Raw genomic sequence first — 72,089 nt, 5'->3', positions numbered from 1 at the left:
GAATCTCACTCTTTCATCCAGGGTGGAGTGCCGTGGCGCGATCATGGCTCACTGCAGCCTTGACCTCCCAGGCTCAAGTGATCCTCCCACCTCAGCCTCCCAAGTAGCTGACACTACAGGTGTGCACTACCATGCCCAGCTTACTTATTTATTTATTAGAGACAAGGTCTCACTTCAGATAAGGTTTCTGATTGTATTGTTCTAATCTGTATTCTTGGTATGTTTTTGGGTGTGTTTTTTTTTCCTGTCAGATATTTTAAAATTATTTCTGTTTATTGTAGATATGCCTTTTTCTCTTTTTGTTTTTTTTTCAGTTTTTGCATTATACAGTTTGAAACCGTGTTATTAGGAGCACCTAATATTTATATTTTGTTGGTTTTTTTATCATTGTGAAATGTCCATTATTTTTAATAATGTTTTCAACCTACACCAGCTTTCTTTTGGTTAATGTTTGTATTGTATTTATTTTCTGCAATAGAAGGACTTTTTTTAAAATCTGAGAATTTAGAATTTTTGTAGAAATACAAACATTTACTTTAGTATTTCCTTATATATACAGAATTGCTTCTGTATATATTTTATTTCAGGGCTTTACTTTGAAATAAGATCTTGTCAGAGAACACTGTTGTTTTCATATAATTTGGTGAAGTTATTATGTGAAGGAAAAATGATAAAATTGTAGTATAAAAATGATAGGAGTGAGAGCATAAGAAAATTGGTCAGGTTTCATGATACCCATTATATCGAGTATGATCAATGATCAGAAACATTTTGTGTGGCTCAGATTAAAGATTAAACTGAAAAAGTTGGACAATATTTGGGGAAAGATTGGTACATATCACTTATAAAGTTAAAAAGTTAATCTCCTAGTACCTATTCAGTTTCATCTGTCTTTGGGAAGAATACTTTATAAACAGTGTGCTGGTTAATTGATATTGTGTCACACCAAGAGGCTCATGGTATATGGTTTTTCTACCTTTAGAGATTCCTAGATTGATCAGAGTTTAGGTGGTGAGATTGCAAGAGTCTCTGTTAACCTCTCACTCATTTTAATGATCTTTCCAGAATCAGTTATTTATCTGGAGACTGTAATATGGAGTTTTGGGGATTTTCCTTTTTTTTTTTCTTCTTTTTTTGAGACATGGTCTTGCTGTGTCACCCAGGCTGGAGTTCAGGGGCACAATCTCGGCTCACTGCAACCTCCGCGTCCTGAATAGCTGGGATTACAGGCATCCGCCACCGTACCCAACTAATTTTTGTATTTTTAGTAGAGATGGAATTTCACCATGTTGTCCAGGCTGGCCTTGAACTCCTCACCTCAGGTGATCCGCCCACGTCAGCCTCCCAAAGTGCTAGGATTACAGGCGTGAGCCACCATGCTGGCTGGACTTCTTGCTCTTCAGCAGAATAAAATGTTTGAGGCTTATGTGACACAGTACCTATCCCGACTTGGAATTGGTTTTTTTCCTCAAGAAGTCCAAGTTCCTTTTAATGGGAAATGATATTTAGAGACCACAATCTAGACTCAGGGATACTTTTTGCTACTGGGCTCTCACAGCCCCTAGGCTTTTTGGGTGGGTAGTGTTATGAAAGACATGTTTTTGAAAAGAAAAAGATCATCAGTTTATTTTGATGCTTCAGATTCAGGTTGCAGATAGCGTACTTAGTTTCTTTGTTTTTACATTTGTATCTCTGTTCCCTATACTGAAAGCCTCAGTTCCTAGCAACAGTGATTCAGCTACATATTTGCTTTATCCCAATACAGGATATTCCTATCCTAATGTGCATTAATAATAAGAGGAAGTGATTTTTCAATATGGCGGTATTCTCATAATACCAGTATTACTGCTGACACTAAGACTGCTGAATGGCATTTATGACTTTTTGCTGCTCTTTATTTCTCATTATACTACATTTCTAGTAAGGATGTACAGACAAAATATCATATTCTAAAGTCACTTAAAATAATCCTCTGGACTGGGCGTGGCGGTTCTCACCTGTAATCCCAGCACTTTGGGAGGCCGAGGTGGGCAGGTTGCTTGAACTCAGGAGTTCAAGACCAGCCTGCCCAACATGGCAAAATCCCTTTTCTGTAAAAGTTAGCCGAGCGTGGTGGTGCTTCCCTGTAGTCGCAGCTACTCAGGAGGCTGAGGTGGGAGGATGGCTTGAGCTCAGGAGGTGGAAGTTGCAGTGAAACGAGATTGCACCACTGCACTCCAGCTTGGGTGATAGAACCAGACCTTGTCTAAAACAAAACAAAAAAAGATAATAATAATAATCCTTTGTGTGGTTATGCACAACTTGATACGCAGTTTGTTTCTGTTTTAATTTTTAGGGATGCATTTCTATAATAACTTTATTTTTTTGAAAATGTAGAAGAACATTTACATTATTATAAATTCAAAACTATGTAACTGGAGATACTCAGAGAATTTTCACTTTCATTCCTTCTCTCTCTAGGTAACCATGTCTTTCTTTTCCCTTATAAGTAGCCATTTTTATTGTTTTTTGGTTATTCTTCAATGTTTCTTGTTTTTTTTTTTGTTTTTTTTTTTTTTGAGACGGAGTCTTGCTCTGTGCCCCAGGCTGGAGTGCAGTGGCGCGATCTCGGCTCACTGCAAGCTCCGCCCCCCCGGGTTCACGCCATTCTCCTGCCTCAGCCTCCCAAGTAGCTGGGACTACAGGCGCCCACCACCTCGCCCGGCTAATTTTCTTGTATTTTTAGTAGAGACGGGGTTTCACCGTGTTAGCCAGGATGGTCTCAATCTCCTGACCTCGTGATCCGCCCGTCTCGGCCTCCCAAAGTGCTGGGATTACAGGCTTGAGCCACAGCGCCCGGCCATGTTTCTTGTTTTTGTTTTGTTTTGTTTTTTGAGATGGAGTCTCACACTGCTGCCCAGGCTGGAGTACAGTGGTGCAGTCTTGGCTCACTGCAATCTCCGCCCACTGTGTTCAAGCAATTCTCCTGCCTCAGCCTCCCGAGTAGCTGGGATTACAGGCACCTGCCACCACGCACAGCTAATTTTTGTATTTTTAGTAAAGATGGGATTTCACCGTCTTGGCCAGGCTGGTCTTGAACCCCTAATCTCATGATCCACCTGCCTCGGCCTCCCAAAGTGCTGGGATTACAGGCGTGAGCCACTGTGCCTGGCTGGTTTTGTTTTTTATAAGTAAAAACAACAACTGTTTATAAATTTGTATTTCCTCCCCTTCTCACACAAAAGTGAGCGTATTATAAGTATTGTTCTACACCTTGCTTTTAACATTTAATCTTGGAGATCATTTTATATGTGAACATAGTGATTATCCTCAGTTCTTGCTATGATGCATGGTATTTAATTGTATATACCATCTTTTGTTCAACTAGTGCCCTATTGATGGGCATTTTCTTTTCTTTCTTTTCTTTTCTTTTTTTTTTTTTTTGAAACACAGTCTCATTCTGTCACACAGGCTGGAGTGCAGCGACGTGATCTTGGCTCACTGCCAAGATTCACCATGTTGGCCATGCTGGTCTCAAACGCCTGACTTCAGGTGATCCATCCACCTTAGCTTCCCAAAGTGCTGGGATTACAGGCATGAGCCACTGCACCCGGCACTCCCCCCCCCCTTTTTTTTAGACAAGATCTCAGCTTTGTCACCAGGCTGGAGTACAGTGGCCCAATCATGGCTCTCTGCAACCTCTGCCTCTCGGGTTCAAGTGATCCTCCTGCCTTAGCCCGCCAAGTACCTAAGACTAGAGACATGCACTACTATGCCTGGCTAATTTTTGTATTTTTCGTAGAGCCAAAGTTTCGCCATGTTGCCCAGGCTGGTCTTGAACTCCTAACCTCAAGTATTCCGCCTGCCTCAGCCTCCCAAAGTGCTAGGATTACAGGCATAAGCCACTGCTCTCAGCCTCATGGGCATTTTCTTCATTTCTGGGTCTTTTGCCATTTTAAATACTCCAATGAATAGCTCTATAGATAAATAATTTAGTATTTTTTTAGTGTATCTTGGGCTACACAGGATTGCTACATTAAGTAAATGCTATGTAATTTTCCCTTTGTGTATTGTGAGATTGGGATTTTTGCCACTTGATAACTGAGAGTAGTTTCTTCATACAGTTTTATTTTACATTTCTCTTAGTTTGAATTGGGCATATTTCCATATGCCTAAAGGCCATTTTCTTTTCTTTTGTGACGGCTCACATATTTCCATCGGGTTGTCAGGTTCTTTTCCTGAAACCCAACATTATACATTAGAGATAGTTACTGCAATAGATTGTCAACCAATTTTTATTTTGGGTGATTTGAAGAGTACCTTGTTAATGGCAAAAACAAACACAGAGGGAGACTCTTAATTTCAGAACTACCATGGAAAGACAGGCTTTCTGTTCATGCTAGTGGTAATTTTTTTTTTTTTTTTTTTTTTTTGAGACAGAGTCTTGCTCTGTCGCCCAGGCTGGAGTGCAGTGGCCGGATTTCGGCTCACTGCAAGCTCCGCCTCCTGGGTTCACGCCATTCTCCTGCCTCAGCCTCCCGAGTAGCTGGGACTACAGGCGCCCACCACCTCGCCCAGCTAGGTTTTTTTTTGTATTTTTTAGTAGAGACGAGGTTTCACCGTGTTAGCCAGGGTGGTCTCGATCTCCTGACCTCGTGATCCGCCCGTCTCGGCCTCCCAAAGTGCTGGGATTACAGGCTTGAGCCACCGCGCCTGACTGGTAGTGGTAATTTTTATATGCTTTTAAGAACTATACTCATAGTGATACTACTAAATTGTCCTTAGAAGTTAACAATCACGACTGGGCACAGTGGCTCATACCTGTAATCTCAGCCACTTTGGGAGGCCAAGGCAGGCGGATCACCTGAGGTCAGGGGTTCAAGACCAGCCTGGCCAACATGGTGAAACCCCATTTCTACCAAAATCTACAAAAAATTTATCTGAGCATGGTGGCACGCACCTGTAGTCCCAGCTACTCAGGAGGCTGAGGTGGGAGAATCTATTGAACCTGGGAGGTGGAGGCTGCAGTCAGCCAAGATTGTACCACTGCACTCTAGCCTGCATGACAGAGCGAGACTGGTTTTTTTGTTTGTTTGTTTTTTGTTTTTAAGAAGAAGAAGAAAGAAGGAGAAGGAGAAGGAGGAGGAGGAGGAGGAGGAGAAAACAGTCACATGTACGCATTACCTTCTAGTTAATTTGGGGGTTATACTATTCAGGCAGAAAACCATGGAGATAAATAATCCTGTTTAATTCTGTTTCTAATACTGTTTAAATACTTTTCAAAAGTAAGACTGTAAGCTTCAGATTTTGAATATTATCTCAGCAAAACCACCTCTGCAATATCTGGTGCACTGTAAGTTTTCAGAGATAGTCATATCAGTTGGTTATTCTCCAGCTCTGGGGTATCCAAAAGATTGTCTGCCTTGTGCTGGAGACTAAGGTGGTATGAGTCAGTGGGTTAGGGTTGGGTCCTCACCCCACAAAAATGTCAGTGAGTTGAGCTCGGGAGTTCGAGACCAGCCTGGGCAACATGGTGAAACCTCGTCTCTACTAAAATACAAAAGAAATTAGCTGGGCATGGCAGCATGTGCCTGTAGTCCCAGCTACTTGGGAGGCTGAGGCAGGAGAACTGCTTGAACTCGGGAGGCGGAGGTTGCAGTGAGCCAAGATCGCGCCATTGCACTCCAGCTCTCCAGCTTGGGCGACAGAGCGAGACTCCATCTCTACAGAAAAATAAATAAATAAATAAATAATCAGTAAGTTAATAGCCTGGAAGACTTAAAAAATAACTCATAAGGTGTTGCTTACCACTTTCTTTTATACATTGCACTAGTCATACATGAACAGCTTTTCTTTTAAAAATACAGCTTTGTAATGAAATTCTAACACAAATGTCTTTTCTGACAATTCGTCATTTTTCATGTGATTTCCAATTTAAAAATCAGATATTCTGTTTTTCTGAAAGAACCTAACAAGACATGTGAGAGCAGTAACACTAGTGCTACCACTACCTCCATGCGGCCTGATCTGGAAAACAGTAACAGCAGTGAACTAAATTCTTCCCAGAGTGAATCTGCTAAGGCAGCTGATGATCCTGAAAATGAAGAAAGAGAATCTCATACACCTGTCTCTATTCAGGAAGAGATAGGTAAGAATATACCTCATGCATTCCATTAAAGGGAAGTTTTTTCTATTTTCGCTTTATTATTTTTTATTTTATTTATTTTTTTAGTTTTTAATTTTTTAAATGAAAGTTTGGTGGGGGTGGGAAAATTTAGATGTTCTTTTCCTTTATTTTTCATTTTTTTTAAAACACTGATAGTACTTGCACTCAATGTTTTTGTTTTAAAAATATACAAAAGCGCTCTTTACCAAGGACCCGCCAACATGGGCCGCGTTCGCACCAAAACCGTGAAGAAGGCGGCCCGGGTCATCATAGAGAAGTACTACACGCACCTGGGCAACGATTTCCACACGAACAAGCGCGTGTGCGAAGAGATCGCCATTATCCCCAGCAAGAAGCTCCGCAACAAGATAACAGGCTATGTCACCCATCTGATGAAGCGGATTCAGGGAGGCCCTGTAAGAGGTATCTCCATCAAGCTGCAGGAGGAGGAGAGAGAAAGGAGAGACAATTACGTTCCCGAGGTCTCAGCCCTGGATCAGGAGATAATTGAAGTAGATCCTGACACTAAGGAAATGCTGAAGCTTTTGGACTTTGGTAGTCTGTCCAACCTGCAGGTCACTCAGCCTACAGTTGGGATGAATTTCAAAACGCCTCGGGGACCTGTTTGAATTTTTTCTGCAGTGCTATATTATTTTCAATCAATCTGGGACAACAAAAAATAAATAAATAAATAAAAATAAAAATAAAAATATACAAAAGCACACCGAGCGGGGAAGAAAGATCCTTTTCATACTTCCCTCCCCAAAGGTAACCACCATCCATCAACAGTTTGGTGTGTAACATTTTAGATCTTTCTCTCTGCGGTTACATTTATTTATGTATGTTTACAAAGTTTTTGGGGGGCTCTGGGTGATTTTTTTAGTTTTGGGGGTTTTTTAAACATAAACAGGATCATTCTGCATGTATTTTTCTGCATCCTGCTTTTTTTACTCAATGATACATGTAGAGAATCTTTTTATGTTATAATTAAATTCATTTTTTAAAAACTGCTGCATGATACTTCAAAGTATGGATGTACCATAAATCATCTACTATTTCTCTATTAGTGGACATTTAGGTTGTTAACAGTTTTTCATTATTACAAATAGTGATGCTTTTAAACATCCTTAACGTAAATCTTTGTGTACTTGTGCAGGTATTTCTGGCAGTACAGAAACAGTAAGTGGACTTGCTGGTCAAATGGTAGCTGTATTTAAAAAACAATGATGGCCGGGCGCGGTGGCTCAAGCCTGTAATCCCAGCACTTTGGGAGGCCGAGGCGGGTGGATCACAAGGTCAGGAGATCGAGACTATCCTGGCTAACATGGTGAAACCCCGTCTCTACTAAAAATACAAAAAACTAGCCGGGCGCGGTAGCGGGCGCCTGTAGTCCAGCTACTTGGGAGGCTGAGGCGGGAGAATGGCGTGAACCCGGGGGGCGGAGCTTGCAGTGAGCCGAGATCGTGCCACTGCACTCCAGCCTGGGAGACACAGTGAGACTCCGTCTCAAAAAAAAAAAAAAAAAAATACAGTGATAACTACTGCTTAATTGTATATCAAAAGAGATTTATACCAGTAATTTACATACACGTCTGTTTCCTTATTCTCTCACTTAAATTCAACATCATTCCTCTTAACATTTTTTCCAATGGTGAAAAGTAGTTCATATAAAAATTTGCATATCCTTACTCATGTGGTTAAGTTTCTTACATGTGTTTGTTGAACTTCCTGTGAATTGCTTATTCATGTCTTTTTGTCACTTTTTCCTAATGAGTTTTGTTATCTGTCCTTAATGAATTTTAGGAATAGGAATGCTTTATGTATTATGGCTGTTAATCTTCAATTTTACATATATATTTGTATTGTAATTGCCTATTTTTAGCTCTTTGTTGTCATACAGAAATTTTTACATTTTTATATAGTTAAATGTATCAGTCTTTTTCTTTAGAGTTTCTCTGGATTTTATGTTTTATTAAGGAGGGCTATCCCCATCCCAAGAATATACATATATTTTACAGTAGTTCATCATACTTCTATAACTTTGTTTTAAATCTAAATTATAATTTTCATTTGATATGAGTTGGAAATCTGTTTTAATTAGGACTTTTTCAGTTGCAAGTGACCAAACCAACTTAAACTAGCTTAAGTGAAGAGGGAATTTAATTAGCTCATATAGTTGGGAAGTCCAAGCCATCATCAGGCATAACTGGACCCTCAGGTATCAAACTCTTTGTTTTCCCCTCTTTCTCTCTCACCTTTTAGGTCTACATATATTTGTGTGTATTAACCTCATTCTCTCCCAATATAGACAGACTATTCCCATGTGGCAGGGAAGATGGCACAAGCAATTTGTATTTATACCTTTCCAAGGTCTGTGACCCAAAAGCAAGGCTCCTACTTGTGCTCCAAATCAAAAGCCCTTGAGGAAGGAATTTGAGTGGCTTATCTTGGATCATAATGTTTCTACCCCTATGGCCAGAGCAGGCAATGTACTGTGATTGATGCCTCCAGCAAAAGTGTATGACTGGAGTTGGGTAGGAATGGTTTTCCAAGGAAAGAGGGATGCTGCAAAGATTATAGCATAGTAAATATCTACACTTCCATCATTTGGTAGCTCAGCATGTGCATATACTCACATTTGTTCCCATACATACAATTAAAAAATGGTTCTGCCCAATATAATGCAAAGATTTCACCCACAACTTAAAACTTTTTCAAAAACCTCTTTCCCACAATTACATCCTGTAATTGTATCTAGACCCAAATCTAGTATTTCTGTGTATTGTACATTAATTCCGATAGATCTGGAGGTGGCTTATCTTGATCTCACAATCCATGAGCCACATTATGAATTTAACTGCGTATGACACTCATAAACATAGTGGAGGGTGTTCTTTAATAAATTAGGATGCCATTAGTTTTCTGGGAGAATGGCTGTGGTTGAGGGGTGAGAAGCATATGAGAAGACTTCCCTTCTGGAGGCCATTCTGTTTTAGCTCCCTAGTTCCTGCTGGCTGTTATTGGGGTTGGGTTGCTGGGGACTTCTGTAGGATTAAATAATCATATGTCCTTATTTGGCACGTTTGGTTTTTTTTCTGACAATAGCATTCACTTGTAGATTCCTAGGTTCCCAGCTAGTACTCGATGCTCAATAACTTGTTCTTCAGGATCCCTGAAGGTGAACACCCTCCACTTCCTCAGTTTATCTGTTTAGTAGGCCAATAGTCCTAGCCCTCAGGTGAAGAGTTTGTGTAGGCTTCTGCCTGCTGGTATCATTAAATAATGAGCTGGAGAGGCTGATGTAGATCTGTAGCCTGCCGCCAGGCTGCGTCACAAGGATTCACTGCTTTATAATAGGAGGAATATGGCCTTTGGGCAGAGGGTGTTCAGTAAAGACCTCTACAGCCTAGTTCTCTTTCTCCATTCCTTTAAGTCTTACCCCTGTGGTTGAATTTTCTCCTCCTTTCCCTTATTTGCACTAAATTTAGCAAATGACAAAGGATTGACTCTGAGCAGTATTGGATTGTTGGCTCTGAACTAGGAAGCTTTTTAAAAGCACTGTGTCATTCTCTTTCTGTTTTCAGGGAATCTGACCTAGACTAAATGATGTCTAAAAAGTGTCTATTATAGGACTTCCTAGATGGCCCCAAGAACTAACTACCATAGTTCAACATCTTGGCATAAAACTCCACGATCTGAAGGCCAGGTGTGGTGGCTCACACCTGTAATCCCAGCACTTTTGCAGGCTGAGGCGGGTGGATCACCTGAGGTCAGGAGTTCGAGACCAACCTGACCAACATGGTGAAACCCCGTCTTTACTAAAAATACAAAATAATTAGCAAGGCATGGTGGTGGGCGCCTGTAATCCCAGCTACTCAGGAGGCTGAGGCAGGAGAATCGGTTGAACCCGGGACTGGGAGGCAGAGGTTGTAGTGAGCCGAGATTGTGCCACTGTACTCCAGCCTGGGCTACAAGAGCGACACTCCATCTCAAAAACAAACAAACAAAACAACAACAACAACAACAACAAACTCCATGACCTGAGACCCAAGAGAAAATTGATAAGCTGACCAACTGCTTTGCTACCACACATCCAAAGTGACTTGCTTTCCAGCCTGGGGTGGCAAGATGCTCAGCACCCTCTCCATTTTGACTTATTATTTAAGGAGGGCAAAGAGGTGTATTTTTTCTGTTAAAACAAAAATCTGTGGAATGTGTGATAATTTTAATTCCCATACCTTAAAAGTAGGGGCTGGAAATTTGTAGAAATTTGTAGACCTACTTTTGAATTGTATTTTCTCTATTTCCAAAACTGTAGTAGTGCGATATTTTGGAGTAAAAATCTTAAAATATTCTACTGGATTATTTAGAATTTACTGGTTTTGATAGAAATCCATCAAACTTACTTAAAAGGGGAATTTTATTGACTTACACTATTGAGAAGTCCAGTGTTGGTGACAGCCTCAGGTGCATTATTGGATCTAGGGAGGTGAATTTGATTATCGAGGCTCCTTCTGAATTTTGCCCTTTCATATTTTTCTCTTTATTTCTTCTCAGTGACGGGCTTATCGCTTCCTGTTATTGACAGTTTTCTCCATGTTGTGGGAATAAAAGTGGCCAACTTCTGATTTACACCCTTCCTGCTCATTAGTACAAAAAGCAAAGACCTTTTCTCCATCTCCAGATTTTAAAAAGTGGAAAAGGATGCTGAGAGGATTGGGCCAAATAGCCAGTCCTGGGGCAGTCACTGTGGCGAGCTAGTGGTGTGCTTTGTCTGGCCATGCTGGGTCCTGCTGCTCACTCCAAAGGGGCAACATACTTGATTTGCAGCCCTGGCAGAATCATGTGATTAAAGTGTGGGAGGGCAGCGGTGAGGGAAGTATCTCCCCAAAGGAAAGAAGGGGTATGGAAAAGGTAAAATTACCAAATGTTTACAAAATTGTCTTATTTTCCCCAAAATGAATAACTTTTCCCAATCCTAGTTTTTCTCTATTTACTTAAAATGCCATCTTTATTATATATAATATAGTAAAGTCTCTGTCTTTTCATTTGCCAGTGCCACAGCGTCTTAATTTTTTAAAGCTTTAAATTAAAAAGGAAAAATCGGAGCTTATTCAGCTGTCTGGCCAATGGAAATTGAACAGTGATGCAGTAGTTTTAGAACGTATGCAAATTTTTCCAGCCTGGGCAACATGACAAAACCCCATCTCTACAGAAAATATGAAAAACGTAGCTGGGTGTGGTGGTGCATGCCTGTGGTTCCAGCTGCTTGGAAGGTTGAGATGGGAGAATCACCTGAGCTTAGGGGTTTGAGGCTGAGGTGAATTGACATCGTGCCACTGCACTCCAGCCTGGGCAACAGAGTGAGAACCTGTCTCAAAAAAAGAAAAAAAAAATTCAGCCAAAGTGAGATTCATCAGTACACAAAGCAGAAATTGCTCCTATGAAGTTTAGCCTGTCACTTAAAAAAATTAAATTACTAGGAAAATGTTGAGAGGTCTTTATTAGGTTATAAAAAACTAATTTAGTTGATTTTTAATATTGATAAGCATACACAGATAATTATCTAAATTCCCTAGTGGAAAATTCACGATGTTTATGTTTATAAGCTCAAAACTATTTGGTATTTAAACAGAATTTCAGTGGAAATCTTTCAAAAACTTACACCTTTTTATACAGAAAACCCTATTGAATATATAAGGCAACATTTTTTTAGTTTGCTTTTGAGTTATTATTATGTTTGTTACTTGTTAAGTTTGTAGCAGCCCTTCCTGTTTTCAAATAGATGAGCTTTGAAATAGATAACGTAGCATGTTTGAATTTTTTTGTGGAATAATAGATGACTCACAGTAAAGTTATGACATATTTTCTTTTAAGTAAAAGGATTAAGGATTAATGATACTCGCCTTGCCATTCAAGGGCTTTTTTTTTTTAATATGTTTACTTTGTGGATCTTACATATACACCAGATATGAGTTTTGGTGAAATAAAGTGGTTATAATTATTTACTTATGTCAGCAATTGCTTTGTGGCCTTTTCATTTGACAGTAGGGGATTTCAAATCGGAGAAGTCCAGCCGGGAGCTAAGGGAATCTCCTGGAGCTGGTAAAGGAGCATCTGGCTCAACTCGAATCATCACCAGATTATGGAATCCAGATAGCAAACTTAGCCAACTGAAGAGCCAGCAGGTGGCAGCCGCTGCCCATGAAGGAAGTAAATTATTTAAGGAGGACAAAGAGGTGTGTTCTTTCTGTTTAAAACAAAAATCTGTGGAATGTGAGATAATTTTAATTACCACACCTTAAAAATAGGTACTGGACATTTGTAGAAATTTGTAGACCTATTTTTGAATTGTATTTTCTCTATTTCCAAAACTGTAGTAGATAATAAGATTAAAAGCATTAGGCTTTGTGAGTATAGTTGTCAACCCAAATTTCAGTCAAGGCATAACAATGCTGTAAGTGGCTGATACACTTTCTTACTACATGATCAGTTTTATTCTACATATAATTCTAAATAATTAAGCCCTTCTTTACACATATGAGTAGGCTATTTTGGGTTTTATGGTTTATTAAAGAACTGTAGATGATTCACCACTCACTTCTAGCTATGATCACTTCAGTGAACCTGCAGCTAAAGGATGAAAGTTACCCGTTGATAGCAGAATACTGTGGATAGGACAGCATGGCATCCCAGCTCTGATCACGAACAATGGGATCAGAGCTAGGACTCGGTATCTCTGCCTTTCAGCTAGCCATGGTGACAGGATATGGCCCCAAATGTGTCTCCCAAATTCGAGAATTATTTGCAGGGTAGATATGCAAGAATAAATGATGTTCTTAACATCACAGCAGTTGCTTAAAAGCAGTGTCTTTCATACTTCTTTTTGACTCTGACCCTCAGTCACATACACGTTTTTTTTATAGCAGCCCAGTACAATGAAGGGGTGGCCTGCCCCTCCACACCTGTGGGTATATCTTGTCAGGTGGGACAAGAGACTGAGAAAAGAAATAAGACACAGAGACAAAGTATAGGGAAAGAACAGTGGGCCCAGGAGACCTGCGCTTAGCATATGGAGGACCTGCACTGGCACCAGTCTCTGAGTTCCCTCAGTATTTATTGATTACTATTTTCACTATCTCAGCAAGAGAAATGTGGTAAGAGCAGGGTGATAGTGGGGAGAAGGTCAGCAAGAAAACGTGAGCAAAGGAATCTGTCACAAATAAGTTCAAGGGAAGGCACTATGCCTGGATACGCACATAGGCCAGATTTATGCTTCTCTCCACCCAAACATCTCAGTGGAGTAAAGAATAACAAAGCAGCATTACTGCCAACATGTCTCGCCTCCCACAACAGGGCGGTTTTTCTCCTATCTCAGAATTGAACAAATGTACAATCGGGTTTTACACCAAGACATTCCGTTCCCAGGGGCAGGCAGGAGACAGAGGCCTTCCTCTTATCTCAACTGCAAGAGGCCTTCTTCTTTTACTAATCCTCCTCAGTACAGACCCTTCACAGGTGTTGGGCTGGGGGATGGTCAGGTCTTTCCCATCCCATGAGGCTGTATTTCAGACTCTCACATGGGGAGAAACCTTGGACAATACCTGGCTTTCCGGGGCAGAGGTCCCTGCAGCTTTCCGCAGTGCATTGTGCCCCTGGTTTGTCAAGAATGGAGAATGGCAATGACTTTTACCAAGCATACTGCCTGTAAACATTTTGTTAACAAGGCACATCCTGCACAGCCCTAGATCCCTTAAACCTTGATTCCATACAACACATGTTTTTGTGAGCTCAAGGTTGGGCAAAGTTACAGATTAACAGCATCTCAGGACAAAGCAATTGTTCAGGGTACAGGTCAAAATGGAGTTCCTTATGTCTTCCTTTTCTATATAGACACAATAATAGTCTAATCTCTTTCTTTTCCCTACATATCTCCCCACTTTTTTTTTTTTTTTTTTTGACAAAACCACCATCATCATTATGGCCCATTCTTGTTGGTTGCTGTCTCTTCAGAGCTGCTGGATACACCTGTAGACTAACAACAGACAGAACAGACATGCAAGGATTAATATGAAATTTACAATAGTGGAACTTTCAATGATTTTAACCTAAGTGACGGGGTTAAGATTTGTGAGGCCATCAGCAGCTTTTATGATTGTCTCAGTTTTTGGCACCAGGTTTAAATGAGCTTTTGATGCCTCAAAATTTTGTTCTTTTAATTTTGAAATATCTAAAGTAAGATTATTTTTTCTTCCTTGTAGATGGCATCTAACCATGTCCCAGTGATGCTTAGACTCATTATAGGCTCGGGGTGTAATACAAAAATCTGACGTATTCCAGTCACACTGTAACTGAAAAAGGTATTTTAAGTTCATGAGCCTATCTCCCATTCAAGCTTTCCAAAAACGAAAGACATTTCTTTTCTTGTCTTTTCTCTTTCTTCCTTCTCTTTTTCTTTCTTTCTTTCTTTCTTTCTTTCTTTCTTTCTTTCTTTCTTTCTTTCTTTCTTTCTTTCTTTCTTTCTTTCTTTCCTTCCTTCTTTCTTTCTTTCTCTCTTTCTTTCTTTCTTTCTCTCTCTCTCTTTCTTTCTTCTTTATTTCTGTTTCCTCTTTCTTTATTTTTTTTGACATGTTCTTGCCCTGCTCTTTCTTTCCTTCTTTTTTTGACATGTTCTTGCCCAGACTGGAGTGCAGTGGTGTGATCATAGCTCACTGAAACCTCCTGGGCTCAGGTGGTCCTCCCGCCTCAGCCTCCCAAGTAGCTGGGACTATAGGTGCAGCGCCATCACTCCCAGCTAATTTTTATGGTGTTTTTTTTTTTTTTTTTGAGACCGAGTTTCACTATGTTGCCCAGGCTGGTCTTGAGCTCCTCGCCTTAAGCGAGCCGCCGGCCCGGCCTTCCAAAGTGCTGGGATTACAGGCGTGAGCCACTGCACCCGCCCAAGCTTGTGATTTTACATGCTGAGGATCAAAAATCTGGTCTCGAAGTTGCTGTACCCAGTGTCAAAGAAGGGCATGTTCACTTTGTGAAAGATGTGCAAGAGGAATTCCAGGGGTTTTTCTCTCCTGCTTCGCAGGTAGCGGTGTTGGCACAGCTCGGATGGCCACGCCGGGGTTGAGATTCTAAAAGCCGAGGGAAACCTTCCCGGGGCCCATACAATTATAGGACAGGTCTGGAGTGAGCGAGGACTATCTCCATAATATGTGAATTCGTGCCAGTGCCAGGGCAGAACATGGGATTAGAGCTTCGCCCACCTCTCCCGCGCTGCCTGGGACTGGACAAAGCATGGACCTTCGCCGAGACTTCTCAGGCAAGCTCCGACCTCCCCGGTGCTTCCGGGTGAAACCCGCGGTGGTCTGAACAGTTGAGGCAGGCGACGATCCATGAGGGCTGTTGGACCAGTGTGGACACGTCCTGGAGTTCGGGTCGAATCCTGAGTGGAGGCTGCAGCGCGGACGTGGCTTCCGGTAGATGGCGGAGGGGAGTGGGGCGCTTCAGCACCACGGGGTGGACAGCACCCTGGAAGTGGCCGCAGGAAGCCTGCAGCAGAGGTCCCTGCCTGGCTCACCAGACCCCGGCCTGGTTCTGCTGTTTTTACCCTGGAAATAGAGGCGGAGGGACAGTCCCAGCGGGGCCGAGGTTCAGGACCTGGACCTCATGGCCCACGAGCTGTGCGGAGCCTGGGCCTGCGCTTGGGGGATCTTGCCAAGCTTAGGGTCAGAGATGTGGAGGAGGGAGCCGCGGGGGAAGGCTGGCGATCCATCCAGCAGCGCGCAACCGGAGGCAGAAGACCGAACCTTGGTCGCGCCCCTGGAGCCCTCTTTCGGTTGGCTTGGAATTCCAGTGTAGACACCGTCTCGGGTGTTGGTTGCAACCGACCCTCAGGCCCCCGCCGGCCCAGACTTGCAACCTCATCTGCAACCTCCAGCCCCAGGTTAAAAGGCAAAATAACGGCACCTCGAGAGGCAATGGAGTGCGGACGGGCTGTTCGAGGGCAACAGGGCAGAGCGGTCCCGCTGCGCAGCGCTATGACGGGGACGGAAGCCATAGACCGTTCCTAGGAAGGAGGTAAATGGAATTAAGTAGAATTAAGAATCCAAGGCATTTTACACGCGGTCCCTTCTGAGCCTCTCAGCAGCCGAGGAAGGTAGGCCCAAGCATCAGCTGTCATCCACGAAGGCTCTCAGAGGGCGGCCGAGGCCTCCACGTCACACAGCGGAGGGGCTCTGAGGCGGGGACTCTAATCCAAGGTTCTGCACACCAGATCTGCGGCTAGTCCTCGGCACCTGCTGCCTCGCGAGAGCCCAGTTGCCTGCAGGACAGGGCGTCCCTGCAGCTGCGCCGTTTGCTGAGCCTCCAGGATCAGTCGTGGGCGCCCCAGTCCAAGCGCGGCCTCGGAACTGAACGGACAAAGACTGGACCTGGAGACGCGTGGGGATGGCGGCGGCAATTACGGCCCTGGGAGGGGGAGCGCACCTGGCGCGGGGACGTGGACAGGCGGGGTCCCCTGATCTGGTTGGAATGAGGCGTGGGGCTCCTGGTTAGCGACTTGTCTGTGCGCAACGCCCCATCTCCTGAGCTTGCTTTCAAGGCCCATCCACTGTTCCACTCATTCAGGGCCGGTGCATTCCACAGGCAGTCCCCTGAAGCCGGCCGGATTCCACCTTCTGGCTGTTTCAGCTTCCTGAATTTCTGATCCCACCTACCCACAACAGCCTTCTGGACGACCCTGGCGGGACACAAGGCAAGACCCTGGTACTTAGGAATGTTCACTAGTCAGGGTCTGCACAGTTGCTGCAGCCAGCCAAACACCTTGTTGGGTAGGAAGGAGAGGGATCTCTGGTGACTGGGGAGAGCCCAGGTCCAGCTTTCTGGGGCTAGGGAACTACACTGTGGAGAGAGCCACACCCTGTCCTCTGGGTGACCAGTAAGGACCATACTCACTGTGCACCAACAGTGACAGATATTTCTTTCCTGGACTCCCAGGAAGTTCTCCTTAGACCAGAACTTAGTCTCCACCTCCCAGCAGCTGCTCAAAATATATAGTCTCTTGGCCAGGTGCGGTAGCTCATGTCTGTAATACCAGCATTTTGGGAGGCCAAGGCAGGAGGTTGACTTGAGCCCAGGAGTTCCAGAACAGTCTGAGCAAGATGGTGAGACCTTCCCTATCCCAAAAAAAAAAAAAAAAAAAAGCCAGGCCTGGTGGTGCATGCCTCTAGTCCCTCCTGCTCGAGGAGCTGAGGCAGGAAGATCACTTGAGCCCAGGAGTTTGCAGCTGCAGTGAGCTATGATCATGCCACTATACTCCAGCCTGGGTGACAGAGGAAGACTCTGTCTCTTTTAAAAAAATTATATATAATACTATATATTACATATAATCTCAGCAGGAGGGGTGGCTGAAAGCAGGCCTGGGTAGGTTTTGTAAAGAATGAGTTAACTGTTTTCCCCTGAAAAACTCTACCTGTGGAACCCAAAGCCAAGGCCTTGCCACTTCCTCCCCACTGGGTAAGGCACAAGTGGCAAGTGAGCCAAGGATAAGTGCTAGGGGGACACAAGCGTGTCCAGCCTGTTAAAATTGTCACTGCAGATGTCATGTTGGCCTGGGAGCAGCAGGGCTTGGAAAACATCTGCTGCTGCCTGCCTGCCCTGAGGGTCCCAGGGATATGGTGAGGAGTAAATGATTCAGGGCAGGACCCCACAGCTGATGGCTTGGTTGGGCACAGCAGATTCAATTTTTTTCTTTCTTTCTTTCTTTTTTATTTTATACAGAGTCTTGCTCTGTTGTCCAGGATGGACCTACAGTGGTGAGATCTCGGCTCACTGCAACCTCCACCTCCTGGATCCAAGCAATTCTCTGCCTCAGCCTCCCGAGTAGCTGGGACTATAGGCTCACACCACCATGCCTGGCTAATTTTTTTGTATTTTTAGTACAGACGGGGTTTCGCCATGTTGGTCAGGCTGCTCTCGAACTCCTGGCTTCAAGTGATATGCCTGCGCCAGCCTCCCAAAGTGCTGGGATTACAGGTGTGAGCCACCGTGCCCGGCCTAGCAGATTCAATTTTTAACAATCTTCCTTCTCTGTCCCACCTTGGAGCCCTCCTGATTTTGTCTGTTTATCTGGCAGGGCCTGCTGTGCTCCTCACGGATGTGACCAAATCTCTGGAGCACAGGGTCCCCCACCTGATCTTCCCTTGCCCCTCAAGTGTGGCACCCTCCTTCAGCTTGTAATCCCAGTGCTTTGGAAGGCCGAGGCAGGAGGATCACAAGGTCAGGAGATCGAGACCATCCTGGCTAACATGGTGAAACCCCGTCTCCACTAAAAATACAAAAAAATTAGCCAGGCGTGGTGGCGGGCGCCTGTAGTCCCAGCTACTCTGGCGGCTGAGGCAGGAGAATGGCGTGAACCCGGGAGGTGGAGCTTGCAGTGAGCCAAGATGATGCCACTGCACTCCAGCCTGGGCAACAGAGCGAGACTCTGTCTCAAAAAAAAAAAGAAAGAAAGAAAAAAGATTTATCGTGGTAAAAAATTTATTCTAGCAGCCATGTTTAACAATGCATTTAAAAATTGTAAACTCTTGGAATACTGTATTTATCTGCTATTGCAATATAAAGTCCTTTGACTTAGTCCTGGTGACTGTACAGTAATTTGGTTTATCAACGAAAATTTTGAATACGACTGTGAAACTAGAAGGGAGACTTCCTGGACTTTAATAGAAAAATGTGATTTAAGATTGCTTTTTCTTTTGTTTTAGCATTATTTTTCCCTTTATATTCCCCTCATCAGTGTAAATAAACACACACATACACACACACACACCTTTCACTACAATGGTAATCTTCTCTAAATGTCTTTATTTGTCCAGTTGGCTGAAAATGTTGTAATCTTTATTAGACAAAAATATATATATTTTTTCATATTGGTTTTTTCCAGTGAGCTATTATGTTTAGTGTACAGTGAAAAGTTTTAATATTATAGATTAAAAATTTATTAATCATTCTTTTTTATTCACTTGCCAAGGATGAATGAAAGAACAAGGCTGCTTCTCCCAGACTGACTGACCTTGGCATCCGCATAAAGCATCATTGTTTTCAAAAATGAAGGGTGCTTAATTGTTCCCTTTTTTCTATATTCTGTAGGTCTCACAACAACAAACTGCAGTCTACAGCTTCTTAAAGTTTAACATAAAATGCAGCAAGAATCTGGTTGTCTGAACTATTTTAAATTAAGGAGCCAGATGTTTTTAGTCGAGATTTGACCTAAACTTTGTTTTTATTGGTCATAATAATCCAATTATATTGTTGGCCAATTTTGTCCAATGGACAAGAAAAAAGCAAAGTCAACGGCAGCATTATCTTGTCAGGATCAAATGGTTTTACTATTGTGGCAGAAGCTAGAAAACTCTGCTTATTAAAAAAAAGAAAAAGAAAGCAAGAAAAAAAGATACTATGGGGTCAAGTGCAACTCCATGGAAATGCTACATCTGCTCTTCCGTGAAGAAGCTGGTTTAGAGTCTCAAAGACAGCTTTTGACTGTGTATATTTATTGTCGCAAAAAAGACACGTTTTTATTGCTGCCTTCATTTGTCAGCTAATTATTTTCTCTTATAAAATCCAGCACTGGTTACGTATAATCCTTCTGTATCTTATCATGATTCCTGTACGTAAAAGTACAAGACGACCTCTAGATGTCTTTTCTTTCTATGAAAGGAGCTGCTATGTACACATGTGCACACACACACAACTGGGAATCAACAATGAGTTTATTGTTCCTGGTAGATTAAAATTAAGCTTACATAAAGATTGGGCTAAGTGGTCCTGGACTGCAGACTCTGTTGCCTTGAATATAACAGTACAATTTGTCAATTACAATGCACCAGGTTAAAATGAGTAAAATCTGTTTGAAGGTATCTTGTTTGTAAACATTTGTCAGATTATAATTTTTTCTTTTGTATTAAAATTCAACTATGGATGTATATGAAGCAAAATAAATAGAGATAATTTTTCTCCCACAGACAGAAGTGTCTTTGAATGTGCGCTAATTATTATCTGTAAGCCTCTGTGGGGAGGGATGGCTGCAAAGTTATGAAGGCAGAATAATCTAATTGTGCCTGGATTTCTCCAGGACAGCAGTGGCTCCTCGTTTTATCATCCCAGTCAATTGTCATCATATCAGAGAAAAATCTTCAGGGGGGCTAATCCTGTTGCATCAATTGATCATACTAACGAAAAGGGTGATGTGACAAGATACACATTGCCTTCATCTCTACATTCTGTGATACCGGGCAAATTACCAAGAATTCTACATTTTAATGAATAATAAAATTATTCTGCATCTCGGCCAGGCGCTGTGGCTCATGCCTGTAATCCCAGCACTTTGGGAGGCCGAGGCGGGTGATTCACGAGGTCAGGAGATCCAGGCCATCCTGGTTAACAAGGTGAAACCCCGTGTCTACTAAAAATACAAAAAAAATTAGCCGGCAGTGGTGGCTTGTAGTCCTAGCTACTTGGGAGGCTGAGGCAGGAGAATGGCGTGAACCCGGGAGGCGGAGCTTGCAGTGAGCCGAGATGGTGCCACTACACTGCACTCCAACTTGGGTGACAGAGCAAGACTCCGTCTCAAAAAAAAAAAAAAAAAAAAAGTTACTCTGCATCTCATCATGTCATAGTATTTCTGTACTATTTATTTATTTATTTAGCAACGGAGTCTCGCTCTGTTGGCCAGGCTGAAGTGCAGTGACGCGATCTCGGCTCACTGCAATCCATCATATGTATTCACTAATTTAATCTTCACAACAACTCTAAGGGGTGGGAACTATGTTTTTGCCCCATTTTACAGATATGAAATGAGGAGCTGTGTTGAAGGTGTTTTCTGCGGTTGATTTAAATAGAATTAATAAACTCCGAGATAATATTCTTTTTTTTTTTTTTTTTTGAGACAAAGTTTCACTCTTGTTGCCCAGGCTGGAGTACAATGGCGCTATCTCTGCTCACTACAAACTCTGCCTCCCGGGTTCAAGTGATTCTCCTGCCTCAGCCTCCTGAGTTTCAGGGATTACAAGCATGGGCCACCACGCCCAGCTAATTTTTTTGGATTTTTAGTAGAGACGGGGTTTTTCCATGTTGGTTAGGTTGGTCTTGAACTCCCAACCTCAGGTGATCCGCCCGCCTCGGACTCCCAAAGTGTTGGGATTACAGGTGTGAGCCACCGAGACCGGCCAGAGAAAAGAGTATTAATTGATGAAGGTTTTCTGGCCTAGCGTGGTGGCTCACGCCTGTAATCCCAGCACTTTGGGAGGCCGAGGCCGAGGCGGGCCCTCCCATCCAAGGGCGGAGACAAATACAGACAGCGATAAACACGAGACAGAGACGCCGTGGCATCTGCATCCCTCTCCCCATTCTGTCCCGCCCCAACGCTCTGACGGACACCATCCCTCAGCCAATGGCGCTCACAATGTGCCCTGGAAGGGCCAATGAGCGCCAGAGGAGGGTGGAAGATTTCCCGCCCCCACTTCTAGGCTTGGTTAAGCCATGCTGGAAGGTCCGGGGCTTGGGGAGCCGCCTTTGGCTCTAGTGCCCATGGGGGGGGGGCACGAATGGGCAGGAGTGATGGTGAGGCAGAGGAGGTGGCCCCCGACCTGGGGAGCCTGAGGGAGCCGCCCGGCTGGGAGGCTGGGGGCCTAGGGTCCCAGGGAGCGGGCACCGCCCAGGGCCCTGGAAGCGGCGGGGCTGGGGAAGAGGGGACGCTAGTGTGGGGCACGGGGACCCCCGCCCGGCGCCCACTCGTAGGCCTGGGCCGCAGGCTGCCGGCCGAGTTGCCGGGGGCCTGGCTGCCCGGGGGGCGGGCCGGGGCCAGGGCCGCAGCTGGGGGCGCGGAGCGGAGCTCGGGGCGCCAGGCCGAGCCTAAATGGGACTGACTGACGCGGAGAGGAGGGGAAGTCGCATCCCGCGTGCTGTCCCTTCTGAAGTGAGCTGGGCAACGGCCGCGGGGGGCCCCTGCCCTAAGCCCACCCCGCGCTCTCCCCTCCCTAACAATGGGAATGGGGCAGAAGGAGGCGCCCCACTGCGGAGGGATGAGGGGTAGGTTTGGCACTGGGGTCCGTGGTGCGGGGAGGTGCGACCTCAGGCTCTCGCCTCTCTGCTCCCGCTGGCTCTGGAGTTGGGGGCCCCGGTGGGGCTCTGAAGCCTGCCTCAGACTTGGGTCAAAAGTCAAACTGCTGCCCCCCCAGCCCGCCCCTACCCCAAAATCCGGTGAGCGGTAAGGAAAGTGATGCCAAGTCTTCGAAGCCTCAGTGACAAACGTATAGCAAGCACACGTCCACTCCAGAGGTGTTTATTTTTTATTTTTATTTAAATAAGGGTACTTTTCGACATTTAATTTTTAATGAGGTGGGTACTGTTATTTTTGTCCCTACTCGGGCAAGCCTCCATTTTAAGCGAAGCAGTAACTGGTTAAGCTGGAATTGTATTTAGGCCCGGGGCTTAAACGAGGATCCTACCAAAGGTCATTTAGTCCATCCTCCAGCCTCCAGGCAAATTTACCTTCCTCCCACCCTCAGAATTAAGTTGCTCGGTCTGCTTTTAACGATCTCTGGAGAAGAAGGATCTTTTATTTGTTTCTAGTACTTCAGTCAAGAGTAGGTTTTACTTTTCATGTGAAATTGACTCTGAAACTTAAGCATAATCTTGAGACAGTCGGGATGATCAGAGAGATTTTGCTTTGCTAAATACGATTAAATGTGGCAAGGGTCTTCTTTTAGATCATTAACAAATCACGTTAAATGTTTATGAAGTACCCTGGAAAATTATTCTTTCTGGGATTTTGGCTAATTATTTGATAAGCAATTTTACATTATCTAAAATATGTTACATATTTATTTCTCTTTTTATGTAAAGTGTGTTTCTGCACATATTTATGGAGACACACACACATTTGCCCTTTTCTAAAGGGGACTGTCTTTTCTATACGTCGTAAAATGTGGTGAGACAAGTAGTACTTCAAGATCCCTGCCCAGATAGTTTAAACTATTTGCATTTTCTCGATTATTTTTTAGTCTAAATGCAAGTCCTCTCTTTCAGATACCTTCTTGAAACAAAAGATTTTCCTACCTGCTTATACTTGGTGATTGAGGGAATTACTAAGACTTCTTGCTCATTTCTGAGTATTGTCTTTATATCCTGACACTATGAATGCTATTTGGATGCCTCTTAAGGTAAGACGTGTTATTTTTTCATTACCAGCCTCATTCATTTTTCTTTAGAATTGGGAATATTGTAATTTTTGAATTTGCTATTCTTCAGTTCCTTTACATGCCATTTCTCTTGCTTGTGTTTGCTTCCTAGGATTGATTGGCTGTACCTTACTTTGTATTGCTGCTGTTCTTTGATTATTGGTGTGAACGTTTTAATGAAGTTCTCAAATTAACTTCCATTATAACGAAAGGCAGTGTTTTTTTGTTTTTTTGTTTTTTTTTGGAGACGGAGTCTCACTCTGTGGCCCAGGCTGGAGCAGTGGCGCATTCTCGGCTCACTGCAACCTCCGCCGCCCCTGTTCAAGCAGTTCTCTGCCTTAGCCTCCTGAGTAGCTGGGATTACAGGTGCCCACCACCATGCCTGGCTAGTTTTTTGTATTTTTAGTAGAGACAGGGTTTCACTGTGTTGCTCAGGCCGGTCTTGAAAAGAAGTTATTTAATAAACTCCCTTAGGGTTATTAGACACTAGCTACTAAAATAGCCTTTTTACTAACCAGAACTATAGCCCAGCTTGAGATTGGCAGATGTGATAAAAATATACTAAAATTGTTTTTTAAAATTTTACTTTCAAGATTTTTAAAAATTTAAATTCAATCCTGTGGATTAACTCAAGGCATATTTTGCATAATATAGCCAGCTTCTGAAGCATATTTGTAATTTTAGGGTATAAAAAGAAGAAAAGAAAAATTTTACACCAACTGCCTGTAACTACCAACTTACTCTTGCAGCCGTTTTGATTTTTTGGTATATTGAAAAGTCTGATTCAGTTACGATCAGTGTATGGAATCACAAGAAGATCCATAAGAAACAAGGTGCTGGATTTCTCGGTTGTGTTCGTCTTCTTTCCAATGCCATCAGCCACCTCAAAGACACTGGTTGTGAGTAGATATTAGCGCTTTTTAAAATAAAAAAGATATATACGTGTGTGTGTGTGTGTATGTGTATATGTACGTGTGCATATACATATATGCATACACTATGTATTCTCAAATATATGTACATAAATAAGATATATATTTGAGTATGTTGGTAGGGGTTCAAACACAACTTCTTGTGTATGTCTGAAACATTGGTAAAAATTCCTGGTCTAAATTTATTTTGTAGACTTAAAAAGGAAACGTTTTAAATACGTGAAACTTACAGCTAAATGAGAGCTGGTGCTTCATTTCCAGTTAATTTAAAAGTATTAAGAAATGATTGATATCCAGAACGGCAAAAAGAAAGGTGTCAGGAAGTATATGCCTTTTAAAATGTCTTAGTACCCTTTTCTGGTTTTGGTTGATTTGTGCACGAAATGTTTTTATTGAGGTGATTGGAATATTTAAGGTGGCAGTTAAAGGGCAATTATGAAGGGATAAGAATGGTATAATATATAAAACAGCTGTGACAAAATTAAAAGTTAAAGAAAGATTAAACATTATTTTGAGAGTATGACAGCTCCATTAACTACTTAACTGTAGCTCAGTTTATCACCAACCTGGGCATTTAGAAGATTAGACCAAGATCAAGACATTAGAAGTGGTTTTCATAATGGATTTATAAGGTGACTTAGCACAATCAGGTGACAGTCTTTTGGGTGGGTCTTTCCATTGGAGCATAAATGGGAATTCCTTTTTCAACAGGTTCTTATTGTGTGTTTGTTTCTATAGAATTCTTTTTTATATAATGTAAAAAAATACCGTAGTCATTGTAATAGGATTTTAGCCCAGATTCTTATGCTAAACAAACTCGCATAGTATCTAAAGAAATTAATAAAAACCAGAGTAAATTTAGTATTGAGTGTTAAATATATTAAGAGATTGTCTCTTTTAATGTAGTGTGATACCACAGCATAGGTATGTATTGACCTTGTAAAAAAGAAAAAGGCAGAAAACTGAGCTAGAAGTTCTTAGTCCAAGGTATTTAAAGACATCTGAGAAGTTCTTGTATTTCTGGGCTGACAGGGTAACCAACAGGATAGAAAGGACAATGGGATTGGAAAAAACGAGTTGCATATAAAAATGCACTGTTTTCTTACTCAGCAAACTGAAAAATTATAGCTCAAATGTCTGACATTATTCCTAGTTCAATTTACCCAAGATTTATTGAAGACTGAATGTGCTACTTTCTAAACCCTGGCTGTATAAAGGAGAAAAAGGCATGAATCCTGTCCTCTGAGAAGGAAGGGCAAAGGCATGCTGGAGCATGCCACATTGGAAGGACTGATTAGGAGAGAAGGAGTTGCTCTGCAGAATCCACTGTATAGTCAACTTAGTAGCACCCATTTATTTTACAAAGAGAAAAGTGTCTAAATTTTTGGTTGGATAACTATGGACTGTAGTTTAAGGGCATGGATTTTTCTTTGTGTTTCTTGTGACTGTTTCATTGTATTAATTTATTTGACCTTTTTGATGTGCAGTAATACTGAATTTATCAAATATTCATTGAGCACCTACCTGATGCAATGTTCTACCAGGTTGGAGTGGAAAATACAAAGACTAAGATATGGTCTCCTCCTTTTATCAATTCACAAATAAGTAGACAGATGGCATACAGTTGTAAAAGCATTCAGCTATAAGTGCTGTAATCAAAGTAAAACCAGCGTGCTTTGGGTGACATTGTTCCTTACTGTAACTTTCAGGGTCAGACCAGTGTTATATCTCTTTTACAGATGAGGCATCTGAGAGAATAAGTGAGTTGCTCCTGAATGAGTTAGTGGCAGAACTGATGCAAACCCAGATTCTACAGTTTATTCTTGGCTTCTTATTAATACTTTTTTGTGTACATGTCATTTGAAATGGTTAGTTACAAAATAATAATGACAACTAACATTTGTTGACCACTTACATCCCAGGCACTATGCTGAGGGTTTTGCATAATTATCTGATTTAATCCTTAAAAAAATATAAGGATTCACATATTGTCATATGTGAGAAAACCAAGGCTCAGGGATAAATTCCTTAAGAACAACAACTATTAAGACTCAGCCTAAAGTGGTCTAAAAGTTTTGGAGAGAAAATGACTGCATATTGGCAATGTAATACACCAGTACTTCATAGTTTTTGAAATCTGAATTCTTTAAATGATAGGTTTGATTTCTAATAGATTGTGGAAAATTATTGTCACTCTATAGATGTTAGAATCCCTGATATCAGGTAATGTTTTCATTGCTTTCTTTGTTGGTTTCAAATAGATCAGAGGTTGGATTTATGCAAACTTGGGCCAAATGACAGTGATACAGTTAGAAGACAGCAGGTAAGTGTGGAATTTAAAGTTACATGAATTTTGGTTTCATTCAAACTGACCTAAAGTCTAAATACCTTTTAAATCAAAGTATAATAACTGTGACTTCATAGTGTTGGCCTGAATTAAATGAATTAGGTAAAATGTTACAGTGAATCCAGGATCCAGGTTAACTTAATTTTAAAAACTTTAATTTTTTTTTTTTTTTTTTTTTTTGAGACGGGGTCTGGCTCTGTTGCCCAGGCTGGAGTGCAGTGGGTGGATCTCAGCTCACTGCAAGCTCCGCCTCCCGGGTTTAAGCCATTCTCCTGCCTCAGCCTCCCGAGTAGCTGGGACTACAGGCGCCCGCCACCTCGCCCGGCTAGTTTTTTGTACTTTTTTTTAGTAGAGAAGGGGTTTCACCGTGTTAGCCAGGATGGTCTCGATCTCCTGACCTCGTGATCCGCCCGTCTCGGCCTCCCAAAGTGCTGGGATTACAGGCTTGAGCCACCGCGCCCGGCCTAAAAACTTTAATGTAAAAAAAAATGTGTCGTGAAGAACTGCTGATCCTTTAGGAAGTAATTCTTTCAAAGTATCCTAACATAGTAGAGCACTGCGTTCAGACTTTATAGATGTTATTAAAGTTTACTGAAAATAATTCTCAAAACTGGTTTTTTTAGTAAGAGGAGACCATGCTATTGAACTTGTTTTAATGTTTAATGCCTTACAGTTTTAAAATCTATGCTAATTGAAAAAAAAAAAAACAGAATGAGCAATGGTAGTGTAACACTGTAAAAAGGGAGAAATTGTTACTACTCATGAGGCACTTAATAACCTTACATGGTATTCAGGTGTCTTGAATTGACCTGGAGGGAAGGGCTTGATATAAAATTTGCTGAGACCTTTCTTAAGAATTGATAGAGATTTGATCAGGATGCCTAGTATGGAAGGGCACTGTTCATCTTGGAGACTTCTTAAATTAACGAAGAAAAATGTGGCTGGGCGCAGTAGCTCACACCTGTAATCCCAGCACTTTGGGAGATTGAGGCGGGTGGGTCACCTGAGGTCAGGAGTTCGAGACCAGCCTTGCCAGCATGGAGTAACCCCATGTCTACCAAAAATACAAAAAATTTGCCGGGCATGGTGGCGGGTACATGTAATCCCAGCTGCTCGAGAGGCTGAGGCAGGAGAATCACTTGTACTCAGGAGGCGGAGGTTGCAGTGAACCGAGATCACGCCATTGCACTCCAGCTGGGTAACAAGAGCAAGACCGTGTCTCAGAAAAAAAAAAAAGAAAAGAAAAAAATCCAATAGGACTTTCAGTCTTCATGATAGAGCAGAACTTAGAATAAGATCATTTTGTTATGAACCCATCAGAGCAGTTTTAGTTACTGAAGGTACTTGAAGGACTTCATTTTACAAGGCTGTGAATTCAGTTCATAGAGAGCTACCAGAGTAGCCACATAGCAAAACCCTATTTTGGTTATTTTACGGAAGTCTCTACACCAGCACACCCCAACCTTTTTGGCACCAGGGACTGGTTTCATGGAAGATAGTTTTTCCATAGACCAGGCTGGGGGTGGGGGTGGTTTCAGAATGATTCAAGTGCATTACATTTATTGTGTACTTTATTATTATTACATTGTAATATATAATGAACTAATTATACAACTCACCATAATGTAGAATCAATGGGAGCCTGAGCTTGTTTTCCTGCAACTAGATGGTCCCATCTGTGGGTGATGGAGACAGTGACAGATCATCAGGCATTGGATTCTCATAAGGATCAGGCAACCTAGATCCCTGTGTGTGCGGTTCACAATAGGGTTTGTGCTCCTATGAGAATCTGTTGTCGCCACTGATCTGACAGGAGGCAGAGCCCAGGCGGTAATGCTCACTCACCCGCTACTCACTCCTGCTGTGCGGCCTGGTTCCTAACAGACCCTGGACCAATACCCCATCCATCCATGGCCTGGGGGTTGGGGATCCCTGATCTACACTACAACATTACTGATAATTCCTGTCATTCTTAGATTAAGAAGGGAGAGAGGACTGTATTACTACAGTTGTGGACACAGTAGAGGGGTTAGTCTCCCCCAGCCCCAGGAGTAAGGGATGCTGGGCTGCTTGAACACAGGCCTTTTTAGAACTCCCTTCAAACAGGATCCCAGAGATGTGGGGAGAAACTAACTGGCCTTAAGACTGATTGTGCTACAGCTTTCGAAAACTATAATGCCTTTCAAATATGGCTTATTACTTGGATCTCAATATCTCCCATATATCTTGGGTGGAATATTTTGCTGAAGATCTTTCTGTCAATCATTTACAATCATGTGCTGCAAAACGATGTTTCGGTCAACAATAGACCACATATATGATGGCGGTTCCGTAAGATTATGATGGAGCTATCCCTATACAGGTATACTATTTTTGTCTTTTGTTTTTTTGTTTTTTTGAGATGGAGTCTCACTCTGTTGCCCAGGCTGAAGTGCGATGGCGCGATCTCAGCTCACTGTAGCCTCCACCTCCCAGGTTGAAGCGATTCTCCTACCCCAGCCTCCTGAATAGCTGGGATTATAGGCACGCGCCACCACACTCAGCTAATTTTTGTATTTTTAGTACAGACTGGTTTTTGCCATGTTGGCCAGGCTGATCTCGAACTCCTGACCTCAGATGATCCACCCACCTCGGCATCCCAAAGTGCTGGGATTACAGCTGTGAGCCACTGCACCCAGGCCCTGTTTTTATCTTTTATACAGTATTTTAACTATACCTTTTCCAGGTTTACATACACAAATACCTGTCATTGTGTTACAATTGCCTTTATTATTCAGTACAGTAAAATAGGGTACAGGTTTGTAGCCTAGGAGTCCTAGGCCCTACCATATAGCCTAGGTGTACTCTAGGCTACACCACCTAGGTTTGTGTAAGTATACACTATGATGTTAGCACAATGGTGAAATCACCCAGTGACACATTTCTAAAGCTCCTCACATGGCAGGCAATGCATGACTGCATATGAAAGCTCTTAAATAGGGAATAAGTTTCTAAATTAATCTCAAAAGAAAACAGTCATTATTTACTATTTATGGAATTTTTTTTAAAAAGGAGCAAAAGTTTTATTTCAATGGGAACTAATTTGGGGCTAGAGTGTTATATTTAACTTTCACCCCAAAGTTGCAACGTGTTTTGAAGTTTTTCCCTGTAAAATAATTATTTTAATTCAATTTAAATAAAACCCACCCAGTAAACTTCAAGCTTTAAGAAGTCTAGGTTCCTATGAAATGTGAGAGGAAGTCAGCACTGATTTCACAAATCTAATTATAACAATAGATCCATCCCTAAGTGAGGTGAATCTTGGAATCCCTTCAATTTTATTTTTTATTTTATTATTTTGAGATGGAGTTTTGCTCTTGTTGCCCAGGCTGGAGTGCAGTGTTGTGATCTCAGTTCACTCCAACTTCCGCCTCCCAGGTTCAAGCGATTCTCCTGCTTCAGCCTCCTGAGTAGTTGGGATTACAGGCATGCACCACCATGCCTGACTAATTTTGTATTTTTAGTAGAGACAGAGTTTCACCATGTTGGTCAGGCTGGTCTTGAACTTCTGACCTCAGTGATCCACTCACCTCGGCCTTCCAATGTTCTAGGATTACGGGTGTGAGCCACCGCACCTGGCCCCCCTTCCATTTTAAAACCATCACTATGCACCCTGTGCCTCTGCTAGGCACTGGAATAAGATGAAGCACCTTCTTGGAGTTTACATGCTGATAATTGTGCCAGACAGTAATAAAATAGGTAAGAATGGCTGTGGGGGAAGTCAGCTGGGTCCTAGTTATAGCCCAATTTCAGGAAATTAACATGTTGACTTTAACAGCCTAAGCCTCCTCTCCATGTGTGCACACAGGGTAGATCTCTGAAGGGTGGCGCTGTAACTTCTAGAGTAATAGCTGTGTTGAGTCAAGGCAGGATGACAGTTCAGCCTCCTCCCTGCTAGTGCAAAGGGCTCTTGACTCCGATTAAAGCCTTCTCTCCCAGACTGAATTGCCCACCCCCAACACCCCTCCTACAGAAAATGTGGAGTCCTCGCTTATTCCCTGGCAGCCCCTACCTAATAGGGTGGTGAATTCATTATCAAACATGCAACAAAAGATACCAAAAGTTTAGCGAAAATGGCAACATTTTGGAATAAATGACTGTAATGTGCGTCGTGCCTGCCACCCGAACTGGCGCCCATTTTGCAGCTCAGTTGCTCTCCCTGAAAGGAAGAGTATGCTCGGATTTCACCTTGGAGGAGGAAGAGTTCAGGCTGCCACAACTGGACTAGCACTTCTGAAGATCCTGAAGTGAGGTCCCCTGACTTATTTGGGAAGTTCTGCCGCGCCCCCACCCCACCACAACAGGCTGCCGGAGTCCTGGGACCACCCGGGTCTGCGGCCCAAATCCTTCCTCCCTAAGGGGAGGGGAGGGATGTTCCGGCTGGGCGGGGTGGGAGGCGGGGCTTAGGAGGGATTGTGACCTAAGTTTGCTCTGGTGACATGGAGCAGATCTAGACTGGAGCCTAAAAAAGGTGACATAAATAAAGGTGTCATAAAGACGGGGCGGGGCGCACACTTATCAGAGGCGTGATGGTCTCAGGGCTGCCAGAATGACTCCCGCTCAGTGCGTGGCGCCAGCGCCTGTCATGTCCCTGCTACCTCTCTGGGGCCCACGGCTCCTCCTCACGTGGCAACTCCTGTGGCTACTAGTCCGGGAGGCTCAGCCTCTGGAGTGGGTCAAACACCAGCTCCAGCTGACCTCTAACACCCTGGGACCTACTGAACGTTGGTCTTCCGGCTTGTCCGATCTCCCACGGGAGACTCCCTATACGCTTACTCCCCAAATTCTGCAAGATGAATATTCAAATATGGATATACTGTATCCCAGCAGCCTGCCTCCAGAACTCCAGGTGAACTCAGATAAGCCTTCAGGGATCCCTGAGGAATTCCAGCAAGAGCCCAAAACTCAAAATCCAGAGACCCTGGAAGACATCCAGTCCTCTTCACTCCAGGAAGAAGCTCCAGGGCAGCTTCCACAGCTCCCTGAGGAGGTAGAACCTTCTTCAACCCAGCAGGAGGCCCCAGCTCTGCTTCCAGAGTCCTCTATGGAGAGTCTAGCTCAAACTGAACCAAATCATGAGGTGACAGTTCATCCTCCAGGTGAGGATCAAGCTCATTATAACTTGCCCAACATTACAGTTAAACCTGCAGATGTGGAGGTTACCATAACTTCAGAGCCTACCGATGAGACAGAATCTTTCCAAGCCCAGCAGGAGGCCCCGATTCAGTTTCCTGAGGAGGTGGAACCTTCTGCAACCCAACAGGAGGCCCCAAGTGAGCCTCCAGGTCCTCCTATAGAGGCTGAACTTTCCCCCAGTGAGCAGGAGCAGCCAGCTCAGCCTTCTGAGCCTTCTGGGGAGGTTGAATCTTCTCAGACCCAGCAGGAGACCCCAGCTCAGCCTCCAGAAGAGACAGAACCTTCAGCAATCCAGGAAGAGGCCCCAACTGAGCTTCCAGGTCCTCCTATAGAGGCTGAACTTTCCCCCAGTGAGCAGGATCAGCCAGCTCAGCCTTCTGAGTCTTCTGGGGAGGTTGAATCTTCTCCAGCCCTGCAGGAGACCCCAGCTCAGCCTCCAGAACATCATGAAGTCACAGTTTCACCTCCTGGTCACCATCAGACTCAGCATTCAGATTTGCCCAGTGTCTCTGTTAAGCCTCCAGATGTGCAGCTCACCATAGCAACAGAGCCTAGTGTAGAGGTGGGAACTTCTCCAATCCCCCAGGAGGCTACAGCTCAGCTTTCAGGGCCAGGTAATGATGTAGAACCTCCCACCATCCAGCACGGGGGCCCACCTCTGCCTCCAGAGTCACTGGAAGAGGCTGGACCTTCAGCAATTCAACAGGAGACTTCAGTTCAATCTCCGGAACCTGTTAATAATGAGAACCCCTCTCCAACCCAGCAGGAGGCTGCAGCTGAGCATCCACAGACCGCGGAGGAGGGTGAGTCTTCTCTAACCCAGCAGGAGGCCCCAGCTCAGACTCCAGAGCTCCCTAATGAAGTTGTAGCTCAACCTCCAGAGCATTCAAACCTGACTCAAGCCACAGTTCAACCTTTGGACCTGGGGCTTACCATCACTCCAGAATCCGTGACAGAGGTTGAACTTTCTCCAACCATGCAGGAGACCCCAACTCAGCCTCCTAAGAAAGTTGTATCCCAACTTCCAGTACATCAAGAGATAACAATTCCAACACCAGGTCAGGATGAAGCTCAGCATCCAATGTCACCCAGCGTTACAGTTCAACCTTTGGACCTGGGACTTACCATCGCTCCAGAACCCACTACGGAGGCTGAACATTCTACACCCCTGAAGAAGACTATAGCTCCTCCAAAACATCCTAAGGTGACACTTCCACATCCAGACCAGGTTCAGACTCAGTATTTACACCTGACTCAAGCCACAGTTCAACCTTTGGATCTGGGGTTTATCATCACTCCAGAATCCACAACAGAGGTTGAACTTTCTACTGTCCTGATGACTACAGCTCCTCCTCCAGAACACCCTGAGGTGACACTTCCACCTTCAGACCAGGTTCAGACTCAGCATTCACACCTGACTCAAGCCACGATTCAACCTTTGAACCTAGGGCTTACCATCACTCCAGAATCCACAACAGAGGTTGAACTTTCTCCAACCATGCAGGAGACCCCAACTCAGCCTCCTAAGAAAGTTGTACCCCAACTTCTAGTACATCAAGAGGTAACAATTCCAACACCAGGTCAGCATGAAGCTCAGCATCCAATGTCACCCAGCGTTACAGTTCAACCTTTGGACCTGGGACTTACCAGCACTCCAGAACCCACTGCGGAGGTTGAACTTTCTACAGCCCTGATGACTACAGCTCCTCCTCCAGAACACCCTGAGGTGACACTTCTACCTTCAGACAAGGGTCAGGCTCAGCATTCACACCTGACTCAAGTCACAGTTCAACCTCTGGCCCTGGAGCTTACTATAACTACAGAACCTACTACAGAGGTTAAACCATCTCCAACCATAGAGGAGACCTCAACTCAGCCTCCAGACCCGGGGCTTGCCGTAACTCCAGAGCCCACTACAGAGACTGGACATTCTACAGCCCTGGAGAAGACTACAGCTTCTCATCGAGACCAGGTTCAGACTCTGCATCAAAGCCTGACTGAAGTCACAGGTCCACATACTGAACTAGAACCCACTCGGGATTCATTGGTACAGTCTGAAAGTCACGCCCAAAATAAGGCTTTAACTGCATCAGAGGAACAGAAGGCCTCCACAAGCACCAACATATGTGAGCTCTGTACCTGCGGAGATGAGACACTGTCATGTGTTAATCTCAGCCCAAAGCAGAGGCTCCGCCAAGTGCCTGTGCCAGAGCCCAACACCTACAATGGCACCTTCACCATCTTGTAAGAATCACCTTTCCCCAATTGTCCTCTGTGTCCTGCCTGATGTGGCAGCCTTTTCCTGGAGGCCTTCCTGGGCTTTCTTTATCTCCCCAAGCCATCCTGACAACTGACTTTCTGCTTTCACCTTTGCTTGTCAATTCTCCCTTCTCATTCTCCTTTAATGTTAGACCCATTCTCCAGTCTTTTACTTTTACTCCAGTCTTTTGCTCCTACTCGTTTTCTTATCCATTTTTATTTAGCCCCATCACATCATTGCTTAACCGCCGCTCTCCTCCCATTTTTGCTTCACCCTCTTTACAGCACCCTGTCCCCCTCCCGATCTCAGTGATGAGGCTCTAAGTGGTTAAGAGTTGATTCTGGAGCCAGGCTACCTGGGGTTGAACCCAGGTCTGTTTATTAGGTTGGTGACCCAGAGCAAGTTATTCTGCTCTGTGACTCAGTTTCCTCACCTTTCAACTGGGGGTTATGCTAGTTCGCATTTCATAGGATTGTTGTGAAATGTAGGTGAGTGAATATATGAAACACTTCATCAGTGCCTAGCATATGTAGGAGTGTTGGCTGTTAACATGATTACTCAGTCCTTTAGTTATGTCCACAACTCATCGCTGTCCCTGGCTTTCTATATGTAGCACTCGTTTTGTGTCAAACCCAGGGCCAAATATGCTACTGTCTCCAGAACATGAAAATGATAGGAGGGAAGAAATAGAATAGGCATAAAAAGGGAGGTATATATAATTAATCACTAAAAGAAAATGCATACTATCGGTACTAGAATTTACCAGAATCTGTGATCCTTGAGGCGCGGAGATCAAGGAAAGCGATATGGATAAGCTAAAATTTTACTTGGGTCTTAAAGACTAGCTATAATTTGTTAAATAGAAAAAAAATGGGAGTACAGTCTAGGCAAAGGCATTGCTACAGGTATGGTTGGAATTTAGTAGACCAATCTGGCTGCAAAGAATTAGGTGAGGGAACAGTGAAGATATGATTATGTAAAACCTTGACTATCAGCTATAGGAGTCTGAAAGTTACACAGTGAGGTATGGAAAGCCATTGAAAGTTTCCAAGCAAGAGAGATTAAATGATCAAAACATTTTTTTGCTTTATGTTCAAGTGTAGACATGCAAAGGATTATTTTAGAATCCATATGTAATGTGTCCAGAAGGAAAAGCTTAATTCAGGGAGACAGAATAGAAAAGTCTTGCAAAACGTAGGAGTAAAGTGTGAAGGGTCCAAATCAGGTCGGTTGTAATAAGAGTGGAAAGAAAAAGCCTAGGATGTTTCAACAGAGGGCAAAGCTTTGGTGCTACCTGGCATAGGGTTTCTTTCTACTTATTTATTGATAGTGATAAGCTTTTGCCCATTTTTTCTGTTGAATTATTTACCAATTTTGTGTTGATTTGTAGGAGTTTGTTTAGGCACATAAGTGCTTTTGGATAAAATACTTACATTCAAAGTAATTAACTGGCACTGTCTGTCCAAGAGATGTGATAGATAGGAAGTTAAGCTTCCAGGAGATGCCTCATCATTTGTGCCAGTGGCCCCGCATTGTTTCTTGATGAATTGTGAAAACTGGGAAGCTGATAGCTCTGGAAATGAGAAAGCAGGTGTTATTTTCTGTAACTGAATATCCCCGACAAGGTTGCCACGATTCTTTTACTTATCCTGTTCATTCTTTTCCTACCTATTCAAGGATATAAACTGTGTTTCTTCACAGAAATTTCCAAGGAAACTATATTTCTCACATTGATGGAAATGTATGGAAAGCATACAGTTGGACCGAGAAACTGTGAGTATATATTATCTCTGAATATGACAGAAAACTAACTGCATTGTAAGATCCTTCTCGGTCCAGAATTTTGAGGTCAATACCTCTGAAAAAAGATATTTCCCCTCCATTCCCCAAATCAGCCTCTGTTGATTGCAATCCTATGGTTATTTTAAAATTAAATTTGGTAGGCTCTCTTTAAGAGGCAACTTAAATTTATTTATCATACAAATAATACATGGTTATATTCTCTTTTTTCCTCTTTTTTTTTTTTCAGAGTCAGGATATTACTTTGTCCCCCAGGCTGGAGTGCAGTGGCACAATTACATCTCATTGCAGCCTTCACCTCCCAGCCTCAAGCGATCCTCCCACCTCAGCCTCCCAAGTAGCTGGGACCACAGGTGCATGCCACCACACCCACCCAATTTTGTATTTTTTGTAGAGACAGGGTCTTCCTATGCTGCTTAGGCTGGTCTTGAACTCCTGAGCTCAAGTTCTCCTCTCACCTTGGCCTCCTAACATCCTCATATTACAGGCATGAGCCACTACCCCCAGCCCGATTCTATTTTTAATGTATAAAAATGCAATAACAGGTATAACAAAAACCCTCCTTGTGCCCTACTCCCTCATCCCTGAGGTAATGCTACTCTGCATTTAGTGTACATCCTTCCAGACTTTTTCCCATTTGCCTACATACATATTTACATAAAGCAAAATAGATTTGCTGTGTGATTTTAAAAATCTTTTTTCTTTACATAAATGGTAACATCTTGCAATTTGATTCTTTCACTTCATGATATGCCTTAGATTTCTTTCCTTCCCAGTACTCAGATGGTCACCCCATTCATTTAAACTCCTGAATCATCCATAGTCTGGATGCATCGTAGTTTATTTAATAATTCCCCCATTGATGAATGTTTAGATTATGCTTAGTTTTCTTGTTACATGCATTGCTGCAGTGAAATCCCTGTACATGCTTCTTTGTGAACATGGGCAAGTATTCCTGTAGCATAGATATCTAGAAATGGAATTGTTGAAGTGAAGACTATGTAGATATAAAATTTTAATTGCCCTCAAAAATGTTGTGCCAACTTACTCTAAGTTGGAAAATACCCAGCAGTGAAAAGGTGTGGGGAGATGACATCATTCATTTCCCCACACCTTTTCACCGCTCGGTATTCTCCAACTTTTTGTTGATGTTATGGATGAATAAAAGGGATTCCACCTAAATTTGAATTTTTCTGATTACTCATGAATTTAATTAAATATCATTATATGTTTATGGAACATTTGTGTTTCTTCTCTGAGTTTTCTATCCTTTGTTCTTTTTCCTGTTGAATTGTTTTATCCTTTTCTTACTGATTTGTAGAAGGAATTGATTTAGACACAAATGATTTTGGAAAAAATGCTTACGTTCGAAGTAACTGGCATTTTTCACAACAGTTTGTGTGTCACATTACCAGTTCAACTTATATAGACAAGCCATACGTGAGTTCTAAATTAAAAATAAAACACATGCTAGATGCGGTGGCTCATGCCTGTAATCCCAGCACCTTGGGAGGTCTAGGCAGGTGGATCACCTGAGGTCAGGAGTTTGAGACCAGCCTGGCCAACATGGTGAAACCCCGTCTCTACTAAAAATGCAAAAATTAGGCAGGTGTGGTGGTGGGTGCCTGTAATCCCAGCTACTTGGGAAGCTGAGGCAGGAGAATTGCTTTATTTATTTTTTGAGACCTAATTTTGTTCTTGTCGCCCAGGCTGGAGTGCAATGGTACGATCTTGGCTTACTGCAACCTCCACCACCTCCACCTCCTGGGTTCAAGCGATTCTCCTGCCTCAGCCTCCCGGGTAGCTGGAATTACAGGTGCCCGCCACCATGCCCAGCTAATTTTTATATTTTTAGTAGAGACAGCGTTTCACCATGTTGACCAGGCTGGTCTTGAACTCATGACCTCAGGTGATTCACCTGCCTTGGCTCCCCAAAGTGCTGGGATTACAGGTATGAGCCACCATGCCAGGCCAGAGCTACATTTTAAAAGCAAGACAATTATTACAAAAGTCAGGATAGTTGTTACCTAATTTGGGTTAGAGAGAGGGATTTGATTGGAAAGGGGCACACTGGGGCTTCTGGGATGCTAGCAATGTTCTTTTGTAACAATATGGGTATCTCCTTTTTAATTATTAAACTGAATATTTGGCCAGGTGAGGTGGCTCATGTCTGCAATCACAACACTTTGGGAGGCAGAGACAGGAGGATCACTTGAGCCAGGAGTTTGACACCGGTCTGGGTACAGAGTGAGACCCTGTCTCAGAAATTAAATTAAATAAAATACAAAGAACATTGATGTCCTGTACACTGTATGCACATTGTAGTTCTCACATTTTTTTTGATGGGGGTAAAAGGTTGAATGGCTTCACTTGCAGCCCTGACATGGTTCCATGTGGGGCTTTCATTAGGTTTGGGAAAAGAGGAGAAAATGGAAGTTCTGCTGATCTTGGTGCCACCCAGAGGTGGATTCTAACAGGGACTTTGGGATCTAGAGAGGAGGCAGTTTGGTGGGAAGAGTGGGTAGGGGTGTGCTTGTGTGTGTGTGCGCTTTCCTGTGTGTGCCTGTGTGTGTGTGTGTGTGTGTGTGTGTAGTGGTGGACAGAGATGGACACAACAAGGAAAATGTAAGAAAATATTTGAATGAAAGCAGAGCAGATACCACCGTCTTGAAATGACCATGACCCAGCTTTCCCTCACATGCAGGACATAGTCCTGTGCGGCAAATAGTTGTACTTAGGATTTTATTCTAGAAATAACTTTTTCATTTTCCAGAATTCTGAATGAAAATTATTTGACTGAATTACATAAGGATTCATTTGAAGGCCTGCTATCCCTCCAGTATTTGTAAGTTAGTTAATCACATTTATGAGTTTTTAGTCGTATTATCTGTAAAATGAATAAGGGGTTCAAATTAGATAATCTCTAAGATTTCTTCCAGCAATAAAATTCTGCAATTCTGTAGGTTTGTATAGGGTCTCAGCCCATCTCTAGCATTAGCTATGTCCTATGCATTTTCAGTTTTTAAATTATATAGACAAAATGCAGACAGAAAAAAGTTTCACATGGTAAGAAGATCTGAGCAGTGACTGACACTCATATGAACCTTGTTTTATAAGGGTTCACACACCATCTTCTTCTATTCAGTCTACAACCAATAGATCAAATCTAATCTATGGTCTATTTTTAAATAGCCCATTAAGTTAAGAATGGTTTCTGCATTTTTAAAGGACTATGAAAGTAAAAGAAAAGAAAGAGAAATATGTGAGACAGATCATATGTGGCCCACAAAGCCTAAAATATTTACTGTCTGACTTTCACAAAAAAAGATTTGAAAAAGTTGGTTTAGTAGGATGAAAGGAATTAAAGTTAACTTCAGATTGTTGCCTAAAGGAGAAGAAAATATAGACCACCTACATTCATTTGAACATCATTAATCCAGAAATTTTTGGTAATTTAATATGAATTAAAATAACAGTAAATATTAAAAATCAGCTGAATTGTATAAATAATAGATCAAGAATATTAAGCTACCAATAGAATAGACTGGTATTAAGGGTTTCATTTCAGGAATTGTTATATGAAAACAGATGTTTAAAATGATGGTTAAGTGGTAGAGCTAGAAATGTTTACACTAAGAAGCATACCAGAAATGCCCCTAACTCTTCACCAATTACAAAATAACTGTCTCCCCAGCCCTGTTACCAAGAAAGGGATACCTGCATAGTATTTCTGTCTGTTTAGAGACAAGAAGATACTATGTTCATTGCTATGGAAGCTTGATTCTTATCCTTTGTCCATAGAGGTGTGTATGTCGTTAATCCTTATTAAGCTCATTATTGATGCTGTTTTGCAAACAGATTCTTTCAAATGTAGAGGAATTAAGGCAAGTGGATATAAAGACCCTCAAGTGGATGCCAAAGTGCTACGTGGCCGTGAAGTAATAAAACTACATTTCCTTTAAAATAGTCATTTTCCTTCTACTCCCCCAGTTATTCATTTATTTAACAAATATTTGAATTTGCTTTATTTCCATGTGTCAGTTTTAAACATGGTGGGCAATGCAGATGAGCAAAACCTAGTCCATGCTTGCAAGGAGTTTATGCTCAGAATAAATGGTATAAAAAAATAACTACATTAAAAAGAAGAAATGGATGTGGGCATGAGGAGGGATACATTGTTTCTGGAGCATAGAAAAGGGGAAAATGCCTTCAATCTGGACCCAGGAAGATGTTACTAGAACAATGCCATTTGAATAGGACTTTGAAGGGCCATTGTGTAACATCGGACAGACATCTTAGGGACAGTATTCTAAACTTGCAAAAGGAAAATGGGAGAAGGGCAAATCACAGGAAAGTGTTCGAGGAATGCCATGAGTACCTGTAGAGTACAAGGAGGGAGAGTAGGAAATTGGAACCAGATCTTCTAGGGCTTTGAATGCCAAGCTGAGGAACCATCATGGGGAACTGTGTTACCACAGCAGTGCTGTAGATAGATCTGCATCACAATCACTGAGAGGGCACATTAGAACTCAGTTCCGGACTCCGCGCTCGTGGTTACTGATTCAGTTGGTCTAGAGTGGGACTAAGAATTTGCATCTTCAATAATTTCCCAGGAGATGCTGGTCTTTGCAAACCACTTGTGGAGAGTTTATCTGATGACTGTGTGCAGGATAGTTTAGGAAGGGAGAGACTAGAGATGGAGACATCAACCAGACAGCGTTACACCATCCAGGTAAAGAGGGAGGGACAAGCCCCATCACTGTATAACTGAAGAAATTGCTTTCATGAAATATTAAAGCAATATAAAACCAAAAATGAGTTTCTATTAATATAATAGAAATTGATTCTATGAATATGATTTGAATTAGTTCAAAGTTATGTGTTAGTTAAAGGGGTAACTTCCTTTCAAATGATGTGAAAGGATGTCTTTTATTTCTTCTGATATTGAACTGGCTTAGGAAAACAGAGCTAAACTAGGAAGGTGTATAAATGTGAGACTATTTTTTTTAGTATTAGAAACTGTATGTAAAAACTTTGAGCTCATAATCTAGGATTTGATGAGACGACAAAAGGGCATCTAATCAAGTCTACTGCTCTCAGGAAAAATTCATTCCAAAGTCTATTAACATGTATATTCTATTTATGAAAACCATGAAGGTGAGACTCTAGGAGAGATATGGGCAGGGTTAGGGGCTCTGGAAAGTTCAAACACAAGTCGAGACATTTAGAGTTGAGATGAAAAATGTGTATTCAATATTATTCTAAACTCTTGCTATTGTTCATACTAATCTACATCTAATAACTAATCAAGGCAATATTTTTCTTTTACTTTTTCCTAGAGATTTATCCTGCAATAAAATACAGTCTATTGAAAGACATACATTTGAACCACTACCATTTTTGCAGTTTATGTAAGTTACAAATATAACTTTATTACATTTGGAATTTTTATAAAACTTAATTATAAACCTCTTTGAAATACGATTAAAATTTTACCAGTAGGAAGCTACTAAAATTATATAGCAAATCCTTTTTGTCTCTAGCAAAGATTAGTGTGAGAATTACAAAGATCATAGTGAATCATGAGAAAGCAGTGGTCCTCAACTGGTGTGATTTTGTACTCAGGTGACATTTGGTAATGTCTGGATACAGTTTTGGTTGACAAAATGTGGGTGTGCTCCTGGCATCTAGTGGGCAGAGGCCAGGGATGCTGCTAGACATCCTCCAAGGTACAAGACAAATGCCCACAGCAAACAGTTATAGAGTCCAAAATGTCGATGGTACTGAAGTTGTGAAATCCTGTTCTAGAGAAATAAAGATCACTTATCACAGGTATTTACTGAGCATTCACTGTTTTGTAGCTAATGCACCACATGTGCAATGTTAAAGTATAAATCATAAGCCAGAATCTTCCACAGTGAGATTTCCTTAGTGCATAGAGAAAGGATTAGGGTTATGTTCCATCCTATATAAATTAGAATCACAGCAAATGATAAATGTTCTGAAATTTTTTTTTTCTTTTGGCTTGTGTCTTTTTTTGTAGAAATCTTGGTTGCAATTTACTCACAGAACTGAGCTTTGGAACATTTCAGGCCTGGCATGGAATGCAGTTTTTACACAAGTTGTAAGTGAAATAGAAGATGAATACATGTAAACAACTATTTATGTATAAAAATACATACAATTATTGGTTAGCTGGGTACAATTCCATTATGAACTCTGAAAAGGATGTCTTAAGATCCATTCATTTTTCTCAAATGGGGAAACTAAGGTACAAAGAGGCCAAGAGACGTACATAGCTTATATATGACTTGCTCTGCTTGTGCTAGTTCTGACCTTTGGCATGGGCAAGAAAAGGCATCAAACAAGTGACCCTCAAATCAGCCTTGTTGCTGGGTAGGGTGGCTCAGGCCTGTAATCCCAGCACTTTGGGAGCCACATGTTCTCACTTATAAGTAGGAGCTATACATTGAGTACATATGGACAAAGAAAGGAACAACAGGTACCGGGGAGGTATTGCTCCTATGGCAGGTGGGAGGAGGGTGAGAATCAAAAAGCTACCTATTGTGTACTATGCTTATTACCTGGGTGACAAAATAATCTGCACACCAGACCCCTGTGACATGCAATTTACCTGTATTAGAAACCTGCACATGTACCCCTAAACCTAAAATAAAAGTTATAAAAAATAAATGAAGGCTGGGCGTGGTGGTGGCTCATGCCTGCAATCCCAGCACTTTGGAGACCAAGGTTGGTGGATCACCTGAGGTCAGGAGTTTGAGACCAGCCTGACCAACGTGGTGAAACCCCGTCTCTACTAAAAATACAAAAATTAGCCGGGCATGGTGGCAGGTGCCTGTAATCCCAGCTGCTCAGGGGGCTGAGGCAGGAGAATCGCTTGAACCCGGGAGGCGGAGGTTGCAGTGAGCTGAGGTCATGCCATTGCACTCAAGCCTGGTGATAGAGCGAGACTCTGACAGAGATGGAGTTTTACCACGTTGGTCAGGATGGTCTGGAACTCCTGACCTCAGATGATCCGCCCGCCTTGGCCTCCCAAAGTGCTGGGATTACAGGCATGAGCCACTATGCCTGGCCAATAAATGGAAATGTTGACTCAAAAGAAGGAAGGGAGGGAGGGAAATGAAGAAAGAAAGAGAAAGAAAGAAAAGAAAAATGTAAAAACCCGTAAAGTTAAAGTAAACCCTTTTTCTTCCTACAGATTAAGCACATGAGTTCAGATTACAGCTTTGCTTCTTTTTTCTTTCTTTCTTTCTTTCTTTTCTTTTTCTTTTTTTTTTTTTTTTTTTTTTTGGCGGGGGGGATGGAGTTTTGTTCTTATTGCCCAGGCTGGAGTGCAATGGCACGATCTTGGCTCACCGCAACCTCCTCCTCCCAGGTTCAAGCGATTCCCCTGCCTCAGCCTCCTAGTAGCAGGGATTACAGGCATGCGCCACCACACCTGGCTAATTTTGTATGTTTAGTAAAGATGGGGTTTCTCTATGTTGGTCAGGCTGGTCTTGAACTCCCGACCTCAGGTGATCTGCCTGCCTCAGCCTCCTACAGTGCTAGGATTACAGGCGTGAGCCACCGCACCGGCAGTTTAGCTTCTTAATAGCTTGGTGACCTAGGACAAGTTGTGTAACCTCAGTTTCCTCATTTATAAAATAGGGCAATAATATCTAGCACATAAGGTTGTTGTGAGGATTAAATGTGAAATACCGATCACAAACACCTAGCAGCCCAATAGATACTCACTGTAATCATTATTATTTTTATAATTTCTGCAATAGTGATGATTCTTGGGTTAATGTAAAGGCTGATTTTCTTTTATTTCTTCCTGTTTCTTTTCTTTTTCTTGTTCACTTAAAAGAATTAAAAAGAAAATAGATTGCAGCATTTTGGAATAAAAAATCCCATCGAAATGAATGTATTCATTTTATTGACATATAAACAAAATGTCATTTGTTTATTCAATAAACTTTTTTTTTTTTTTTTTTGAGACAGTTTTGCTCTTGTTGCCCAGGCTGGAGTGCAGTGGTGCGATCTTGGATCACGACAACCTCCACCTCCCAGGTTCAAGCGATTCTCCTACCTCAGCCTTCCCAAGTAGCTAGGATTACAGGCATGCACCACCAAACCCAGCTAATTTTATATTTTTAGTAGAGGTGGGGGTTTCTCCATGTGGGTCAGGCTGGTCTCAAACTCCCGACCTCAGGTGATCTGCCCACCTCAGCCTCCCAAAGTGCTGGGATTACAGGCATAAGCCACCACACCCGGCCCAATAAATATTTATTAAATGCCTAGTAAATTTCAGACATCATGCCAGGCATAGGGATGACAATGAGAATAAGATGTGGTCTCTGCCCTCAAGGAGCTGATAGTCCAGGAGACTGACAAGTAGACAGGTGATTACATGCAATGTAACAAAGGCTGTGATGTCATACAAGAAGACAAGTGGGAGTATATGATGGGAGTATGGTTTTGACCCGTTCCTTCTCTTAGCTTTATCCCTTTTTCCTTGGCTGTAAAGCAAAAGAATTGGTCCTGTTTTTTTCCTTAACTGTGCAGATTAAACCATGAATTTGAAAAACTTTGCAAAGATAAAAGGCAAGCAGTCAGGCACAGTGGTTCACACCTGTAATCCTAACACTTTGCTAGGCTGAAGGGAGTGGATCACCTGAGGTCAGGAGTTCAAGACCAGCCTGGCCAACATGATGAAACCCAGTCTCTACTAAAAATACAAAAATTAGCTGGGAGTGGTGGCGGGCACCTGTAATCCCAGCTACTCAGGAGGCTGAGACAGGAGAATCGCTTGAACCCAGGAGGTGGAGGTTGCAATGAGCCAAGATAGAGCCATTGCTGTCCAGCCTGGGTGACAGAGCAAGACTCCATCTCAAAAAAACAAAACAAAACAAAACAGCAACAACAACAAAAATGAGCAACTTGAATTATGGACAAGCAACCTGAATTATGGCGGACACTAGAAATAGTGTTTCCTACAGAGTCGGGGCTTCCTACCAACATAGTCACTTCTAGGGTTTTTGACCTGAAAAATTCTGTGGCATGTTTTTTCTTTGCTATCCACTTTTTTTAATTTTTTCTATTTCTTCCCCTGTTTCTCTCCTCTACTTTGTCTTCTAGAGATCTAGGTAGTTCCCAAAGGAATAGTGCTTTATGAAGTCTAATGGTGATTTATTAGGTAAAAACAGAAAATGATTATTTTTTTTTTACCTACAAGTTCCATACCAAAAAATGAATATAAACTTTTTATGCAATTTCACACTTTGAAAATGCAGATAATTTTAATTCTATTGCATTTTTCAGAATTCTCAATCGCAATCCTCTGACAACTGTTGAAGATCCGTATCTCTTTAAATTGCCGGCATTAAAATATTTGTAAGTACTGTAGTACTTTCATGAGTCATGAGATGATTTATGCTCTTTTTAAATTTTTCATCAAAGATTAAGTATTTTGCATTTAGGCTAAAAAGTCATAATTTAAATTTTAACTGAGTTATTGAAAAAAGTTATTGGCAAAGAAAAGGATTAAGAAAGGATGTGTAATGGTCAAGACAGCCAGCAGGGGAAGAGAACAGTGTTGAAGAACCTGTATAGATTTGGAACATGTAGACACATGGAGGAATATTACTTAACCAAGAAAGCAAAGAAGAATAGGTGTTCATTATTCTAAAAAGGAAGAAAAGGGTAAATAATCAAGATGGGTGAATGCAATATGAAATGAGAAGTAAGATAAATGGTAAAAAAAAAAAAAAAAAGTGTGAGTTCTATTCTTAAATATCATTAATTTGATGATGCAAATCAAATTTCTTTAATAAGAGGTCTCTGGAATTCTGCGGCAAATAAACTGTTGAGCTGGCTTGTTTTATAGAGAAGCCAGTATTGAAGTAATCACATGTCTTTGAATTATCTTTTTAAGTACAGAATTTTTTATTGGGGTTTATATCATGAATGTTTCGGCTTTCTTCTTCAGAGACATGGGAACAACTCAAGTCCCACTTGCAACACTTAAGAACATTCTCACGATGACTGTTGAACTGGAAAAACTGTAAGTTATTTTTTTCTTAGATTTATTTTTACTTAATTGGTTCTTTAGGTTTGTTTTATTATTTTTTTAAGTCAGGTTTATTGATATATAATTTTCATTTAATTCACCCTTTTTAAGGGTACAGTTTGATGAGTTTTGACAAATGTATAGTTACATAACCACCACCACATTCCCAATATAAAGCATTTCTGTTGCCTCAAAAAGGCCCCTTGTATCCCTTTGTAGTCAATCCCCTCCCCCCACGATCAGCCCCTGTTAACTACTAATCTGATTTCTGTTCCTATACTTTTGCCTTTTCCAGAATGTCTTATAAATGAAATCATATAGCGTGTCACCTCTTGTGTTTGGCTTCTTTCACTTCGCTTTTTTTTGAGACGGAGTCTCGCTGTCACCCAGGCTACAGTGTAGCGGCATGACCTAGGCTCACTGCAACCTCCGCCTCCCAGGTTCAAGCGATTCTCCTGCCTCAGCCTCCCGAGTAGCTTAGATTACAGGTGCGTGCCACCATGCCCAGCAAATTTTTGTAGTTTTAGTAGAGACAGGGTTTCACTATGTTGGCCAGGCTGGTTTCGAACTCCTGACCTCAATTGATCCACCCACCTCGGCCTCCCAAAGTGCTTGGGTTACAGGTGTGAGCCACCGCACTCGGCCCAGCAGATTCTTTTTTTTTTTTTTTTTTTTTTTTGAGACAGAGCCTCGTTGCTGGAGTGCAGCAGCAAGATCTCAGCTCACCGCAACCTCTGCCTCCCAGGTTCAAACGATTCTCCTCCCTCAGCCTCCTGAGTAACTGGCATTATAGCCTCGCACCACCACACCCAGCTAATTTTTGTATTTTTAGTAGAGATGGGGTTTCTTCTTGTTGGCCAGGCTGGTCTCAAACTCCTGGCCTCACTTGATCCACCCACCTTGGTCTCCCAAAGAGCTGGGATTACAGGCGTAAGCCACCACGCCTGGCCCGGTCCAGCAGATTCTTATATTTCAGTTTTTAAAGAAATGTTTGCCTTTCTACTGCTTGATGTGTAGTGGAATCTCATTGTGGTTTTAATTTGCATTTCTTTAATAGTTAGTGATGTTGAATATTCATGTGCAAATATCTTCTTTACTAAATTGTTCAAATCTGTTCCCATATTTTAATTGGATATTAGTCTTTTTATTGAGGTTTTTTTTCCTGTAACCCCATGAGAGATTCATTATTATTGAATTTTAAGAGTGCTTTATAGAGTCTAGATACAGGTCCTTTCAGGGACCAGGTACAGTGGTCCCTGCACATTGGGAGGCTGAGGCAGGAGGACTGCTTGAGGTCAGGAGTTTGAGACTACCTGGGCAATATGGTGAAACCTCGTCTCTACCAAAAATATAAAAATCAGTCAGGTGTGGTGGTGCTCACCTGTGGTCCCAGCTACTCGGGAAGCTGAGGTGGGAGGATTGCTTGAGCCAGGAGGTCGAGGCTGCAGTGAGCTGTGATCGCCACTGCACTCCAGCCTGGGTCACAGAATGAGATACTATCTCAAAAATTAAACAAGTAAATAAAACAAAAAACAAGGCCTTTTAGATATGTGTTTGGTAAATATCTTCTCTCAGGTTGTGGTTTGTCTTTTCATTCTAAATATTTTCTAGCTGGGCCCAGTGACTCACACCTGTAATCCCAGCACTTTGGGAGGACAAGGCAGGTGGATCACTTGAGGTCAGGAGTTCAAGACCATCCTGGCCAACGTGGCAAAACCCCCATCTCTACCCCCATCTCTACAGCCAGGTGTGGTGGCACACGCCTGTAATCCCAGCTACTCAGGAGGCTGAGGCACAATAAGTGCTTGAACCTGGGAGGTGGAGGTTGCAATGAGCCAAGATTGCACCACTGTACTCCAGCCTGAGCCACAGAGTGAGACTCTGTCTCAAAAAAAAAAAAAAAAATTAATAATAATAATTAAACTAAAAGTGTTTTCTGAAAAGCAGAAGTTTTTAATTTTGATCAGCTTTAAGTTAGCAATTTTTTCTTATATGGTTTGTGCTTTTTTGTTTTTTACCTAAGAAATCTTTAAGAACCTGTTGTCTAATCCAAAGTGGAAAAGATTTACTCCTATGTCTTCTCCCAGAAATACTATAGTTTACGTCTAAGATCCGTTTTTAGTTAATTTGAATATATGGTGTGAGGTATGTTTTTTTTTGCAATTGTATATTTATTTTTTGGAGAAACGAGGTCTCACTATGTTGCCCAGGCTGGTTTCAAACTCCTGGCCTCAGTGATCCTCCTGCCTCACCCTCCCAGAGTACTGGGATTACAGGCATGAGGCACCGTGCCTGGCCTTCTTTGCAGTTATATATATATACAGATATGTGTGTACGGTGTGTGTGTGTGTATATATATATGTGTGTGTATATATATGTGTGTGTATATATATGTGTGTGTATATATGTATATGTGTGTATGTGTATATATGTGTGTGTGTATATATGTGTGTGTGTATATATATCAGCCAGGTGTGGTGGCACATGCCTGTAGTCCCAGCTACTAGGGAGGCTGAGGTGGGAGGGTCACTTGAACTCAGGAGGTGGAGGTTGCAGTGAGCCAAGATGGCACCACTGCACTCCAGCCTGGGTGACAGAGCAAGACATTGTCTTAAAAAAAATTATATATATATATGTGTATATATATGTATATATGTGTGTATATATATGTGTGTGTATATATATGTATATATTTCTGCAGGGCCCTACTGTGAGTTTGTTACACAACTGACTGCAACTTAAATAGTGCCACCACCCCACAATATGGCAAACTAAATAGAAACTCTGTTTTGCTAAGGCTGGTTGAGGGCAGTATGCAAGATTAGCATGGAAAGGGCCCTTCATTTCGCACTCTGTTAATTTTTGTCAGGTCACTTTCTTATCTTGACCACATTGTCAGATCTGTTTTACTGCTCTAGCCTCACTTCCCTCAGCCTCCTGCAGCATCTTCCCTGTCAGCTAGATCCCTTCCTCTCTGGATGAAGTCCTCTTCATCGACCAGCTCTCTCACTTGGTTCTCTAAGACAGTGAGGATCTGTCTGCTTTTTTCTTGACCATTAGTGGATAGGAAAAAGCTCTCATTCTCTGTAACCATTTGTCACCGAGGCCATAAAGACATTGAACTAACTGCCTTATGGGAGTTCATTACTGGAAGTCTTCAGGAGTTTACACATTGATATACAAAGTAAGTAGGCCAGTGCATTTGAGTCTTGGCTCATGTGTAATGATCTTTAATGGCGTATTGAAAAATTACCATTCTCAAGTAAGGATAATGTATACGTCAGGTCATTTATAGTCTCAAAGATTTGTCAGTACACTTTAAAACAATCCTGGGAACAGTTCTATATTGAAGGATACTGAAGAATCATGAACACTAGGCGGCGCTGGGGCTGGCAAGCACGTGGCGGAGGCGGTGCCGACGGCGGCTGCTGAGGCGGGCAGAGGGTTGGCGGCGCCTGGAAGCCTGTCACTGGCACGGTCCCTGTGGGGTGCTCGGCAGCGGGCATGTCGGTGGTGGGGCTGAAGAACCATTTCTACAAGGCAAGCCAGCTGGTCAGTGAGAAGGTGGGAGGGGCTGAGGGGACCAAGCTGGATGATGACTTCAAAGAGATGGAGAAGAAGGTGGATGTCACCAGCAAGGCAGTGACGGAAGTGCTGGCCAGGACCATCAAGTACCTGCAGCCCAATCCAAACCTCGCAGGTAAGCTGACCATGCTCAACATGGTGTCCAAGATCCGGGGCCAGGTGAAGAACCCCAGCTACCTGCAGTTGGAGGGGCTCCTGAGCGAGTGCCTGATCTGCCACCTGAAGGAGCTGGGCGGTGAGTCCAACTTCGGTGACACACTGCTGGATGTCGGCGAGTCCATGAAGCACCTGGTGGAGGTGAAGGACTCCCTGGACATAGAGGTCAAACAGAACTTCATTGACCCCCTCCAGAACCTGTGCGAGAACAACCTGAAGGAGATCCAGCACCACCAGTTGGAGGGCCACCGCCTGGACTTTGACTAAAAGAAGAAGTGGCAGGGCAAGATCCCCAATGAGGAGCTGCGGCAGGTGCTGGAGAAGTTTGAGGAGTCCAAGGAGGTGGCAGAAACCAGCATGCACAACCTCCTGGAGACCAATATCAAGCAGGTGAGTCAGCTCTCAACCCTAGTAGAGGCGCAGCTGGACTGCTACCAGCGGGCCGTGCAGATCCCGGACAAGCTGGCAGAGAAGCCCAAGTGCAGAATGCAGGAAGCTTCCTCAGGCTCCAAGCGGCAGTATAAGCCCAAGTCCCGGGAGCCCTTTGACCTCGGAGAGCCTGAGCAGTCCAACGGGGGCTTCCCCAGCACCACAGTCCCCAAGATCGCAGCTTCGTCTTTCCGATCTTCCGACAAGCCCATCTGGACTCCTAGCAGGAGCATGCCGCCCCTAGACGAGCAGAGCTGCAAGGTGCTGTACAACTTCGAACCCTAGAACCATGGGGAGCTGGGCTTCCATGAGGGTGACGTCATCGCCTTGACCAACCAGATCAACTACAACTGGTACAGGGCATGCTGGACAGCCAGTCGGGCTTCTTCCTGCTCAGCTACATGGACACGCTCGTGCCCCTGCCGCAGTGACTCGCCGGTGCCCCGCTCCTCTGTCCACACTGGGCGGCACCCCCTGCCGGGTCTTCTGCCTTCCACCGGGCTCCTACTGCTAGGATGGTATCCGAGCCTGCCGGTGCCACCCAGTCCCAGGTCCTCGAGGTACTCCCTGAGCAGGGAGCCACACTTGGGTGGGGGGCTTATCTGGGTGGGTGGGGACGCCTGTTTACACTGGCGCTGACCCCCAACGGTGACAACTCCCTTCCCTACTCCATTGCGCCAGCCTCCTCCCCGCTCCCCAACTCCTTGCCCAGCTGGCCGAGGCGGGGCTAACCCTAAGGTGCTCTCACAAACACTAATGTTCCACCGCGGCAGCACCCACCTCCGTCCTGACCCCACAGGGACCCGGCCCACTGCCTGCCCTCGAGTCCTGTGGCCTTAACAGGATGAGATCGAGCGTCCCCGTGGCTCAGAGACAGGACCTTGGTTTTAAATCCTGTCCCAGCCTGGTGCTGGAGATGGGCCCTGGCCCCACTCCAGGGCCACTGCACCCCTACCTCACACATGCACTCCTTCTCCCCAAGGCCAGGTCAGAGGGCCTCACTGCTTCCCCTGCCTGCTGTCAGCTTGCAGCCCGGGGACAGAGGCCAGCTGGGATCTGCCCCAGGACAGAAAACATAGCCTCCTTCAGAGCCCCGCCTCCAAAGCCCCTCCCTCACAAAGCCAAGTACCTTTTCAGCTTTTCAACTGCCCCCAGACAGGGCCACGGAGGCCTGTGTCACTCTAGCACAAGCTGCCACCACCAACCACCCACATACACCCCAGCACACTTCGCACGGGACCACAGCCCCAGCCATGCTGTTGAGGCCAAGCACAAAGGCTCCAGTGAGCAAATGTTAAAGCTCCTGGTGGCCAGGCCTCCACTTTCCCAGCCGCTACCACCCCACCCTGTGGGAAGTGGCCCTGACCTTCTCCTCTGGGCCACAGCAGGCAGCCCTGGGGTCTCCAGACCCCTGCCCAGACCAGCAGGTCCGCAGCCCCAACATCTGCTTCCTCTGTCACCCGATCCAAAATCGATGAAATGGGGGGTCCTCTGGACTGGGCCACATTCACATTCCTCTCCCACTGTGGCTCAGCCTGAAGCCTCTGGACCCCAGGCTCTGCTCTGCACCCACCTTGTCAGCAGTACATGAAGGGCACAGACACCCTGGCAGAGATGAGCACACAGCCTTGGACACGGTCCAGGGCAAAGTGAAATGTGTGCCTGAATTTTGTAAACAGAAGTATTAAATGTCTTTCTACAAAAATAAAAAAAAAAAATCATGAACACTAAATGTAATGTCTGATGTTTGGTGATGTTTAATTGGATTCTCAATTTTTTAAGCCATGATATGATTAGGACAATTGTGAAAATGTGTATATGGACTACATAGTAGACAATGATAATATTAAGTTCCATTGGGTGATGATAGTATTCGGGTTATGTAGGAGAATGCCTTGGTTCTTGGGGGCTGCACACTGAAGTCTTTAATGGTGAAGGGTCATTATGTCTGCAACTGACTCAAATGGTTTGTCCAGAAAATGTATAGACAAACACACATGGAAAGCAAATGTGACAAAGTATTAGCTACTGTGGATTCCAGATGAAAGTTATACAGGTGTTCATTAGACCATTTGAAAATGCTTCCCAGCCATCCTAAGGCTTAAAGAAAAAAAAGAAAATGTTTAAAATCAAAAGTTGGGGGCAGGAAAAGAATAACAAAACCTCTGGGCTTGTGCCTGTAATCCCAGCACTTTGGGAGACCAAGGAGAAAGGGTTGCTTGAGCTCAGGAGTTCGAGGTTTTAGTAGAGACAGGGTTTCACTATGTTGCCCAGGCTGGTCTCGAACTCCTGAGGGGGTCTCGAACTCCATGACCCCCTGTCATGGAGACAGGCCCCTGAGTATTTTGAAAAACAATACAAAGGGCCTCTCTCTTCAACCTGCATCCAACAACTCAACTTACGAAAGTAAATTGAGAAAGCTGTACTTGCTGGAAAATATGTTAGATACAGAAATACAAGAAAAAATCAATGAAGTTAAAAGGGAAGTTAAAAGGGAGTCAAGGCTGCGGTGAGCTATGATTTTGCCACTGTATTTCATTCAGCCTGGGTGATAGAGTGAGACCTTGTCTCATTTTTTAAAAAAAGTAATTTTTCCCATAGTTAATAAATAATCTGTGAGGTGGTACTTTGAGATCACTGAAGATCCTGTTCTCAGATGTCTTTTCACCCAGCTGTCCATCAGTGATAATCCTTGTCTGAATCAATTTTTATTACTGGTGGTTGCAAAGTGACACTTTTTAAAATTCTGTCATTCCTTCCACATTTATTATCTGGCTTTATTTCATTAAAGAACTTCCCTTCTTTCTTTTTTAATATCATTCTTCATTGATTCTTTTTTATGTATTAATTATGTTATAGCTTATTATTGTTGTTATTCTTTTGAATGCTCAAATTGTCCAGATTTGACCAATGCAATCTCTGTTACTTTTTAACCTCACAATCCAGGTTGAACTAAACTATTTTTAATGCGCAGAGTAATTTCTAGTATTTCCCACTCCCAAAAGGAATTGAGAAAGGGCCTCCAGAAGCTGGGGACTTACTCAGACTCTTCTTAGAAGTCTACCTTCTTCCTGTATACTTTCAGCCCAAAGTGAGACTTTTGAGTTGGGAAGAAATACTTCCGAATTAAACTACTGATCAGTGTCACCCAATTCTAATCCCAACCACCTTTATTCTAGGCATACCATACTCACTGCCATGCTTATCCTTCGGTTGGGCACCTCTGTCCTCCTTCCTATTGGCCTTCTAGTTCCTACCCAACTGTTCAGTCCACAGGCCTCAATAACACCTTTTCGCCCAGCCCTCTGGTAGCGTTGGCCTGCCTCCTTTACCTACTCAACCGCTTTACCACTAATTTATTGTTCTCTGTTTTCATCTATAGGATCTTACCTAGCCATATGGCCTGCTGCCTCTGCCAATTTAAAAATAGCATTGAGGTTGTCTGCAAGACAGTCAAGCTGCATTGCAACAGTGCATGTCTGACAAACACCATACATTGTCGTGAGTCCAAATTGCCTGGTGATCAATTGTTACATTATTTTAAGTATTTGTTTTTAAATTTTTTATTTTTAATTGATAAATTTGTAAAGTGATGATATAATTGCTTTATTTTTATTTACTCATTCAGAGTTAAACTCCCTCAATTTCTGAACTATTCCCTTGCTGAGAGTCAGGTTCTCAGTTATTATTAGAAAATGTAATAATAGAACTGTTCCATATTCATAAAGGACCAAGACAAAGGAATGGGAAGACTAGGGAATAACATTAACATCCACACACTGTGTACTGTGCTCTGTGCTTGATGCTTTGCCCCCGGTGATAATTTCTTCATACAGTGCAATGTAGTTTGTAGGCTGGTTTTATATCCATGAGATCTCAGTACTCTCTCGGCCTTATAGGACAGATGTAGATCCGGTTTTGTTTTTGTTTTTGTTTTCACAATTTTATAAGAGTACAAGTGATGCTATTTTATTTGAAGCCTGAGAGCTTCTGGTTCCATAACCAGAAATTGCTACCTGGCTCTTCTAATGGGATGAGGGATTTTCCAAGCTTAGACCATCCAACTCTGAACGTGCTCTGAATCTCAAACCTTTCTATTCACAGAACAAATGCTCAAGTGCTTCCAGGAGTTTTTCTGTAGATTAGGTTTATTAGCACCAACTTCATGACTTCTAAAATGTGACTGCTTTCATGTCCAGATAGCTTGAATACAGGTATCTACCAGTGATATGGGGTGGATGATGAATAATGCTTGGCTACTTATTTAAAGAAAATGTTGCTTATTTTTCAAAACTTTTTTTTACCAATTATATTCTTCCCTTCTCCCCAGGAGGTGGGCAGAACAGCATTGGTAATCTCCTTTTACAGATGAGGAAAAACAAGATCAGAGGTGCTAAGTGCTGTACCTTGTGCCAGGTCTTCTGTCCCAATTCTGGGTTCTCCCCAAGCCCGTGTTTCTCCTTTCTCACAATCTTTACTTCTTCCTCTGACCCTCAGCACCACCCAAAATACTTTTAATTCTGGAAAAGAAAATCAGCTGCACACTGGTACACTTGACCTTCATGCAGTCAGAAGCTTTGGATGATTCTGCATGCAAAATATTAGAGATGAAATGAAAGCAAAGTAGGCATCTGACAAAAGTTGCTTTTTCCCTTCTGCATTTTAGGACCTCAAGTAATGTTTATCCAGAAACTGCTGTCATACCATAGATTCATTGTATATTTAACAACATAGGCATACAATCTGGCAAATTAAAAACCTCTTAACCTACACCCTGAATCCCTGCCCAAATTTAAGAAAAGAACTAGGGTGGACACAGTGTTTTTTCCATGTCGCATCTTCTGTGATGGAGCTACAGTATGTGGGAGCAGAGAATGGGGTGGGTGGGTGGAGCGTGTGCCAGATGAGGATCTATCAGCAAAGGGAGGGGCTCTCCACATTAGCATCTCCACCCTGCTCCTCTCAGAGGACCGCCTTCCATTGCATTCAGCTGTGATGGTAGCAAGAACACAGGTACACCAAGGACAAGGAGAGAGGGAGCCTTGTGCTCTCTCTCTGCATCTGAGGCAGGACAGCACAGGGTATGGAGCAGCCTGCAGAGAGGCCAGCACATCAGGTCATCATGGTAGCACTTGTCTTCCACCTTGAGCTTTGACTGAGCACTGGGCAACTGGCCCCTGGGGATCAATGGAATAATCCTAAGCAGACTTACTCTGTGTCACACTATGGAATGTTCCAAGTAGGTGGCCATGTTTTCAAAAGATGTCTTTTTCTCCTTTCGTTGTTGCCATTTCGTAGGTTTAGGATTGGGTGTGTTTCTCCTCTCTGAATGGCACTCGAATGTTTGCTGACTCCTACTCCGTGTGACTGGGTGTCCAGCTGTGGACTAATGCATGCTGTCCCATCATCTTTCATGATCAAAACAGTCTCTTCTTTTTTCACAGCTGAAGAAGCATCTGTAGGGAATCCAGAAGGAGCGTTCATGAAGGTGTTACAGGCCCGGAAGAAGCACACGAGCACTGAGCTGACTATTGAGCCGGAGGCGCCCTCAGACAGCAGTGACATCAACTTGTCAGGCTTTGGGAGTGAGCAGCTAGACACCAATGACGAGAGTGAGGTTATCAGTGCACTAAGTTACATCTTGCCGTATTTCTCAGCAGGAAATCTAGATGCGGAATCAATGTTGTTACCGTTCATGAAACGGCTCTTTTCTAATGCACAAGATGGAGACAGGCCCCTGAGTATTTTGAAAAACAATACAAAGGGCCCCTCTCTTCAACCTGCATCCAACAACTCAACTTACGAAAGTAAATTGAGAAAGCTGTACTTGCTGGAAAATATGTTAGATACAGAAATACAAGAAAAAATCGATGAAGTTAAAAGGGAAGAAAAAACTGCCATGCTTATGCAGACCAGCCTTCTAGGTAACAAATTTAAACGCCAAATATTTGAAAAGAAATTAAAAACTGTCCAACCACAGGAAAACAGCCTGGCAAAGATTCAAAGTGTAGGCAACAACCTGCAGAGAGTGAACAGAGTCCTCACGGGCCCAAGAAGCATCCAGAAAAGGCACTTCAAAGAGGTGGGAAAGCAGAGCACCAGGAGGGAAGAAGGTGCGCAGGCATTTGTGGAGAGCGCTGCCCAAGAAAAAAGGCTCGGGAGCCCGGTCTCAAGGGAGCTGGAACTGCCTCACACAGAGCAGGGGCCCGAGAAGTTAGCGGGAAATGCCATCTATGCGAAGCCTTCATTCACCCAAGAGCGTAAGGCGGCAGTCTCCTCTGTGCTGAAACCCTTCTCCATGGGCGAGCCTTCTGCCTCCACCCCTGCAAAAGCCCTACCTGAGGTCAGAGACAGATCGAAAGACTTAACCCACGCCGTTTTCATTTTAGAAAATGCAAAGGCTAGAGTTAAGAATACGAAGGCTGCTAAACCAATCGTACATTCCAGAAAAAACTACCGCTTTCATAAAACTGGCTCCCGTGTGGCCCACAGCACACCCAAGGCCAAAAAGAGTCAAAAGTTGAGAAAGAAAAGTTATCTCGATAGACTGATGCTCGCAAACAGGCCGCCATTCTCTGCAGTGAACAGCCTCATAAATTCCCCTTCACAAGGGGCTTTTTTGCCTTTAGTAGACCTGAGTCCTAAGGAAAATCCTTTTCCTAAACTATTTGATCCTTCAGAACATGTTATAGAGAACACTAATGTAAAGAACACAACTGCAAGAAATGCCTTCAAAGAAAACATTTTTATGGAAAACACTACTATGCCGGAAGGCACCATCTCTGAAAACACAACCTACAATCCTCCTCCTGAGGCAGATTCCGCTGGGACTGCGTTCAACTTAGGGCCAGCTGTTAAACGAACTAATCAGACACAATGGGAATACAACAACGTGGGCACTGACCTGTCCCCCGAGCCCAAAAGCTTCAATTACCAGTTGCTCTCATCCCCAGGTGATCAGTTTGAAATTCAGCTAACCGAGCAGCTACGGTCCCTCATCCCCAGCGAGGATGTGAGAAGGTTTATTTCTCATGTTATCCGGACCTTAAAGATGGACTGCTCTGAAACCCGTGTGCAACTGACCTGTGCCAAGCTCATCTCCAGGACAGGCCTCCTGATGAAGCTTCTCAGTGAGCAGCAGGAAGTAAAGGCGTCCAAGGCAGAATGGGATACGGACCAATGGAAAACTGAGAACTATATTAATGAGAGCATGGAAGCCCAGAGTGAACAGAAAGAGCAGAAGTTGAGTGAGGTGAGGACCTCACAGAAACATGAGACCCAGATTTCCCATCATTTAGTGTATTCCAGGAAAGTGCCCACACAGGAGAACCTGGGACTCCCAGGCCATAGCTTGTCCTGGTCATGTAACTTTGGCCATGACAGTGATCTCCCACTTTGCTCATGTAGAGGGTGAAATAGATTAGTGCACAAGGTGAACTGTAGACCAGCGGTGGTAGCTCACGCCTGTAATCCCAGCACTTTGGGAGGCCAAGGTGGGTGGATCACTTGAGGTCAGGAGTTTGAGACCAGCTTGGCCAACATAGTGAAACCCTGTCTCCACAAAAATAAAAAAAATTAGCGGGGGTGATGACACATGCCTGTAGTCCCAGCTACTCAAGAGGCTGAAGTGGGAGGATCACCTGAGCCCAGGGAGGTCGAGTCTGTAGTGAACTGTGATCACACCACTGCACTCCAGCCTGGGTGACAGAGTGAGACTCTGTCTCAAAAAAAAATAAAAAAGAACCTGTAAGCTACTTACCTGGAATACTGGGGTTTTGAGAAGTTAGCTTCCATTCTCTTTTTTTTTTTTTTATTTTTTTTTTCCTTTTTTTTTTTTTTTTTTTTTTTTAGCTCATGAAAGATGTTCCAGGATATGGCTATAACAACAAACTCATCTTGGCAATATCTGTGACTGTAATACTAACAATTTTGATCATAATTTTTTGTCTCATTGAGGTAAGAATAATAATTAATTCAGGTTTTCAGAATGCAGTCCTGTCTTTGTGTGGATTCAGAGCCCACAAACTGAAAACCAAAGCCACTTTCCCACCTGCTGCTACTTGACATTCTTTTTCAGTCCTTTAAGGCTGAGGTATACTTTGTTCTTTTACTGCAGTGTATATTCCAGGATTTTAAAGGATCCTCGCTTCCAGGAGATCTCTGTGAAATGAAACCAAGTTAATCCCATTAGACTATTTTAAGAAGTTGATATAATAGCAAAATTTCTCCCACGTAAAACGATGTCAACAATTAGATGTACTCACCAAGTCACCACTTACTCTGCCACTCATTTATTTCCTTGTTGCTGAAATGATGAGAGACGTATAATCTCCATCTCACGGAGTTGTCATCACCCTGGAGAGGAAGGAGACGCCAATAGAGAGAAGTATTGTCTTGTAGACTTATTAGGTTCACACAGTATCGTCCTTCTCCAGTGTGTAAGGTGTTGTCTAAATAGGTCCAGTTAAAGCGCTACAGAGTAGCCATTTTTAAAAAAAAATTGTTGGCCACATTTTTAAGTTCTCAGGGGAGGGGGAATGTCTCATACTCGAGCCCTCCTGAGCCTAGGCCCTCTGTGAGATGTGTCACCATTTCTTGGACACCATGTGAGACATTTCCCCTCGGATCAGAGATGCTCAACCTGCATCAACATATCTAAAGCCTACATCTGGCTACTCTGGGGCAAGTCCTGTTCACAGTGCCCATTCCTGGAGCTTGCCTCTGTTTGCCTTTTGTTCGATTACAATCATGTATTACTTTTCCCAACAGGCCACTGCTAGCATATTGGAAGAGTGATTTAATAAGCTGGTAACCTTGACGCCATGCTCCCAATCCAACCTTATTTGCCTCATTTACCATTTCCATTATTGTGGCAGCCCTCCATTCCAGCCAGAGCTTCAACTTACCATACCTCAGTCACACCATCCGCATTTCTGCTCTTGTCTGTGTGTTTGTCCATCTAAAATGCCCTTATTTCACTCTGCCTGTGGGAGTCCCATGAATCTCTCCAAAGCCAACTCAAGTTCATCTTTCTGCTTGAAACCTTCCCTGAATAGGCCTGGCGCGGTGGCTCACGCTTGTAATCCCAGCACTTTCATGAGGCTGAGGCGGCAGATCATGAGGTCAGGAGATCGAGACCATCCTGGCTAACACAGTGAAACCCTGTCTCTACTAAAAATATAAAAAATTAGCTGTGCGTGGTGGCAGGCGCATGTAGTCCCAGCTACTCCTGAGGCTGAGGCAGGAGAATGGTGTGAACCTGGGAGGCAGAGCATGCAGCGAGCCAAGATCGGGCCACTGCACTCGAGCTTTGGTGACAAAGCAAGACTCTGCCTCAAAAAACAAAAACAGGCCGGGCGCGGTGGCTCAAGCCTGTAATCCCAGCACTTTGGGAGGCCGAGACGGGCGGATCACGAGGTCAGGAGATCGAGACCATCCTGGCTAACATGGTGAAACCCCGTCTCTACTAAAAAATACAAAAAAAAAAAAACTAGCCGGGCGAGGTGGCGGGCGCCTGTAGTCCCAGCTACTCGGGAGGCTGAGGCAGGAGAATGGCGTGAACCCGGGAGGCAGAGCTTGCAGTGAGCTGAGATCTGGCCACTGCACTCCAGCCTGGGGGACAGAGCGAGACTCTGTCTCAAAAAAAAACCAACCAAACAAACAAACAAAAAAACAAAAACAAAACAAAACCAAAAAACCACCTTCCCTGAATATCCCAGCCCTCCTGAGCCTAGTCCCTTTGTGAGATTTGTCCCCATTTCTTGGACACCATATGAGAGACTTCAGAGGCTGAAGTGGGAGGATTGCTTGAGCCTGGGAGGTTGAGGATGAAGTGTGCTGTGGTCATACCACTGCACTCTAGCCTGGACAACAGAGCGAGACCCTGTCTTAAAAACAGCTACCACCAAAAACTATCTTGGAATTTGAATAGGATTACCTTAAATTTGTAGATTAATTTGAGAACTGACATCTGTACAACATTCTGGGAACATGGTATTTCATGTCATTTATTCATTTCTTGTTAATGTCTTTCAGAAGAGTTTTAGGGTTTCCATCATACAGATCTTACACGTCTTTTGTTACGTAACAGATCTTTGTATTTTTCTTCCTAAATACTTCATACATTTGTATTGCCATTGTAAATGGTACTTATTTCCATTTTCTAATTAGTTATTGGTGGTACATCTGACAAGTATTTGACTTCTGTGTGCTGTTCTCTTGAATTTGTTTCTAGTCACTGTACTGAATTCTCATATTACTTCCAGTAAAATCTTAGTTGATTCTCTTAGGCTTCTTTTGCTAACATTTATTGTTTTATATGCAAATAATGATAGTTTTGCCTCTTCCTTTTAAATACTTACACTCTTTCCTTCCTTTCCTTTCTCTTTTTTTCTTTCTCAGGGCCTTGTTGTCACCCAGACTGGAGGGCAATGGTGTAATCTAGCTAACTGTAACCTCAAACTCCTGGGCTTAGGGGATCCTCCTGCCTCAGCTTCCAGAGTGGCTGGGACTACAGGCAGGCAGTGAAATTTTAAAACTTTTTTTGTAGACACAAGGTCTCACTATGTTGCCCAGGCTGGTTTTCCTGCCACTTTAGAGCAGGTTTCCTTTTTTTCATACTTTTAAGAGTTTTTTATTAGGAATTGTCCATTGAATGTTAGCTAAAACAGTCAATAAAATGCATTAAGTGTCAGCTACATGCAAGACCCTAAGTTAGATACAGTTAGCCCTCTTCATCAGCAGGTCCACATCTTCAGATTCAACTAGATAAGGTGAATATTTGAAAAAAGAAACAATAAAAATACAAATAGAAAGTACAGTATAACAACTGTTGCCATTGTACAATAGCTATACGTTTTATTAGTGATGACCCAAAGTACGTGGGACCGGGCATGTTGACTGACACTTGTAGTCCCAACACTTTGGGAGGCCAACCTGGGCAGCATAGTGAGACCTTGTCTTTAATAAAAATAAAAAAAATAGCCGGGTGTGGTGGTATGCACCTGTAGTGCCAGCTACCCAAGAGACTGAGGTGGGAGGATCATTGGAGCCCAGGAGGTTGAGGCTGCAGTGAGCTGTGATTGTGACACTGCACTCCAGCCTAAGTGACAGAAGACGATCCTGTCCCCAAGTAAGTAAATAAAGTATATGGGGGGATGTATGTTGGTTATATGCAAATACTGCACCATTATATGTAAGGGATTGAGCATCCACAGATTCTGGTATGGTGTGGGGGCGGTATCCTAGAACCAGTCCCCTGCAAGATAGCAAGGATGACTGAACTGTGGAAGAATCAAAGCTCTGTTGAACAGCATACAATTCCTGTCTTCAAAAATCTTATCTCATCAGGTAGATGAGACTTAAAATGAATAAAAGGAATGAATACCGATTTGGAGATAGTGGTTGTTGTGATGGATAACCTTAATTGTGTTTTCTTCCAAAACAGATTCATTCCCACAAAAGGGCATCAGAGGAGGATAAAGAAGACTCATCACGGATTCATTCCTACAAAAGGGCATCAGAGGAGGATAAAGAAGACTCATCAGTGTCAGGCCCCTGAGCCCAAGTTAAGGCATCCAGATGGCCTGGAGCCATGTTTTTTAAATTTTATTATTAAGTATTGTTTTTTTACTGGTTAAATCAATGATAACATTCTTTACTTTGTGGTTGTGTTACTCAAAATGAGGGTTTTTAACAATAATAAAAATAAAGCTTGTTAGATCATTTTTAATTTTAATAAATTGGTTCCTGAAGATTTGACTAAAGAGAAAACTAGGCCAATCTAAGCAGAGTCCAAATGAAGTAGAAAGTCCATAGAGAACGAGGAAAAAAGGAAATTGTTGAACCACAGACACAGTAAAAGGAAAAAACTGGCCGGGCGCAATGGCTCACACCTGTAATCCCAGCACTTTGGGAGGCTGAGCTGGGTGGATCGCTTGAGCCCAGGAGTTTGGGCAACCTGACAAAACCCCCATCTCTACAAAAAATACACAAAAATTAGCCAGGTGTGGTGGTGTGCACCTGTAGTCCTATCTACTTGGTAGGCTGAGTTGGGAGTATCACTTGAACCTGGGAGGTTGCAGTGAGCTGATGTTGAGCCGTTACACTCCAACCTGGGGGGTGACAGGGTGAAAAGAGTGAGACCCTGTCTTTAAAAAAAAAAAAAAAAAAAAGGAAGAAAGCAAAGAAAAAAATGTATATTTGTGACAAGGTCTCTTTCTGTCTCCCAAGCTGGAGTGCAATGGCAGAATCATAGCTCACTGCAGCCTCAAACTCCCGGGCTCAAGGCATCCTCCTGCCTTAAAGGCCTCCAGAAGGGTTGGGATTACAGGAATAAGCCACTGCGAGGCTAGATTTTTTTTTTTTTTTTTTGAAACAAGGTTTGACTCTCACCCAGGCTGGAGTGCAGTGGTGCAATCTCGGCTCACTGCAACCTCTGCCTCCCAGGCTCAAGCGATCCTCCTGCCTCAGCTTCTCAAGTAGCTGGAACTACAGGCACGTGCCACCAAGCCTGGTGAATTTTTGTATTTTTTGTAAAGAAGGGGTCTCAATATGTTGCCCAGGCTGGTCTTGAATTCCTGGGTTATAGTGATCCACCACCTCGGCCTCCCAAAGTGCTGGGATTATAGGTGTGAGTCACCATGACTGGCCAAAAAAAAAGTTGAAGTGTTAAAATTAAAAAGAAAATTCACCAAGCCATTTTGCATATTTTTCTGGAAAGATACAGATATACATATATATATGTGTGTGTGTGTGTGTGTGTATATATATATATAGAGAGAGAGAGACAGATAGATCTGGACTATATACCTTATAGTATCAGTTGGGTATAACTTTGTTGCAGAAAGGGAACAAGGGAACTGATTAAGGTTAAGGCGCATATATGTATGTGTATATATATGTGTGTGTTTATGTTTTCCCAATTCCTCACACCACTCCTTTTTATTAATTTTTATTGAGATGTAATTTATACACCATAAATTCACCCTTTTAAATAAGTGCAGAATTTAGTGGGTTTTAGTATAGTATTCACAAGGCTGTACAGCCATCACCACTATTTAATTCCAGAACATTTTCATCACCCCAGAAAGAAGCCCCAGAATCACTGGCCCTACTCCCCATTTCCTCTCCCATTTCCTGGCAAGTATTTACTTACTTCCTATGAATTTACCCATTTGGGACATTTCATATAAATGAAATCATAAAATACATAATTTCACTAAATAAGACTTTTGTGTGTGACTTCAAACAGTTAAGTAGGCATAACATAACATTTAAACTCTAATCACTGCCCCCTCCCCCTACCTTTTTTTTGAGACAGGGTCTCACTCTGTCTTCCCAGCTAGAGTGCAGTGGTCTGATCACAGCTCACTGCAGCCTTAACCTCCCCAGGCTCAGGTGATCCTCCTACCTCAGTCTCACAAGTAACTGGGACCACAGGCACACACCACCACACCTAGCTAATTTTTGCATTGTTCGTAGAGACAGGATTTCGCTATGTTGCCCAGGCTGATCTTAAACTCATGGACTCAAGTGATCCGCCTACCTCGGCCTCCCAAAGTACTGGGATTGCAGGCATCAGCTACCACACCTGGTTGTCTTTAACCATTTTTAAGTGTACAATTCAGTAGTGTTAAGAACATTCACATTGTTGTACAACAAATCTCCAGAACTTTTTCATCTTCCCAAATTGAAACTCTGTACCTATTAAACAGTAACTCCCCATTCTCTCCTCCCACCCCACGGTAACCACCCTTCTACTTTCTGTTTCTATGAATCTGACCACTCTAAGTACCTCATGTGAGTGGAATCATACAGTATTTCTCCTTTGGTAACTGGCTTATTTCACTTAGCATAACGCCCTCAAGGGTTCTCCATGTTGTAACGTGTCAGAATTTCCTTCCTTTCAAGGCTGAAGAATACATCCGTTGTATGGATCAATCACATTTGCATTACCCATTCATCAGTTAATGCACATGGAGGTTGTTTCCGCCTTTTGGTCATTGAGAATAATGCTGCTGCATACATATGTGTATACATTTCTGCATGATTATATGTTTGCAATTCTTTTGACTATGTATGTATGAATAGAATTACTAGGTCATATAGTAGCTCTAAGTTTAACTTTTTTTTTTTTTTTTTTGAGACGGAGTCTCGCTCTGTCGCCCAGGCTGGAGTGCAGTGGCGCGATCTCGGCTCACTGCAAGCTCCGCCTCCTGGGTTCATGCCATTCTCCTGCCTCAGCCTCCTGAGTAGCTGGGACTACAGGCGCCCGCCACCGCGCCCGGCTAATTTTTTGTATTTTTAGTAGAGACAGGGTTTCACCATGGTCTCGATCTCCTGACCTTGTGATCCGCCCGCCTCGGCCTCCCAAAGTGCTGGGATTACAGGCGTGAGCCACCGCGCCCGGCCTAAGTTTAACTTTTTGACTAACCACCAAAGTATTTTCCATAGTGCTACATAGTTTTACTTTCTCCAGTTTCCCAAATCCTCTCCAACACTTTTTATTTTTATTTTTTTTAAACAATTACACCCATGCTAGTGAATGTGAAGTGGCATCTCATTGTGGTTTGGATTTTATTTTAATTTTTAAAATCAAAAGAATATACTTGGCCTTAGGTGGTGGCTCACACCTGTAATCCCAGCATTTTAGGGGGCCAAGGTGGGTGGATCACCTGAGTTAAGGAGTTCAAGATCAGCCTGGCCAACATGGTGAAACCCCGTCTCTACTAAAAATACAAAAATTAGCTGGGTATGGTGGCAGCTGCCTGTAATCCCAGCTACTCAGGAGGCTGAAGCAGGAGAATCACTTGACCCAGGAGGTGGAGGTTGCCATGAGTTGGAATCGAGCCACTGCACTCCAGCCTGAGAGATGCTGTCCAAAAAATATATATATACACACACACACACACACACATATAAAAGTGTGTGTATATATATATATACACACACACTTTTCTAGTATAATAAAATTATTTTACAAAAGAAGTCCATTACTAACACACACTTGCATGCAAAGCATAAGACACATCTAAGGACCGGGTGTGGTGGCTCACACCTGTAATCCCAGCACTTTGGGAGGCCAAGGTGGGCAGATCACTTGAGGTCAGGAGTTCCAGACCAGTGTGGCCAACATAGTAAAACCCCATCTCTACTAAAAATACAAAAATTAGCAAGGCGTGCTGGTGGGCACCTGTAATCCAAGCTGCTCAAGAGGCTGAGGCAGGAGAATCGCTTGAGCCCAGGAGGTGGAGGTTGCAGTGAGGCAAGATCCCGCCATTGCACTCCAGCCTAGGTGACAGAGCAAGACTCTGCCTCAAAAAAAAAAAAAGTACTAAAATTAAGTTGCCAAGAATTTACATGTAGTCCTTTCTACATATAAGACATAAACACCTGACACTTGACTCATTCCCTTCATTCTTCAGCCAGCCTCCCAGGACAAGTCTGGCAACGATTCTGACCACCGGGCAAAAGTAATTACCTTTTTCAGTTTATGTTAGGACAGCCTACGTGGGTTTACATTTGGCTTAATATAATATTACCCTACTTCTCCAATAAGTATTTAAGCATGTATTTAAAAAAACAAATTTGCCGGGCGCAATGGCTCAAGCCTATAATCCCAGCACTTTGGGAGACCGAGACGGGCGGATCACGAGGTCAGGAGATCGAGACCATCCTGGCTAACACGGTGAAACCCCGTCTCTACTAAAAAATACAAAAAACTAGCCGGGCGAGGTGGCGGGCGCCTGTAGTCCCAGCTGCTGGGGAGGCTGAGGCAGGAGAATGGCGTAAACCCAGGAGGCGGAGCTTGCAGTGAGCTGAGATCCGGCCACTGCACTCCAGCCTGGGTGACAGAACGAGACTCCGCCTCAAAAAAAAAGAAAAAAAAAATTCAATTTAACCACTTGTACTACCCTAGTCTCTCTGAGAAAGACATGACATGCCTTACTTCAAGGAAAAAGGGGTCCTATTTCCTCACAAATATTTCCTCATAAACTTTATTTTTAAAATGCTTTTAAAACCAGATTCTAATTTAACTAATCTAGATTTGCAAAATTATAAAGAAAAAATCTTGCCAGTTGTTGCTTCGGTTATGCTAATTTCACAATTTAGTACATCGCAACTACGTATTTAATACAAAGCAGCCTTGGCGCGGGGCGGGGCGTGTTTAACAAAATGCATCTCAGCACCAGCCTAGAGAAACTTTTCTGTGTGAAAACAGAAGAGGGGTTACCAAGGAGAAATTCATTACGGATTTTGGGAAGGCTTTTTCCTCAGAAATAGAGTGAAAAGTAAAAGTCGCTGTGTAAGAAATCTGATACTGACGCTGTGTGACAGAAGTTGGTCCAAAAGTTCATCTTTGGCAATTATGTCTAGATGATCAACTACACATCTTCTACAACAGGTGACACGAAACTGCATTTCCCAAGCAAGGCAAAGCGATCAAATGAGTTAAGACGCCTGTTCCTGCGGTCTTATACTTTTATTTTTGATTTAACCAAAACAATTTTGAATCGGATAAATTACCAAATTTGGTTGGGTCTTGTTTGGCTTTTTGCTTTGCTTTTTAATCAGCCATTTACCAGCAGCTGTTGCACGGGCCCATTAGCACTCGAAGAATAAAAACGAACACACAGGACCAGATAAGGTTCCCCTACTAACCCAAATGATCCGTTTCCTTAACACAATTTAAAAACCACAGCTAGGGAAAAAAGGCATGTTTTTGTGTGTGTTTGTGTGCCACAATCTGTCCAAATCCTTAATTCCTTTTTAAGGAATAGATATACAATAAAAATCTGAAAGAAACCTCATTAGAAATGCACAGAGGTTTGCAAAACAAGAGGCTTCTTTCATTCCAGAAAATCACAGCAAAACAAGGAGAGAAAAATGAATGCAATGGATATGTGTTTGCCAAAGTTTCTATCCTGCCCGGTGGAGACACTGTACTGCACACAGTTTTTGAAGAGGAAGAAGAAGGGGTTGGTTGGTGGGGGAGAGAGATCGAGCGAGTGTGGGCTGCAAACTGCAACAATGCAATCTCCATTTTGAACAGTGCACCTCTTTCCTCTTGTAAATCTAGTATTTTTGCCACTTGATGTGTCCTTGCATTTCCCGTATTTCGGTGGTCAGCGGGGTTGGGGGGCGATCAGAGCAGGATGCACAGCACAGGAGTGAGCAAGGGGAAGCGGGGAGGGCAGGGGAGGTAGGGAAGGAATCTGCAGCAATTGGGCTGGGTGGGTACTGCAGTGCGACTGTAGGCAGATCCCCTGAGGTCAGGCGTTCGAGACTGGCCTGGCCAACATGATGAAACCCCATCTCTACTAAAAATACAAAAATTAGCTGGGCATGGAGGCGCGCACCTGTAATTCCAGCTACTCAGGAGGCTGAGGCTGGAGAATCGCTTAAACCAGGGAGGTGGAGGTTGCAGTGAGACGAGATCACGCCATTGCACTCCAGCCTGCGCAACAAGAGCCCTCAAAACAAACAAACAAACAAACAAAAAATCAAGATGGCTACTTTTTTTTTTTCTTTCTTTCTTTTGTTTTTTGAGATGGAGTCTCCCTCTTTTGCCAGGCTGGAGTGCAGTAGCACCATTTCGGCTGACTACAACTTCTGCCTCCCAGGTTCAAGTGATTCTCCTACCTCAGCCTCCTGCGTAGCTGGGACTACAGGTGCGTGCCACCACACCCAGCTAATTTTTGTATTTTAAGTAGAGACTGGGTTTCACCATGTTGGCCAAGTTGGTCTTGATCTCTTGACCTCATGATCCTCCCGCCTCAGCCTCCCAAAGTGTTGAGATTACAGGCGTGAGCCACCGCGCCTGGCCAAGGCCACTATTTTCTATCAACTCTTTATCATAATTCATTTAATGAAAAAGAGACAAATGACTATAGAAATGTAATAATGTGAATATTTTTACAGAGATACTAGCAGATGTTGAAGGGCTCTAAAAAACAGAAAATGAAGAGATGCTAGGGTTTTTTCCCCATGATTACAATTACAGTACAGTAATGTAAGGCAAGTTTAGAATAAGCCTTATTACTGCTCGTACTGTCAATATTGATTAGTTATTTCATCCTAAATTTCCTTTTTTTTTTTTTTTTTCTGAGACAGAGGCTTGCTCTGTCGCCCAGGCTGGAGTGCAGTGGCGTAATCTCGGCTCACTGCAACCTCTGCATGCCGGGTTCAAACAATTCTCCCGCCTCAGCCTCCCGAGTAGCTGGGACTGCAGGTGTGCGCCACGATGCCCGGCTAACTTTTTGTATTTTGTTTAGTAGAGATGGAGTTTCACCAGGCAGGCTGGTCTCAAACTCCTGACCTTGTGATCCGCCCGCCTTGGGATCCCAAAGTGCTGGAATTACAGACATGAGCCGCTGCACCCGGCCCTAAATATCCTTTTCAAAAATACCGTAATCTACCTCACATCTATAAAAGAGCTAACAGACATATCTGGAAGCTAAAGTGATCTATAAACAATTATAGTGATTTTTAACAGTTTAAACAAAATGAGTAAATACCATAACCTGGGTATAAAATTTTGTATAAAAAATAATTGGAGTTAAAATTTAACCATTTATACACTTAAATGGATGCAATTTATTACGTGTAAGTTATATCTCATTGACGTTAATTAAAAATACTTTGAATGTTAAAAATAAAATCGGAAAAGAGTCAGAACTAGTATCAAAGAGACCAATGATAAAAATCATGACTTTAGAATTAAGACAGGTTTGTGTGTTTTAGCTCTGCCACTTACTGTTGTGGCCTGAGGCAAATTACTTCTCTAACTCTTAGTTTTTGAGGGTAACAGTAGTAGCAATAGAAATAATAGTAGCTAATTATTTATGAAGCACTTATTTTATGAAAGACACTGTGCTAAAGTGCTTTACCTGAATTATTTCATTTATCCTCTCAACTGTTTATGGAGTATGTACTATTATCACTCATACTGTTTTGTAAATAAATATAAACCAAAGCCCATGGAAGTGAAATAAAGGTCATAAAGCCAGTACACAGAAGAATAAGGATTATAATTCAGCTGGTCTGATTTCAGAAGCATGGCTATATACAGCCTTCCAAGATGCTATGAGAATTAAATGATTTGTACATAAAGTGTTTATAACAGTTGGACATATAAATGCTCAATTTAATGTTACTATGTTATTTTACTTACTATTACACAACTTATCCATCCCATCCCTCTTAAATATAGCAATGTTTCTAATTTACATGGCCTGTTTTGAATAACTTAATCCAGCAACTTTTTTTTTAACTAGATAATATTTACAAGAGAGTTATATTTGTCAGGAAATTTCATTTGTCTCCTAGTCGAAACTCTTAATAACCAAATTTAACACATCTAATTTGTGACTTACTTTATAAATTTGTTGTGACAAGATCCTCCATTAATTTTACCATTACAAGGAAAATCTACATTCAATATACAATAAACACCAACTTATTTCTATTCTTTTAAGGATATTATCTATATATTTCTCTAACAATTTCAGTGACGTTAGCTTACTCGTCTGGTAAATCATTATTGAATAAACGACTGCAGTCCACAACTTGTCCTCATGTGCCAATTCGGTCTCTGAAGATTTACTATTAAATGATAGAAATATTACTAAGATTCATACAACTAGAAAGAATTATTACAATCAAATATTTCTATCTTTAGAAGACATCTGGGCTTAGCTTATTTTAATACTTTAGAATGACCTCTTCGGTTTCTACTAAAATTTATAATTTCTTTTCCCATAGATTTTTCCCTTTAGGAGTAATATTAGAATTCTAAAGTTTTGTACCCTTTACCATGTTCATTGAAGAAGCCTAATTCCTTTTTTACCGTAGTAATGGTGCATAGAAGAGTCACTACTGTACTTAAGAAGAGGCATAACATATTAAGAGTATATTCATATACAAAGGAGTTTGAAAAGTCCACATTAAGTTTAATACTTGATAATCTGACCATCTAAAAAATACACTAGGCCAGGCGTGGTGCTCACGCCTGTAATCCCAGCACTTTGGGAGGCCGAGGCGGGTGGATCACTTGAGGTCGGCAGTTCAAGACCAGCCTGACCAACACGGAGAAACCCCGTCTCTACTAAAAATACAAAATTAGCCAGGCATGGTGGCACATGCCTGTAATCCCAGCTACTCGGGAGGCTGAGGCAGGAGAATCGCTTGAACCCAGGAGGCGGAGGTTGTGGTGAGCTGAGATCGCGCCGCTGCACTCCAGCCTGGGCAAAAAAGAGCGAAACTCTGTCTCAAAAAAAAAAAAAATATATATATATATATATATATAAAATTCTTATAACCATGTGACCCAACTATGGATATTTACGTAATCATAATAATGTAAACATGGAACAATGGTTTAACCAAAAAGGTTCATGTAATATATTGGAAGACTAAAGAAAGGAAGGGGCTTGTGTCATGGGAATGGGGATGATGAATACCAATTTTAAAAGCCAAACCACTGGACTGGGCATCACAGTCCATGCCTGTAATCCAAATATTTTGGGAGGCGAAGGAGGGAGAATTGCTTGAGCCCAGGAATTCAAGACCTGACTGGGCAACATAGCAAGACCCCATCTCTACAGAAAATTTAAAAAAAAAATTAGCTGGGCATGGTGGCATGCACCTGTAGTTCCAGCTACTCAGGAGGGTGAGGTGGGAGGATCAGCTGAGTCCAGGAGTTTGAGGCTACAGTGAGCTATGATTATGCCACTGCACTCCAGCCTGAGCAACAGAGTGAGACTGTCTCTAATTTTAAAAGAATTTTTAATAAAAAATAAAGCTGAATCATCTTCTAGGTAGGAAATTCGAAAATACCTAAAACTAGGCTGGGCGTGGTGGCTCACGTCTGTAATCCCAGCACTTTCGGAGGCTGAGACGGGCAGATCACTTGAGGTCAGGAGTTGGAGACGAGCCTGGCCAACATGGTGAAACTCCGTCTCTACTAAAAATACAAAAATTAGCTGGGCATGGTGGTGGTGGCACCTGCATTCCAAGCTACTCGGGAGGCTGAGGCAGGAGAATTGCTTGAACCCAGGAGGCAGAGATTGCAGTGAGCCAAGATGGTGTCACTATACTCCAGCCTGGGTGACAGAGCAAGATTCTGTCTCAAAAACAAAACAAAACAAAACAAAACTACCTAAAACTAAAAAAAGAAAACTGATGGTATAAAATAAGGAACATATCTAGAAACATGAAAATACCAGAATAAACAGCCAAAGTTATTAAAGCAGTTGCCTTGAAGATGGGAATCAGGAATAAGAATGGAGCAGGGGGCCGGGCGCGGTGGCTCAAGCCTGTAATCCCAGCACTTTGGGAGGCCGAGACGGGCGGATCACGAGGTCAGGAGATCGAGACCATCCTGGCTAACACGGTGAAACCCCGTCTCTACTAAAAAATACAAAAACTAGCCGGGCGAAGTGGCGGGCGCCTGTGGTCCCAGCTACTCGGGAGGCTGAGGCAGGAGAATGGCGTGAACCCGGGAGGCGGAGCTTGCAGTGAGCTGAGATCCGGCCACCGCACTCCAGCCTGGGCGACAGAGCCAGACTCAGTCTCAAAAAATAAAAATAAAAAAAAAAAGAATGGAGCAGGGAACTTGCTGTTTTCCAGTAAAAACTTTATAGTATCTTTTGCCTTTTTAAAGAGGTGCATAAACTCCTATGATTAAAATAAAATTTAAAAGAAAGAAACCATCTATATAAAAGCAAAAAGAATGCCTATTCAGTGCAATCCAAATTCTGATTTCTGGTTTTATAATTGGTCTAAAGTGGTGAATTAATACCTTTATTTATTTGGAAAAAGTTGGGGGGACTGCTCTACTGTGAGCCAGTTTCATTTTGTTCTTCACAGAATTTTAGGGATACCTCATCTTTCAAAACCTGTCTGTAAACCAAAGCACATTCCCACTGGGCTTTTCTTTACGCCTTTTGTGAAGACCAA

General features: G+C 42.9%; 1 protein-coding gene, 1 long non-coding RNA gene and 1 pseudogene across 2 annotated transcripts; 2 read left to right on the top strand and 1 right to left on the bottom strand.

The window, feature by feature from the left end:
- The first annotated feature begins 31,498 nt into the window (after window positions 1–31,498).
- On the top strand, window positions 31,499–61,849 carry LOC112608961 (leucine-rich repeat-containing protein 37A3-like). The gene is made up of 13 exons (XM_025361153.1): window positions 31,499–32,338; window positions 32,711–33,220; window positions 33,578–34,071; window positions 35,789–35,860; window positions 38,661–38,732; window positions 41,227–41,298; window positions 41,931–42,011; window positions 45,212–45,283; window positions 45,879–45,953; window positions 53,512–53,630; window positions 55,574–57,381; window positions 57,981–58,085; window positions 61,576–61,849. Exons 1-13 carry the CDS (start codon window positions 31,499–31,501, stop codon window positions 61,687–61,689), a joined length of 4,434 nt encoding a protein of 1,477 aa, XP_025216938.1. The 3' UTR covers window positions 61,690–61,849.
- Window positions 49,464–50,560, top strand: LOC112608962 (annotated as a pseudogene).
- Window positions 58,227–61,595, bottom strand: LOC112608964. Its single transcript, XR_003116144.1, has 3 exons — window positions 59,831–61,595; window positions 58,394–59,172; window positions 58,227–58,289 (listed from the first exon to the last, which is right to left on the bottom strand). It is a non-coding gene; the product is annotated as an uncharacterized LOC112608964 (long non-coding RNA).
- Window positions 61,850–72,089: the final 10,240 nt, after the last annotated feature.

Source organism: Theropithecus gelada, chromosome 16, assembly GCF_003255815.1.
Source record: "Theropithecus gelada isolate Dixy chromosome 16, Tgel_1.0, whole genome shotgun sequence".
Taxonomy (NCBI): domain Eukaryota; kingdom Metazoa; phylum Chordata; class Mammalia; order Primates; family Cercopithecidae; genus Theropithecus; species Theropithecus gelada.
This window is presented reverse-complemented; position numbering and strand designations above follow the sequence as displayed.

Bases quoted from the DNA above. Each gene is read 5' to 3' on its own strand.
- LOC112608961 (XM_025361153.1), top strand. From the start codon at position 31,499: ATGGATATACTGTATCCCAGCAGCCTGCCTCCAGAACTCCAGGTGAAC. The intron at 53,631-55,573 runs GTGAGTCCAAAT...CTTTTTTCACAG, and splicing joins GACAAACACCATACATTGTC to CTGAAGAAGCATCTGTAGGG. The intron at 57,382-57,980 runs GTGAGGACCTCA...TTTTTTTTTTAG, and splicing joins AAGAGCAGAAGTTGAGTGAG to CTCATGAAAGATGTTCCAGG.